General features: G+C 46.7%; 1 protein-coding gene across 1 annotated transcript; it reads right to left on the bottom strand.

The window, feature by feature from the left end:
* Positions 1–16,390: 16,390 nt before the first annotated feature.
* Positions 16,391–46,735, bottom strand: LOC138265103 (uncharacterized). Its single transcript, XM_069212644.1, has 4 exons — positions 46,246–46,735; positions 41,952–41,982; positions 16,830–16,950; positions 16,391–16,729 (listed from the first exon to the last, which is right to left on the bottom strand). The coding sequence occupies exons 1-4, from the start codon at positions 46,733–46,735 to the stop codon at positions 16,391–16,393; spliced, it is 981 nt and encodes a 326-aa protein (XP_069068745.1).
* Between the last annotated feature and the right edge of the window lie 25,354 nt (positions 46,736–72,089).

The following is a 72,089-nucleotide window of genomic DNA, read 5'->3' as shown; positions in this document are numbered from 1 at the left end:
AGTGGCAGGTCTGAGCCATGTTTATAGGCCTACTCATGTGCGTGGCACAATCAGTGCTGCAGGCCCTCTAGTAGCATTTGACTTACATGCCCTGGGCACCTCTAGTGCACTTTACTATAGACTTACTTCTGAATCAAATATGCCAATCATGGAAAAGCCAATTACACATACAATTCACACAGATAACACTTACACTTTAGCACTAGTCAGCAATGGTAAAGTGCCCAGCACCCTAAAGCCAACAAAAACTGGTCAGAAAAAGTAGGAGGAAGGAGGCAAAAAGTTTGGGGATGACCCTGTAAAAAGGGACAGGTCCAACAGGCCATATCTATGTTTATCCATAAATTTTGCAATACACAATGCAATGTGACAAATACTTTACAGCTGAAGGCTTCTGCAGTGACACAGCATCACTAAGAGATTTCTGTTAGCCTAAGATGTTTGTGGTAATTTCTATGTGCCTTATGGTGCAGGTGGTATTGCACAGGCACACAATGATAACATAGAAATATACTGCAATACTGCTCCTGCATATGGTCTTCATGGGCATTCATGTTAATATCACACAGGTACAAACGTATCAATGATCCAGTAATGCATCGTTCTACTCCAGCTAACATCATTGTAATGCTGTAGCCCTTGCACTGTACCACAGCTATAGGAGAGAACATCTAGTCATCACTTGCACCTAACTGGACACTAAAGGATGTTGTACAAAAGCGCTAACAATGCACTCTGCTGTTGCATAACTGCCTTCCCACTTTGATCCTTTGTGTGCATGTGGATAGAAAACACAACCAAAAAAGAAATACTGAAGAAGTGATTGGCCACATTTGCGTCAGTTTAAACCAGTGCTCTGCTCTCGTTCCCGTTACCCTTTCCTTCTTGGTGCGCTGTCACTGACCTGCTATCTCAGGTGGTGAAGAAGTGCTTACGGGTGGCAAGGAAGACTTATCAACACCCTGGCCAACATCCACCAGTCCTAGAAGAACAAGGTTTTATTCATATTAATGCTGGCAGAAGTTATACCTATATGACAATCTGCTTAAGCCACTACTATTTGGCGATTGAGGAACTCTACTGTGTGATGTTTAATGGGAAATGGAACACTAGTTACTCTGTGAGCACCTAAGATGTTGTGCCCCTATATATCTTCTCCTTACCTTATAATCTCCTCACATGATTCAATCCTCCTGATACTGCACATGCAGTTGCAACAATGGGATTTTTAGGGTTGCAACTGCATAATGGATATCTTAAATGTGAAAACAAACATTTTGTGGCTTGGAAAAGCCCTTGCAGCTTGTAAAATGAGTTTTGTGACCCATACTGAATCACAGTTTGGAAGGTGATAAAAAAAGGTGTTCCTTCCAAATTAAGGTTTGGTCTGGTGTATGTCAATGTTTTGAAACTGCAATTTCCTCTGCAAACCATTGATCTGCTATCAAACTCTCAAAGGAAGTAGCAACTGATTTGGGACCTCTTCCTCTTTGGTGATCAACTTTGCAGCCTCAGAGGGAGTTGCTAGAGATCCAAACAGCCACCCCATGCTCCACATTACATTTTCCAAAATAGAAAGCTTTATGTTCTTTAAAGCAGCACCGGTTCCTATAAGGAACACAGTCTGCTTAAAAAATGTTTTCCATTTTGGAATGTAAACAAAGGATGGTGGTCTGCTGTCCCTTGCAAGCAAATTGACACCTCCCTATTGCATATCAATAAAGCAGGCTAGCCTGTGAACCGCTGTGATTCCTTATTTTGTTATTTGACCTGGTAGGTCCATAGGTCAGTGTGTAAAATCAGATTGTCGCAAACATTCAGTGCACAAATTGCAACTGTTATTTTCAAATGAAAAATTCAAACATCTGGCCCTATATTCCTTAATGAGGACATCAACTGTTGTAGTCCCAGATGATGTCAAACTGGTAATTTCAGAATTATGCCAACAGCACAGAAGCCAAGTCTAGCCCTGTTCTATTTTCTAATAAATTTGCCATAGGCCTTAGCGAGTCAATTACGAAAGCCCTGTTCGGATTGTACACTGCCTAAAACTCTCTCCATGTGATATTGCTCATATAATTAAACTCTCTTTTTATATGTTCCATTATAATGAAGTTCTGTGCTTGATGATTACTCCGGATTATAATGGTTGCCTGTCAGGTAGGCAAGATGATGTGAAGGAGAACCATTCATACCTGGATCTCAATTGCCTAAAAGAGCCTTGAGGCGCAAAGCAGAAATATTGGCTAATATAAAGCAGAACAATAAACTATATGCTCCTTCAAGAACAACCACCAATCTTTGGGAGACCTTTAAAGAATCAGTCTGTGATGCAATTCCTTTGATTGTGAGAGATGTTAAGGTCTGCAGGCATTGCTAGGACAATTTAAAGATGATTATCTGGAGGCTTGTCATGCAAAACGACTTGGACTTTGTAGCTACAGTGGGTGGTCCTGCGTCATTTGTGCTCTGGTTCTGATGCACTCCACTAGAAGAGACAAAGATGCAGTTATTCACAGAAATAGCCTCACTGGTCAAGGTAAGTACTTATGCATTTTGACACTGTAACCAATGTAACTGTGACATTCTAACACTGCCTCGTGAACAAACAACATATACTCTCAAACAAATATTGATACATCCGCGAGCTGGGGTTTATGACATCTCTCTTTATTTGTGATGGACGTGTAGCCTATTGCCTAGCCCGAGAAGGACCAAGACAATGACTGTGATGATGCTCCTGCATCTAGCAATAAGCAAGTGCTTCCAACCCACCAGCCTGATGAGCCCGAAAGCCATCAACAAGGACACCCATTTGGCAAGCAGGAAATCAGCATTCACCCAACCATCGAGAAGTCAGCTTTCAACCAGCCAAATAGGTTACTTACCCGGATAGTTGGATAGAAACTCTATCCAACTGCAGATTCGTCATCTTTTGAATACTCTCCCAGTGTCAGACAGGATACTAAAACATGGGTTCCGGAGGAAGGTCAAAGGCTGCCAACTGTTGCCGCACAATCTCCATGCAAGACGTCATAGAGTTGACAAGTTTGGGTTGAGGACCCTCCACTACTGCTGTGACAGACGATCTCCTGAAAGGGCAGCCTGATCGGAGGATTTTTGCTCCTTTTCAGCAGCTCGGTTTACCAGACTTTCCATGCCCAATCGGGTGCCACAAGAATGTCTTGAGCCTGGTCGTTTCTGATCTTCTTGAGAACTCTGAACAGAAGTGGTAGGGGCAGAAAGGCATACAGGAGGCCTGAACTCCACTTGAGACGAAAAGTGTCTTTGGGAAATAGCTGCTTTGGAAACTTCAACATGCAAAATTGTTGACATTGAGCATTCTCTTCCAAGGTGAATAGATCTACCCAAGGCTCTCCCCCCTGCTGAAAGAGTCCTTGTGCCACCTCCGAATGGAGACACCACTCATGATCTGATAGGCATCGACAGCTGAGTTTGTCCACACTGGTGTTCAGAGAACCTGCCAGGTGTTGAACCACCAAAGAAATGCCCTGCTGTTTCAGCCATGTTCAAAGACGCTGGGCGTCTTGACAAAGGGTCCACAAACGCACCCCACCGTGCTTTTTGCAGTACCTCATTGAGGTGGTGGTGTCTATGAACACCTGCACTAACTTCCCCTTGACAGAGGGAAGAAATACTTTCAATACTAGCCGCATCACACAGAGCTTCTACGAGTTGATGTGGAGTACAGATTCCGTCAGAGACCAGAGTCCTCTGATCTCCACCTCTCTCAGATGGCTGCCCCACCCTAGGAGTGAAGCATCTGTCACTACTGTCAGATCTGGCTGGGAAGAACAAGTTACTTACCTTCGGTAATGCTTTTTCAGGTGGATACACTAGCTACCTGTGGATTCCTCACCTTATGAATTCGTCCTTGCGTCAGCATCCGACAGAAAGTCTTCTTCCTAGCTGTCCACGTCGAAGAGGACGTCATAATGGCACGGCTCCACGTGACTCCATCTGACGTCAACATGCCAATAAGAGGTCCTCGTCGGCGTACTGACGTCACTTTCACCTCATTTTTTACGTGCCTTTCAGGCGAACAGGTGAGAACCGACCCATCAAAAACGGTAAAGAAAAATATATATATATACACACAATAACTTTTTCAATTGAACGCATATATTTACATAGATACATAAAAAAAAATATATATATATATATACATATAAACATATCTCCAGATAAGCAAAAATCAACCACTACAAGATAACTGTGAAATCAGGCAGGCAACAGGGAGGCGGGAGGGACTGTGAGGAATCCACAGGTAGCTAGTGTATCCACCAGAAAAAGCATTACCGAAGGTAAGTAACTTGTTCTTCTGGTGGATACAACTACCTGTGGATTCCTCACCTTATGAATAGAGCCCAAAGCTGTACCGTACTCGGTGGTGGGTGCCCCCCTGATTACACCAAGAAATCTTGCAATACCGAACGAGCAAAATGACCGTCCCTCCTCACTTCAGAGTCCAAACACTAATGTTTTACAAAGGTATGGAGGGACGCTCAAGCTGCCGCCTTGCATATGTCTACTAATGGAACTCCTCTCGCTAGGGCCGAGGAAGCCGACTTAGCCCTAGTAGAATGGGCCCTGATGCCTTCAGGAGGAACTTTCTTCGCCAGAGAGTAACACATCTTTATACACAGGATGACCCACCTGGAGATTGTTTGTTTCTGGACCGCTCTGCCCTTTCGTTGTCCAACAAACCCTACGAACAGCTGATCATCCAGACGAAAGTCTTTTGTCCTCTCCAGGTAGAAACTCAGCGCCCTCTTAGGGTCCAGCCTATGGAGCCTCTCTTTATCTTTAGAGGGGTGGGGAGGAGGGTAGAACGAGTGAAGGGTAGTAGACTGCCCTATATGAAAAAGAGTGACAACTTTTGGCAGAAAAGCCGCCCTGGTTTTCAACACCACTTTATCGGGGAAAAACATGGTAAAGGGAGGTTTAACAGAAAGGGCTTGAAGCTCCCCAACCCTCCTAGCAGATGTAATCGCAATCAAGAAAACAATCTTTAAGACCAAGTATCTCAACGGACATGAATGCATGGGCTCAAAAGGCGAACCCATCAAAAACGTCAATACCAGATTCAAGTCCCACTGAGGCATGTGAAAGGGCATGGGAGGAAACGTATTAACTAAACCTTTAATAAATCTATTTACAATCGGAGATTTAAACAAAGAAGGTTGGTCCGGAACGCAAAGAAAAGCCGACAGAGCCGCCAAATAACCTTTAACCGTAGCTACTGTACCGCCTTTCTTTGCTAAATTTGGAGCACACAAAAGAATATCTGAAAGGTGGGCCTGAAAGGGATCTTTTTGATTCTCTCCACACCAAACCACAAATTTTGCCCACCTTCCGGCATAAATGGATTTAGTGGAGTGTCACCTGGACGATAGAATAACATCCACTACATCCGGTGGGAGAGAAAATGAACTCAGGTTGCCCCGTTCAATCTCCAGACATGAAGGTGCAGGCTCTGGAGGTGGGGGTGTAGAACCTGCCCCTGCGACTGTGAGAGGAGGTCTGCCCTGAGCGGGAGACGGAGCGGAGGGTACTGAGAGAGTTGAAGCAGGTCTGTATACCATACCCTTCTCGGCCAGTCCGGTGCCACCAAGATGATTTGGGCCCGGTCCTGACGAACCTTCCTCAGAACCCGAGGAATCAAGAGTATGGGGGGAAACGCGTAAAGCAACTGGCCGCTCCAGGACATCTGAAACGCATCCCCCTATGCTCCTTGCAACAGATACTGGAGGCTGCAGAACAACAGGCAATGCCCGTTCTCTCAAGTGGCGAATAAATCCACCTGAGGGGTACCCCACATCCCGAAGATGTAGAGGACCAGGTCTGGATGGAGACGCCACTCGTGATCTATCGAGAAGTGACGACTGAGACCGTACATTCAGAACACCGGCCAAATGATTCGCTATTAAGCAAATCTGATGGTCCTGAGCCCAGGACCAAAGTTGCAGAGCTTCTCTGCAGAGAAGGTACGACCCTACTCCTCCCTGCTTGTTTATATACCACATCGCGGTAGTGTTATCTGTTAAGATCTGAACTGACCGACCGCGAAGGGAAGAGAGGAAGGCCTTGAGCGCCAAACGTACCGCCCGCAATTCCAACAGATTGATATGCAACATCTGTTCCGCTGGAGACCAATGACCCTTGACCTCCAGGTCCCCCAGATGAGCTCCCCACCCTAGAGTGGAAGCATCCGATATCACTGTGGCCACCGGAGGTGGTAGTGAAAACGGTTTTCCTTGGGAAAGGTTGCCGTCCACTGTCCACCAATGAAGATCCGCTACAGCGTCCTTGGAGATCTTTATTGAATCCCTGAGATCTCCTTTGTGCTGGAACCACTGCCTGCGGAGGCACCACTGAAGAGCCCTCATATGCCAGCGAGCGTGAGTGACCAACAGAATGCAAGAAGCAAACAGACCTAGCAGGCGTAAGACCTTGAGGACTGGAACTGCCGTTCCAATTTGAAACAATGGAATCAGCGCCTGAATGTCCCGAACCCGCTGAGGCGGGGGTAGGCCCGAAACAATGTTGTGTCCAGTACTGCCCCTATGAACAGAAGGCATTGAGAGGGCTCCAGGTGAGATTTGGGCACATTTACAGAAAAACCCAGATCAAACAACAACTGGGCTGTCATTCGCAGATGAGACAACACAAGCTCTGGAGTCTTGGCTTTGATCAACCGATCGTCCAGGTAGAGAAAAACCACTACTTCCCTCCTTCTGAGATGTGCTGCAACAACCGCCATCACCTTTGTAAAAACCCAAGGTGCTGAAGTAAGTCCAAACGGAAGGACCGCAAACTGGGAGTGTTGCATTCCGACCACAAACCGGAGATACTTCCTGTGCGACTTGATTATCGGAATATGAAAGTACGCATCCTGCAAGTCGATAGACACCATCTAGTCTCCTTTGTTCAACGCCAATAGCATCTGCGCTAGGGTCAGCATTTTGAATTTTTCCTGCTTGAGGAACAAATTCAAAATCCTCACGTCTAGGATCGGCCTTAGACGACCGTCCACTTTGGGAATCAGGAAATATCTTGAATAACACCCCTGACCCCTTTCCTGCAACAGCACCAACTCTATAGCGCCCATTGACAACATGGCCATAACCTCCTGTTGCAACAACAGAAGATGGTCTTCTGAACAAAAGGAGGGACAGGGGGAAAAGGGAGGAGGGAACTCCTGAAAGGGGAGAGCATAACCTTTTTCCACAATTCTTAACACCCACGAGTCTGTTGTAATCGACTTCCACTTCTGTAGAAAAAGACTCAATCTTCCCCCTACAGGAGAACTATGGATGATAAAGTGGGGAAAACTAGGGCTGCTTCTGCTGTTGTCCACCGGAGGAGGAGGATGAAGATGACAGCTGCTGAGCTGGCCCTCTGGCACTGGCTCTAACCCTACCCCGCCCTCTAAAGGCCCGATAGGGCGGATTGGCAGGCTGCTGGGCGAAGGACTGTGACCTCCGAAAGGCAGAGCCACGAGTGAACCCCCGAAACCTGCGAAAAGGTCTATAAGATGTTGCAGCAGAGGCCTGTAAGCCTAGAGACTTAGCTGTCGCCCGACAGTCCTTAAACCGTTCAAGGGCAGCTTTTCCCCATCAAATGGTAGATCCAATAAGGTGGATTGAACATCCGATGAAAAACCAGAGGACCTTAACCAGGCATGCCTCCTAGTAGCCACAGATGTTCCCATGTCCCTGGCTATCGAATCCGAAGTGTCCAGGCCAGATTGTATAATTTGTTGTGCAGCCGCCTGCGCATCCATAAAAAGGGATCCAAACGACCTTTGCGTCTCCTGTGGCAGATCCTTTGCCATTTCCTTAGCAGAGTCCATAAGGGCATGGACGTACCTGCCCAGCACACAGGTAGAATTAGTAGCCTTAAGCGCCATACTACATGATGAAAAGATCTTCTTCGAAGACTGCTCCATCCTCTTGGACTCCCTATCAGTTGGGACTCCAGGGAATGTTCCAGGAGCAGACTTTGCGGAGCAAGACGTCTGGACTACTAAGCTTTCTGGAGTTGGATGTTGTGACAGGAAAACCGGATGCCCTTGTGCGCCCCTATGTCTCCTTGCCACTGCCCTGTTCACTGCAGGAGTCGTAACAGGCTTCTTCAACAAGTCCAACATAGGCTCAGTTAAAGCCTCATTGAAAGGCAGCAAAGGGTCAGCACTGGATGCAGAAGGATGCAGTACCTCTGTGAGCAGGTTAGTTTTCACCTCCGCCACAGACAAAGGCAAGTCCAGAAATTCTGCTGCCTTCCTTACCACTGTATGGAAGGAAGCGGCCTCTTCCGTAAACTCTCCCGGAGACGCAATGTCCCACTCCGGGGAAGTATCCAGACCACTTGTAGTGGCCAGACCCTGGAACTCATCCGAAGGCTCAATCTCATCTTCCTCCAGCTGTCTATATTCCTCCTCTTCCAAAAGTCTTAGGGGTTGATTCTCACCCTGGCGGGCGGCGGAGGCCGCCCGCCAGAGTTCCCCCCTCCAAAATACCGCTCCGCGGTCGAAAGACCGCTGAGGGTATTTTGGGTTTTGCACTGAGCTGGCGGGCGACCGCCCAAAGGCCGCCCGCCAGCCCAGTGCAAATCACCCTTCCCACGAGGACACCGGCTCAGAATTGAGCCGGTGGAGTGGGAAGGTGCGACGGGTGCAGTGGCACCCGTCGCGTATTTCAGTGTCTGCAAAGCAGACACTGAAATACAAAGTGGGGCCCTCTTACGGGGGCCCCTGCAGTGCCCATGCCATTGGCATGGGCACTGCAGTGGCCCCCAGGGGCCCCACGACAACCCATACCGCCATCCTGTTCCTGGCGGGCGAACCGCCAGGAACAGGATGGCGGTATGGGCTGTCAGAATCCCCATGGCGGCGCAGCGAGCTGCGCCGCCATGGAGGATTCTTAAGGGCAGCGGAAAACCGGCGGGAGACCGCCGGTTTTCCACTTCTGACCGCGGCAAAACCGCCGCGGTCAGAATGCCCTGCGGGGCACCGCCAGCCTGTTGGCGGTGCTCCCGCCAACCCTGGCCCCGGCGGTCCATGACCGCCGGGGTCAGAATGACCCCCTTAATGCCTTCCTACAAGACCGAAGATCTGTCTCTAGGGCCGGGGCAGATAAAGAGTCCATCGACGCCGACGACTTCGAACCTCGGAAAGGCCCAGGAAGAGATGGATGACTTTAGTCTCACCCGGCGCCGGCACCGGCGCCGACACGGAGTCCAACGATGACCTCCGTGGAGTCGGTTGGCAGGAAGGCGATGGAGCCGGTCTGGAAGGAGACATCATCGACGTCGGATAGTGCAATGATGGAGTCGGCTGACGCGATAGTAGATCCACCGTCACAAGTGGTGAACTCCCACTAGGGGATACCCTCGGCGCCGATCCGACAGTCTCCGTAAGGCAAAAGGGCATGAATGGAGCCACTTTGTACGGCGCCAGAGAGTCCAAATCAAACGCCAATGGCCCCGTGGGACCCGCCGGTACACCAGCAAGGGTCATAGATTGAAACACGGCATACATTGCATTAAAAAATGCAGCCGGATCCGTCCCTGGAGCCGGGAAAGTCGGGTATTGCTGAACAGAGATCTGCTGTACATCAGGATCCCTCGACGCCTGCGACAATTGAGGGCTATGATGAACGACCTCAAAGACAGATGGCACCGGCGTCAACTCTGGACTCCTGGGCTGAGGCGTCACAGTAGGGCTCATCTCCCATGTCTTCTGGCATCGAGAAGACCGCGACCTCGACCTCGATCGGCTCCGCTCCGGCCGGCGCCTAGAGTCATGACGGTGCCGAGAATCATGATGACGCCGCTTCTTATGCTTCTTGGGTGAAGCATAAGAAGCGGCCCTTCTTCTTCGTTTTTGCTAGGAAAAGCTTTGCCTCACGCTCTTTCAGAGCTTTAGGATTCATGCTCTGGCATAAGAGCATCCTTCAACATCATGCTCTGAACTAAGGCACCAAATACAATCCGAATGAGGGTCGGTCACTGACATCCGACCCCCGCATTCTCTACACGGCTTGAAACCTGACTTTTTTGGAGGCGACATTGTAACCACCAAAAAATGCTACAGTTATCAACAAGCCAGGAATTAAAACCGTTGGCGTCGAAGGCACGGAAAAAAGGAAAACTGACGTCAGTACGCCGATGAGGACCTCTTATTGGCACGTTGACGTCAGACGGAGTCACGTGGAGCCGTGCCATTATGATGTCCTCGTCGACGTGGACAGCTAGAAAGAAGACTTTCCGTCGGATGCTGACGCAAGGACGAATTCATAAGGTGAGGAATCCACAGGTAGTTGTATCCATCAGAAAGGGGGAGTTTCCTCTGAGATCAGAACTATGTTGGAGAGATTCCCCTGATGATGCACCCACTGGAACTTCAGGTCCTAATGTAGAGCCCACATATGCCATCTGGCATGATTCACCAATAGGATGCAGGAGGACATGAGGCCCAGCAGCCTCAAAGTCATTCTCACCAAAATCTACAACAGAGGCTGAAACTAGGGTCTCTGACCTTTTCTGCAGTGAGAGCTATGTCTGAGCAGTGAAATTCATCATAAGCTACTGAAAGCTAAACAATTTGTACATTGTTACCAGACATCCCCATGGCGGGCTTCAAGAGACAGGTACTTTGGTTTGAACAAAATACTTTGCCTTGGAGCACTGTGACAGGGCTCGTGTGTGCCAATGAGAGTGTGGTCTTTAGGAATATATAAACATGAATAAGATGAACAAGTTACTTACCTTCGGTAACGCTTTTTCTGGTGGATACACTAGCTACCTGTGGATTCCTCACCTTATGAATTCGTCCTTGCGCCAGCATCCGACGGAAAGTCTTCTTCCTAGCTGTCCACGTCGACGAGGACGTCATAATAGCACGGCTCTACGTGACTCCATCTGACGTCACCGTGCCAATAAGAGGTCCTCGTCGGCGTGCTGACGTCAGTTTCACCCCATTTTTTTACGTGCCTTTGAGGCGAACAGGTGAGAACCGACCCATAAAAAACATAAAAAATACATATACACAAGAACACTTCCCATAATTGCATATATTCACATGAAATATAAAGATCAAATTATACACATATATACATATATACATATATATATAAACCTTTGCAACTATATCCGTGCAATCAGGCAGGCAATGGGGAGGCGGGAGGGACTGTGAGGAATCCGCAGGTAGCTAGTGTATCCACCAGAAAAAGCGTTACCGAAGGTAAGTAACTTGTTCTTCTGATGGATACAACTACCTGTGGATTCCTCATCTTATGAATAGAGTCCCAAAGCAGTACCGCACTTGGTGGTGGGTGCCTGCCTGATTACACCAAGAAATCCTGCAATACCGAGCGTGCAAAATGGCCGTCCCTCCTCACCTCAGAATCCAAACAGTAATGTTTTGCGAAGGTATGGAGGGACGCCCAAGTTGCCGCCTTACAAATGTCCAATATTGGAACCCCTCTAGCCAGGGCCGAAGTGGCCGACTTAGCTCTGGTGGAATGGGCCCTGATACCCTCAGGGGGAACTTTCTTTGCCAGTGAGTAGCAAACTTTTATACAAAGGATGACACACCTGGAGATAGTTTGCTTCTAGACCTCTCTGCCCTTCCGCTGTCCAACATACCCCACGAGCAGCTGATCCTCCAGACGAAAGTCTTTTTTTCTCTCCAAGTAGAAGCTAAAAGCCCTTTTAGGATCCAACTGATGGAGTCTCTCTTCATCTTTAGAGGGGTGTGGAGGAGGGTAGAAAGAGGGAAGGGTAATAGTCTGTCACAAATGAAAAGGAGTGACAACTTTTGGCAGGAAAGCTGCCCTGGTTTTCAGCACCACTTTATCAGGGAAAAACATGGTAAAGGGGGGTTTAATGGAAAGGGCTTGAAGCTCCCCAACCCTTCTAGCAGAGGTAATTGCAATCAAGAAAACAGTCTTAAGGATTAAGGGGGTCATTCTGACCCCGGCCGTCCGGCGGCGTTAGCCGTCGGCCTGGCTGGGACCGCCAGAAGACCGTACCGCGGTCAAAAGACCGCGGCGGTCATTCTGGGTTTCCCACTGGGCTGGCGGGCGACCGCCAAAAGGCCGCCCGCCAGCCCAGTGGGAAACACCCTTCCACGATGAAGCCGGCTCCGAATGGAGCCGGCGGAGTGGAAGGTGTGCGACGGGTGCAGTAGCACCCGTCGCGAATTTCAGTGTCTGCTGAGCAGACACTGAAATTCAAAGTGGGGCCCTCTTACGGGGGCCCCTGCAGTGCCCATGCCATTGGCATGGGCACTGCAGGGGCCCCCAGGGGCCCCACGACACCCAATACCGCCATCCTGTTCCTGGCGGCCGAAACCGCCACGAACAGGATGGCGGTATGGGGGTCGGAATCCCCATGGCGGCGCAGCAAGCTGCGCCACCATGGAGGATTCCCATGGGCAGCGGAAAGTCGACGGTACACCGCCGACTTTCCGTTTCTGGCCGCAGCTGTACCTCCGCGGTCAGAATGCCCAAAGGAGCACCGCCAGCCTGTTGGCGGTGCTCCCGCGGACCCCGACCCTGGCGGTTTTTACCACCAGGGTCGGAATGAGGCCCTAAATATCTTAACAGGCATGAATGCATGGGCTCGAAAGGCGAACCCATCAGAAATGTCAAAACCAGATTTAAATCCCACTGAGGCATGTGAAAGGGCGTGGGAGGAAACTTATTAACTAAGCCCTTAATGAACCTATTTACAATCGGAGATTTGAATAAAGAAGGCTGGTCCGGAAAGCAAAGAAAAGCCGACAGAGCCGCTAAATAGCCCTTAACTGTAGCTACCGCACAGCCTTTCTTTGCTAAATCAAGAGCAAACAAAAGAACATCTGAAAGGTGGGCCTTTAAGGGATCTTTTTGATTCTCTCCACACCAAACCACAAATTTTGCCCACCTACAGGCATGAATGGATTTAGTGGAGTGTCGCCTGGACGATAGAATAACATCCACTTCATCCGGTGGGAGAGAATAGGAACTCAGGTTGCCCCGTTCAATCTCCAGGCATGAAGGTGCAGGCTCTGGAGGTGGGGGTGTAGAACCTGCCCCTGCGACTTTGAGAGGAGGACTGCCCTGAGTGGGAGACGGAGCGGAGGGCACTGAGAGAGTTGAAGAATGTCTGTTTACCACACCCTTCTTGGCCAGTCCGGTGCCACCAAGATGACTTGGGCCTGGTCTTGGCGAACCTTTCTCAGAACCCGAGGAATCAAGGGTATGGGGGGAAACGCGTAAAGCAACTGGCCGCTCCAGGACATCTGAAACACGTCCCCCAACGCTCCTTGCATCGGATACTGGAGGCTGCAGAACAACAGACAGTGCGCATTCTCCCGAGTGGCGAATAGATCCACCTGAGGCGAACCCCACATCCCGAAGATGTAGAGGATCTGGTCCGGATGGAGACGCCACTCGTAATCTACTGAGTAGTGACGACTGAGACCGTCCGCACGTACATTCAGAACTCCGGCCAAATGATTTACTATTAAGCAAATCTGATGGTCGTGAGCCCAGGACCAGAGTCGCAGAGCCTCTCTGCAGAGAAGGTACGACCCTACTTGTTTATGCTTGTTTATGTACCACATCGCAGTAGTGTTGTCCGTCAGGACCTGAACTGACTGACCGCGAAGGGAAGGGAGGAAGGCCTTGAGTGCCAAACGTATTGCCCGCAATTCCAACAGATTGATGTGAAACATCTGTTCCGCTGGAGACCAATGACCCTTGATCTCCAGGTCCCCCAGATGAGCTCCCCACCCTAGAGTGGAAGCATCCGATACCACTGTGGCCACTGGCGGTGGTAGCAAAAACGGTTTTCCTTGGGAAAGGTTGCTGTCCACAGTCCACCAATGAAGATCCTCTGCAGTGTCCCTGGAGCTCCTTATCGAATCCCCGAGATCTCCTTTGTGCTGGAACCACTGCCTGCGGAGGCACCACTGAAGAGCCCTCATATGCCAGCGTGCATGAGTGACCAACAGAATGCAAGAAGCAAACAGACCGAGCAGGCGTAATACTTTGAGGACTGGAACAGCCGCTCCATTTTGAAACATTGGAATCAGCGCCTGAATGTCCCGAATCCGTTGAGGCTGGGGTAGGCCCGAAACAATGTTGTGTAGAGTACTGCCCCTATGAACAGGAGGCGTTGAGAGGGCTCCAGGTGAGATTTGGGTACGTTTATAGAAAAACCCAGATCGAACAACAACTGGGTTGTCATCCGCAGATGAGACAGCACAAGCTCCGGAGACTTGGCTTTGATTACCCAATCGTCCAGGTAGGGGAATACCGCTATTCCCTTCCTTCTGAGATGTGCTGCAACCACTGCCATCACCTTCGTAAAAACTCGAGGTGCTGAAGTAAGCCCAAATGGAAGGACCGCAAACTGGTAGTGTTGCGACCCCACCACAAACCAGAGATACTTCCTGTGCAACTTGAGTATCGGAATAGGAATGTATGCATCGTGTAAGTCGACAGACACCATCCTGTCTCCTTCGTTCAACGCCAATTGCACCTGCGCTAGGGTCAGCATTTTGAATTTCTCCTGTTTGAGGAACAAATTCAAAATCCTCAAGTCCAGGATCGGTCTTAGACGACCGTCCTTTTTGGGGATCAGGAAATATCTTGAATAATAACCCTGACCCCTTTCCTGCACAGGCACCAGCTCTATTGCGCCCTTTGATAACATGCCAGAACTTCCTGTTGTAGCAACAGAAGATGGTCTTCTGAACAAAATGAGGGACGGGGGAAAGGGAGGAGGGGACTCCTGAAAGGGGAGAGCATATCCTTTTTCCACAATCTTTAACACCCAAGAGTCCGTTGTTATCGACTCCCACATGCAGAGAAAAAGACTCAGCCTTTCCCCTACAGGAGAGGTATGAACGATAAAGTGAGGAAAACTAGGGCTGCTTCTGCTGTTGTCCACCAGAGGAAGAGGATGATGATGAAGGCTGCTGGATTGCCCCTCTAGCTCTAGATGTCCCCATGGCCCTGGCTACCGAATCCGTCGTGTCCAGGCCAGAGTGTATAATGTGCTGCGCAGCCGCCTGCACATCGGAAAAAAGAGATCCAAAGGGCCTCTGTACATCCTGCGGTAGATCTCTGACCATCTCCTTAGCAGAGTCCATAAGGGCGTGGACATACCTGCCCAGCACACAGGTAGCATTTGCAGCCTTGAGCGGCGTGCTGCACGATGAAAAGATCTTCTTTGAAGACTGTTCCATCCTTTTGGACTCCCTATCAGTTGGGACCACAGGGAATGTTCCAGGTGCAGACTTTGTGGAGCAAGACGCCTGGTCTACCAAGCTTTCAGGAGTTGGATGGCGTGACAGGAAACCCGGATCCCTGGGTGCGCCCCTATGTCTCCTCGCTATTGCCCTGTTCACCACTGGAGTAGTAACCGGCTTCCTCCACAGGTCCAGAATGGGCTCCGTCAATGCCTCGTTGAAGGGCAGTAAAGGATCGGCAGTGGATGTAGAGGGATGCAACACCTCAGTCAGCAGGTTGGTTTTCACCTCCACCACAGACAAAGGCAAGTCTAAAAACTCTGCTGCTTTTCTGATCACTGTTTGAAAAGATGCTGCCTCCTCTGAAAACTCTCCCGGAGATGCAATGTCCCATTCCGGGAAAGTATCCAGGCCGCTTGCAGACCCCAAGCCCTGGTACTCATCCAAAGGCCCAATCTCACCCTCTTCTAACTGGCTGTACTCTTCCTCCTCCAGGAGTCGTAATGCCTTTCTTCGGGACCTAAGGCGTGTTTCCAAAGTCGGCGTCAATAATGAATTTACCGGCGCCGAAGACTTCGAATCCCGGTAGGGCACAAGAAGAGATGGATGACTCCTATCATCATCCGGCGCCGGTGTCGGCGTCGACACGGACTCCAATGACGTCTTCTGCGGAGTAGGCTGGCATGAAGGCGATGGGGCCGGCCGGGAAGGAGACAACATAGACGTCGAATGACGTGGCGATGGCGTCGGCTGACGCGATGATGGAGCCACAGACCCAGCTGGTGAAGATCTTCCACGAGGAGACGTCCTCAGCGCCGATCCGACACCTTCAGCAGGGCAAAACAGCATAAACGGAGCCACCTTAAACGGCGCCGGGAAGCCCAAGTCAAACGCCAATGGCCTGTGGGACCCACTGGTGCACCAGCAGGAGGAATGGACTGGAAAACGGCATACATTGCATTTAAAAATGCTGCCGGATGCGCTCCTGGAGCCGGGAAAACAGGATATTGCTGTTTTTGAGCTCCTGCAACGCCGGTGAAAACTGAGGGCTATGAGGACTCACCTCATAGACCGCCGGCGCCGGAGATATCTCCGGACTCCTGGGCTGAGTCGTCACAGTAGGGCTCACTCCCATGTACTTCGGCGTCGAGTAGGAGACCTCGACCTCGATCGGCTCCGCTCAGACGGGCGCCGAGAGTCATGACGGCGTTGTGAATCATGGTGACCCCGCTTCTTATACTTTTTTGGCGAAGCATGGGACGAAACCCTCTTATGGCCCTTCTTCTTGGCTTTCGCCATGAAAAGCTTAGCCTCTCGTTCTTTTGGAGCCTTAGGGTTCATGCTCTGGCACGACCTACACTCCTTGACGTCGTGCTCAGAGCAAAGACACCAGATACAATCCAAATGTGGATCGGTTACCGACATCCGACCTCCACATTCTTTACAGGGCTTAAAACCCGATCTCTTTGGGGGAGACATTGTAACCACCAAAACGCAACAGTAATCAACGAGCCAGGAAAGAAAAAACGTTAGCGTCGAAGGCACGGAAAAAAAAGAAACTGACGTCAGCATGCCGACGAGGACCTCTTATTGGCATGGTGACGTCAGACGGAGTCATGTGGAGCCGTGCTATTATGACGTCCTCGTCGACGTGGACAGCTAGGAAGAAGACTTTCCGTCGGATGCTGGAGCAACGACGAATTCATAAGGTGAGGAATCCACAGGTAGTTGTATCCATCAGAATGGGATATATTTGTATGGGTGACTGAGAGCCTGATGGGTGACTGAGTACCTGCGTCATATGTACTTTTGGCACATGATCTACCTTTCACTATATGTGGCACTGTTACATGTATAACACAAACATACAATCATTTTATTAAATGGGAGAAATTTAAAATGCAGAAAAGTGACCTGCACAAATATTCATAATATGGAACATTTTTCTGTACTTTAAATTTCTCTCATTTAAAAAAGTGGATGTATTTTTCAGTTACACTTATGGCACAGTGTCTACTGGCCATTGAGATCAAAAGAACTGTTGTTTGCAAAACTTTGAAATGGGAGAAAACTAAAATGAAGAGTTAAATTAACCATTAAGGTAACTTTGAGTTTTTATTTCTCCTATTTAAAAGCATTCAGGAACATGTTTCTTCACAGACCCAATACTGAGCTGACAAGGAGTTTTATTTAAAAGTGAAATACCTCAGAGTGTCATTTGTTCACCTCTGTGCCGCAATCCCAGCCTCGGCCATAAATTCGACTGAGCACTGCTAATTGCCAGGCTCTGCTAACTGCAGCCTGATCATAATAATGTAAAGTAAACACAGTCTTCCCTTAGCTTTAAAAATAATTTATGACTTTATACGTATTTAAAAATGAACCCAAGGCTGTGAGTTACTCTGAAGGTGTCTGGGAGCTACTGGTAGCGCATGCTTGACTGGTTGGAGACACCTGGAATGAAACATCACTTTCATAGCCTGAATAGCCTAAACTCGCTGCTCAGGAGGATAAGCCCGTAAAAGCACTTTGTACTGAATAGCTCCAATAAAAGGGAGCATTTGAGGAGTCAGTTGTGACTTCAGCACGTTGATAGTGAACTCCCTTGAATGCAGGACTTTTACCATACTCTGGTGGTGGGAGATGACATCCGGGGGCGCGCCTGCCTTCTACAGCCAGTCATCATGATAGGGAAAGACTGGGACCCCCCGATCTCTGCAAATGAGCCGCAACCACCGTTATCACCTTGGTGAACACCCAAGGGGCACTGGTAAGGCCGAAGGGTAGCATGGTGAATTGAAAGTGTTTACGGCCTACCTTGACCCGCAGGTAACATCTGTAGGCATGTAGGATTGAGATGTGGAAATATGCATCCTGCAGGTGCAACGCCTCATACAAGTTGCCTTGGTCTAGGGCAGACAAAACCTGAACGAAAGTGAGCATCTTGGATTTCTTCTTTTTGAGGCAGAAGCTAACTGTTCAGAGGTCTAGAATATGGCAAAGATCTTTGTTCTTTTTGGGAATCAGGAAGTAGTGCGAATAACAACCACTGCCTACTTCTGATATCGAAACCCTCTCTGTATCTCCCTTGGCCAAGAGAGCCGTAACTTTCTAACATAGTAAGGATAGAAGATCCTCTATCAGTTGCTCCTGTGTTGCTGGCATAGGGGGAGGGGAAGATTTGAAGGGGAGACAGTAGCCCCGCCCAATGATCTGCAAGGCCCATTTGTCCAATGTAATGGACTGCCACTGGAAGTGATGATGGATTCTTCCTCCAACTGGGCACCCTTGGTCTTGTAGGGCTTAGAGGCTTGTAGGAAAGTACCATCTTGCCTGCCATGTTACTCCCATATTTCACTGTATATATGTTGTTTTAATTGTATGTGTCACTGGGACCCTGCCAGCCAGGGCCCCAGTGCTCATAAGTGTGCCCTGTACGTGTTACCTGTGTGATGACTAACTGGCTCACTGAGGCTCTGCTAACTAGAACCTCAGTGGTTATGCTCTCTCATTTCTTTCCAAATTGTCACTAACAGGCTAGTGACCAATTTCACCAATTTACATTGGCATACTGGAACACCCTTATAATTCCCTAGTATATGGTACTGAGGTACCCAGTGTATTGGGGTTCCAGGAGATCCCTATGGGCTACAGCATTTCTTTTGCCACCCATAGGGAGCTCTGACAATTCTTACACAGGCCTGCCACTGCAGCCTGAGTGAAATAACGTCCACGTTATTTCACAGCCATTTACCACTGCACTTAAGTAAATTATAGGTCACCTATATGTCTAACCTTTACCTGGTAAAGGTTGGGTGCTAAGTTACTTAGTGTATGGGCACCCTGGCACTAGCCAAGGTGCCCCCACATTGTTCAGGGCAAATTCCCCGGACTTTGTGAGTGCGGGGACACCATTACACACGTGCACTATACGTATGTCACGACATATGTATAGCGTCACAATGGTAACTCCGAAAATGGCCATGTAACATGTTTAAGATCATGGAATTGTCACCCCAATGCCATTCTGGCATTGGGGAGACAATTACATGATCCCCCGAGTCTCTAGCACAGACCAGGGTACTGCCAAACTACCATTCCCAGGGTTTCACTGCAGCTGCTGCTGCTGCCAACCCCTCAGACAGGTTTCTGCCCTCCTGGGGTCAAGCCAGGCTTGGCCCAGGAAGGCAGAACAAAGGACCTCCTCAGAGAGAGGGTGTTACACCCTCTCCCCTTTGGAAAAAGGTGTCAGGGCTGGGGAGGAGTAGCCTCCCCCAGCCTCTGGAAATGCTTTGATGGGCACAGATGGTGCCCATCTCTGCATAAGCCAGTCTACACCGGTTCAGGGATCCCCCAGCCCTGCTCTGGCGCGAACCTGGACAAAGGAAAGGGGAGTGAACAATCCACTGACCTGCACCTCCCCTAGGAGGTGCCCAGAGCTCCTCAAGTGTGCTCCAGACCTCTGCCATCTTGGAAACAGAGGTGCTCCCAGCAGGGAGGTCAACTCTGGCTATTCACAGGGTCGCAATTGCCGGGGAGTCCTCCCTGTAGTGGTGTTTCTCCGCAGGTCGAGCCGGGGGCGTCATGTGCAGAGTGGAAAGTCTCACGCTTCCGGCGGGAAACGTGGAGTCCTTTTAAAGTTGTTTCTTTGTTGCAAGTTTTTGTTTCTTTGGAACAGGGCCGCTGTCCTCGGGAGTTCTTAGTCCTTTTAGATGTAGGGTAGTGCTCTGAGGCATCAGAGGTCGCTGGACCTTGGGGAGCGCGTGGCTATTGCAATTTCTCTTGAAGTGGGGAGACAGGCGGGTAGGCCTGGGGCCAAAGCAGTTGGTGTCTCCGTCTTCTCTGCAGGGCTTCAGGTCAGCAGTCCTTCTTCGTCTTAGGTTGCAGGAATCTAGTTTCCTAGGTTCTGGGGAGCCCCTAAATACTGAATTTAGGGGTGTGTTTAGGTCTGGGAGGGCAGAAGCCAATGGCTACTGTCCTTGAGGGTGGCTACACCCTCTTTGTGCCTCCTCCCTGAGGGGAGGGGGGGCACATCCCTATTCCTATTGGGGGAATCCTCCAAAATCAAGATGGAGGATTTCTAAAGGTAGGGGTCACCTCAGCTCAGGACACCTTAGGGGCTGTCCTGACTGGTGGGTGACTCCTCCTTGTTTTTCTCATTATCTCCCCTGGACTTGCTGCCAAAAGTGGGGCGGGCATCTACACTAGCTGGAGTGCCCTGGGGCATTGTAACACGAAGCCTGAGCCTTTGAGGCTCACTGCTAGGTGTTACAGTTCCTACAGGGGGGAGGTGTGAAGCACCTCCACCCAGAGCAGGCTTTTGTTTCTGTCCTCAGAGAGCACAAAGGCCCTCACCACAAGGGGTCAGAGACTCGTCTCTCAGCAGAAGGCTGGCACAGATCAGTCAGTCCTGCACTGAACAATTGTGTAAAATACAGGGGGCATCTCTAAGATGCCCTCTGTGTGCATTTTTTAATAAATCCAACACTGGCATCAATGTGGGTTTATTATTCTGAGAAGTTTGATACCAAACTTCCCAGTATTCAGTGTAGGCATTATGGAGCTGTGTAGTTTGTTTTTGACAGACTCCCAGACCATATACTCTTATGGCTACCCTGCACTTACAATGTCTAAGGTTTTGCCTAGACACTGCAGGGGCATAGTGCTCATGCACCTATGCACTCACCTGTGATATAGTGCACCCTGCCTTAGGGCTGTAAGGCCTGCTAGAGGGGTGACCTACCTATGCCACAGGCAGTGTGAGGTTGGCATGGCACCCTGAGGGGAGTGCCATGTCGACTTAGTCATTTTCTGCCCACCAGCACACACAAGCTGGCAAGCAGTGTGTCTGTGCTGAGTGAGGGGTCCCTAGGGTGGCATAAGACATGCTGCAACTCTTAGAGACCTTCCCTGGCATCAGGGCCCTTGGTACCAGGGGTACCAGTTACAAGGGACTTACCTGGGTGCCAGGGTTGTGCCAATTGTGGAGACAATGGTACATTTTAGGTGAAAGAACACTGGTGCTGGGGCCTGGTTAGCAGGGTACCAGCACACTTCTCAGTCAAGTCAGCATCAGTATCAGGCAAAAAGTGGGTGGTAATTGCAACAGGGAGCCATTTCCTTACACCTACCATTCTTCCCCTAAACCTGGCTACTCAGAAAAAAGTGCAGACAACAACCTAGGACCAAAGGGCCCTGTCGGCGCTGTCGAGCGACGGCATTCCGAGTCACTGGGGATTAGAATGGGACTGGAACCACCAGCAGGTGCTGCCAGCAGCATCAGCACCAGGACCAGCACCGGAGAAGGTGGCATTGGCACGACGGGCACCTCTGTGGATCCATGATCGGATCCACAGGAGCCCATTGAAGTGGAGGCTAAAGTGGCAGGAGCGGAACCCGGAAGGGCCCTCTCTAGCCCCACGGGCCCGAAGGCAAGCTGGTGGGCAGCCCACTGAAATACATGGCACATGGCCTCAACAAACTCCCTTACCTGAGCAGGAGCTGCTTCAGCTCCCCGAAATGGAAGCAGGCTTGAAGTCAAACCTGGCAATGGCTCAGCTGAACCCTTACTGGAACGCTGATGTTCTGAGTCATCGCATCAGCCGATGGATGAGAAGTCAAAGTATGCTTTGACTTCTTGTGCTGCTTATACCTCCTCCCAGAGTGTCTCGATGACCCTGAATGGGACAAAGAGGACTTAAGGCTCCTAGAGCGGTTCTGCAACCTTCTCCTCAATTGGGACCGTTACTTCCACGGAGTCACGCTAAGTAGCGTTGAATGCCGGGCTGCAAGCATCTTTAGGGACCACTCCCTCAAAGCATACGGTGCCATGGCCCAGCAATCCGAACATGACTTAGAGTTATGGGTGCTCTCCAGGCACCACAAACAGACCAAATGGGGGTCTGTTACCAACACGGAGCAGTAACAGGGGCCACACATCTTAAAACCTACCTTCCTTGAACATATCCTTGAAACACTTTGCAAAATATCTGAAAAAAATTCAAAAAAACCTGTCAAAAAGAGACAGAGAGACAGCTCTTCCCCAGAAGGCACTAATTGGTGCAGAAAGAAAAAAAATTACATCTATGCACCTGCTTAGCACCTCTATATGTGACTGTGACGTCACAATGCCAACGACGCTGTCTCGCACCAAGATGATGACACCCAGGGGTACTGCTCATGCAACAATCTTCCAGATCCAGTCTGAGGCCTGTGAAATTCAAAGGTACGGAATCTGCACCTGCATGTCTCTATCAGATGTTACAATGCAAAAACAAACTTGTGGATGGCCAGTCAATTGTTCCCATGTGGATGGCCAGTCAATTGTTGAATGAAGAAAAGGGAACCTTTTTCTTTCTTTAGTAAGACCCTCACCCACTCTAGTAGTGGCATGCTTCATCATCGGGTCTCATCCTGACCCCTAAAGGCCAGGATGGGCTCAACCGTATTCCAGGGAGCACTTTTGATATTCTTGTGACCAGGGTGTCTGGAAAAATTATAATAACAACAATAATACCTCAGGCAGACCTGGGTATCCCTTTATTGGTGGTCTCTGTGGGTATAGATTGAAATGTATCTTAATGGGGGTTTGGCAAATAATGGTTTTATGACCCTAACATAACTGTCAACACGCTTCAGTCACGATTTTATGGCCTCTCTGGTCCAGGGCTTTCGTCTGGATATTTCACCATTAATTGACCTGGTAATAAATACACTCACATTTGTCTATGTGTATCTAGGGTATTCAATGCTAAATTGCATGCAAGGAGAGCAATTTTACTCGCCTTATTGTAGGATCATGGTTCCCGAACGAAGAAAGAAAGCAATGCATGCTTAATATCACTAATCAAAGTACACATTAAATGGTAATGTCAGGTTTTCTCTTTGGCTTACCGTCCAGGCCAGAGAGAAAAGGCGTGCGGCCTCGGTTCTTGTAGGTCCAGCTCTGGCCGAGGTAAGGGTGACCCCTTCCGGTACCCACGGGGCTGTTGACAGTTATATGCCACTACAGTCCGTGCCCTCCAGAAGGAGTCCCAGAGGAAAAACCCCATAGGGGAAAAAACCTCCAGACAGGAACTCCCTGGAAGAAAAGGAAGACACAAGAAGAATCAGAATCTTGATGCCAGGAAAAACACAGGAAGAACAGGAAAAAACAGGAGCCAAAACTGGATTCCAAGAAGACCAGCTGGAGCGTGACCACCACAGGAGCAGTGTTGTAATGCAAAGAGAAGAGAATTCAATCCCCTTATATACCCCTAGATAGGAAGTGACAAACAGGATGATGAAAAACGTGATCTTGAATTGGGAAGGGGTAATAGGACTGGATAGGAAAACACCATAGTGAGAAGGGAAGCAGATGCGTGCAGGGAACCAGAAAAGAGAAAGGTATGCTGGGGAAAACAGGAAAAAATGGCTACCCGAAGAAGAGAAGAAGGAGAAAGCCAGGTAGTGGGCACCAGGTGAGTGGAAGGCCGAGGACGGAGGCCCGCACGCCTTCAATATTAATATGCGTGCTGCACACAATGCGCAGCAAGAACCGAAGCCCAATTCTGGGCTCCCGTCCCCGCCGCAGCAGAGAGGACCACGCGAGGCCAGAAGAAAGGGGCGCGGTGGGCCCTCTGGCCCGTAAAATGGACTGCGGCCTCCGCCGCGGCCCGACCAGGCGGCGCTGGTGGGGGACCCGCAACGCAACAGGTAACCACCATGCAGAGAGGAATCAGAAGTAGTCCTTGTCTGCTTCCCAGGGTGTGTGTTTGATGGTATTGATGACCATCTTCTCAATAGTGCCACACCAGGCATAGTTGTTTATAACTGGTGTCAGGCTCATTTGAGTCATCCCACGCTATCACACATCATGTGTTTCACTCAGCGCATTTCACATATTGCAGGTTACAGAAATTTTGTGCTCTTTACTTGTTATGCCTTAATTGCAAACCATGTCTCATTAGTGAGATAACATGCAGAATATCATCCAGCATCCATACAATCACTTACCCCTTTCAGGATTTCGGTCCTACTTCTCTGGAAGCGGGGAAGCATGCCCCTGTAGTCACAAACTGGTAATATTAGGCATACCAGAGGTAAAAGCGGGAACAAACATTTAAAACAAGTTTAAAATATTTAGTAATGAAGAAAAACAGGGAAATGTGCATAGCACCCGACATCGTGGGAACAAAGACCACTACTCACGACATCAAGTGTTGCATGCCTCACAACCACCTAACTTAGTATCTGCACTCTTCCGGCTCCTTTTAGTTCGGTATGCAGGCAAGCTGGCTACAGAAACAGTTTCTGGTGGTTTCTGGAGCTGGCTGTAGTATATCTGTGATGATGCTGAGCTTTATTGCTACATCACAAGAGTGCAGGTGGACTCATGGGAAATAGAGCTGCACTACAGGGAAAAATGGCGTCATGTGAGGATGTGAATAACACAATGCTGTGCGGCAGCAGTATTGAGAATAGCTTTCCAGGTGGAAAAAGTGAAATTTCACTATTAAAAAAAAGGAAGACAGAAGATGGTGAGACTAGTATACCCATGGGGCCAATGATAATCCAGGACTGCTGAGTGACAGTGATGTAAAAAGTGACTATGAGTCAGAAAGTTGTGTAGGTATTCTCTGGACATCATGCAAGTGGCAATTTTTGTAGCCCATTTAGATAGTCTTGTCTTGTTAATGTATACATGAATAAATTAGAAAATGTGTGGGTGTTCAAGGTGAAATAGGAATAGTTTGTATTCTTTCCAAAGAGCCAGGTGGGGAAAAAAGTCTGAGAGGGGATAGGTGGTGACAGGTACTCCACTACACTGTCTGCTATCCATACTAATGAAAGGAATTCAATTGGTTCCAAGGGATCTTCTTAATGAGGCCGGTCTTGTGTGTCTTCAATTTGTACACCCAGTATTGTTGTTCTTCTGGAAGTGACTTTGTGATATCCATGTGTTGTGGCATTTTTTCTTTAGTTGTCCAGCACATCTCATTTTCGCTGTGACTTTCTCAAGGTAGTGGGCTGTTAGCTACATGGATGCCTTCTTGCAGTGGATGGTACTCTGTGTTCCCAAATCCTGTTCTTTATTTTCATGCCCGTCATACCTTTATATTGTAGCCTGCAAGGCATTCGATAAGGAAGATCATGTTCTCCGAATTACATTTGGTGTGGGTCCGCTTTTCCCAGGGGATGGATAAACCCAGGTCCAATGTCTTGGTTTATTTAGTCTGGGGGAAAATGGCACACTGGTTGCATGGGAGGTGGTTAGTTACAGATGGGAAGTTCTACGGGGTATTGGGTGTTGGCAGCTCGTGCCATTTGGGTCTGGTATGGACCAAAATGTCCCTGACATGCAGGGAGGCCATGCTGGAGGCAAACATGCTTACCATTGAAGTCCATGCCGTTGGAGGGAGATCTTGCCCTGAACAGTGAAGTAGTTCTCCGTCAAGGCCAGCTTGGCCAGTCTAATAATCCGGTTCGAGGGGCAACACCCAATGCAACGTCTGACTCTGTAGTAGGCTGGTGATCACCCTTAAACTTTCCTCCTATACATGGAGCCTTCACACCAAGGCAAAACATACTGCCTGTGTTTGGGTCATATTCCAACTTGTTCAGGATGTTAAGAAGGTGTCCAGTGTCTTTAATGTATGACCTGTTTTTTGTAACCAGAGGGGTAAGAACCAGTCAGTGAACTGGCATAGAGGCTCCAAAACGGAGGGCCTGATTTATACTTTTTAGCACCGCATTTGCATCACTGTTTGACTCAAAAGCAGTGCAAACTTACAAAATTCAAATATATTTTGTACGTTTGCGCCACTTTGCATAAAAAAATGACACAAATGCAGCGCTAAAAAATATATAAATCAGGCCCTGAGTCTATATCCGAGAGGATTGGTCTGCCAGGGGGTGGTATTCTTCCCTTGTGTATTTTGGGAAGGTTGTAGGAATTGGGTACCCTTGGTTTTGTAGTGGTGAGGAATTCTACTTCTTTCTAGGGGATCCATTTGTTCTCTTTGGCTTCTTTTTCCAATACCATAATCTTCTCCTGCAGTCTTTTTGTGGGGTCTCCCCTCACTACCTCATAGTTACTCTTGTCATCACTCAGTAGAGTCAGACACGCCTCTCTGTGGCCTCTCTTCTTCATTTTGAATCACTATCACACTACCCTTGCCAGCTGGTTTTACAATGAGATGGATTTTCTTACTCATCGATTCAAAGGTGTTCCTCTCCCTATTCAATAGGTTCCGATATCCTCTCCAGAGGTCTAATGGTTCTACATTTTTTATGATGGCGTCATCGAAGGTGAGGATCACATGGGGTACTGATGTCAGAGGTGAGCTGAAGTAGAACTTCCTGTGTAGGTCAGTGTGACCTTCATTTGTGTCTAGCATTGGGGTATTTTTTAAAAAGGCCTTGACTCCAATCTTCCTAAAAAATCAGTTAGTTTGCATCCTAATCTGAATTTGTCCATGTATGTAGTAGAAACAAAGGCCAACCCTCATTCAAGTTTGTGATTTCTTTGTTCATGAGGGTTTCATTGGTTAGGTTTACCTTCGTGTCTACTGGCCCCTTGGGTTTGATTCAGATTCCCTCGTATTACTCTGTGTCTGTATGTCTTCTTGTCCCGAGGTGTCTCCCTACAGCTGTACACTGCATAACTATGTCTACAACAAATAGGTGAGAGGCCCAGCAGAGCCAGCCCTACTGGAAAAGAAGGGGAGAACTTTGAGTGAACTAAACCAAGAGATACACTCTCACCCTCAAAGACAAACATGGGGTATCCCTTGCCTATCTGGAGTAACTCCTATCCCACATGGATGCCCACTCATTTGTTTAATGAAGAAAAAGGAATCTCTCTTTCTTTAGCAAGATCCCACCCACTCTAGTAGTGGCATTCTTCATCACCTGGTCTTATCCTGGCCCCTAAAACCCAGGATGGGCTCAACCGTTTTACAGGGACCCCTTTCGTATTCTTGTGACTGGGGTGTCTATAAGATAAAAATACCTCAGACATACCTAGGCATCCCTTAATTGGTAGTCTGTGTGGGTATAGAATAAAACTTATTTGAAAGTGGCTTAAGTATATAATGGTCCTATGACCCTAACATAACCGTCAACATGTTTCACTCCTTATTCTATGGCTTCTCTGGTCCAGTGCTTTTGTCAGGATGTTTAAGTGTCAATTGCTCTGGTATTGCATACATTCTCACTTTTCTATTTGTATCTAGGGCACGCAATGCTGAATTGCATAGAAGGAGAGCAATTTCACTTGCCCTGTTGTAGGGTCTCCTTTCCTGAAAGAAGCAGAAGAGCAATGCATCATTGACATCACTAATCAAAGTATGTATTAAGTGGGAACCACAATGTGGAGAGGAACAGGAAGTAGTCCTAGGTGTATACATTGTTTGCAGGGGAACTCGTAGGTACCAAAATGACATAAAAAACCTCCAGAGTCAACCCTCAATCTCTAAACATAAAGGTGAAGATTATTGTGATGCCCACGCGCAGAACCCTGCTCTGTTGCTGCAACAGCAGATCTTCACGGCAGGGCAGCCTAATAGGAGGACAGATGTTCATGCCCAGAACCTCTGGATACCATACTCACCGATCCCTTTTGGGGGTCACTAGGATTAATTGGGCCCCATCGGTCCTGAACCTGCAGCAGTAGATGTATCAGTGGAAAGACATACAAGAGCTATGAGTTCCACTCTAGGGGGAATGCATCTCCTGGTGAGAGACGCCTTGGAAACTCCAACACACAGAACTGCTGAAAATTGACATTTTAATGGTGGCAAATAGAAAGAGCTGAGGTTCTTCCCCATCAAGGAAGAGACCCTGCACTACCTACAGGTCTAACAGCCACTCGTACCCAGCTAGATGTTGACACCTGAGCTTGTCTGCACTGGCATTCAAAGATCTTGCCAGGTCATTCACCACCAGGCAAATTCGTTAATGATTTAGCCACTCCAATGGGTGCAGGGCCTTTAAGCACAGGGTTTATGGCTCCAGCCACCCCAGTTTGTTGCAATTCCACATGGCAGTGGTGTTGTCTATTAGCACCTGTACTTGGCCCCCATTGATGGATGGAAGGAAGGCTTTCAACGCCTAGTGGATTGCTTCCAGCTCCAGAAGGTTGATATGGAGCTAGAACCAGAGACCAGAGACCTCTGATTTCCACCTCTCACAGGTGGCCGCCCCAACCCAGAAGTGACTCATTGGTCACCACTGTCATCTCTGGGCAGAGTACGGCGAGGGTTCCAGTAAGCACCAGTGCAAATCTTTTTCACTCTCCTCCAAAATCTAGACATGGTCGGAGAAGTCCCCTTGATGTTGGGCCTACTGAGACTTCAGGTCCCACTGCAGAGCCCACACATGCCATCTGGTGTGCTGTACCAGCAGGATGCAGAAGGCCATCAGTCACAAAAGCATCAGAGTCAATCTCACTGAAATCCAGGACAAAGGATGAAAGATCAGGATCATTGCCTAAATGTCCTGGTCACTCCTTTCTGGGTAAAATGCATGGACCCACACGGTGCACAGAATTGCTCGGATGCAGAAGAGTGTCTGTGAAAGAGTCAGGTGTGATTTTGGCACATTGATAGTGAACCCTAAAGATGACAGGAGGCTCACTACAGTCTGGAGGTGGTTGATGACTGCCTTGGGCAAGCCCGCATTCAACAGCCAGTCATCGAGGTGGGGGAAGACTGGGCCCTGTAACCTCTGAAGTAAGCTGCTACTTTCACTTTTGTGAACACTTGAGAGGCACTGGTGAGACCAAAGGGGAACAGCAAGCTGCCCCTGTCACACCACAAACTGAAGGTGGCGCCAGCTTCTGGCTATAGATGTGCTGAGATACAACAATCAGGAGGATTCCATTCGGACAAATTATTATGAAGTAGCACTAAATTTAACAGGCTTAAAGCCAAATGCAGCTGTGCCTCCGGTATCTGCCACTCTGCTCAGTCTGCATCTGTGCCCTGCTGACTGGCAGGTTGAAGGCAGTTAAACAAAAATCAGCAGTCCATATTGGCCACCAAGTGCAGGAAAGGAAGTAAGGAAGTAAGATAACTAACTACAGGCCTTTGCACCTGATTTAGAGTTGGTAGATGGGCTACTCTGTCATTAATGTGGCAGAGAACCCTGTTTGGCAAACTCTCGGTCCCCCCGTATTGTAAGTCAGGCAGACCATCAAGCTTCTTAGCTGTGAATTTTGTTATTTGAACTTGTGGAATTCCTCTGAACTACCTGTTCCAGAAGGATGTTCCATCATCCTTATGCTCTGCCGGGCGGCTTCAGTCCCTAATTCCGGCTAGATGTGGGCCTGTTGATAACAAAAAGCCAGGGATCATGTAGACTCGATCTGTGATGAAATGCCGGCACATGTGTTTGGGGGCACAGTCACCCCTGTGCTTTCTGGCTTGAGCTCCATGGACTCTATGGTTCTGCCTGTCACCAAGTATTCTGTTGACTCTGCCTCACACCCATCATCCTGGTCCTCTTACTGATTCCATCCAGAGGTTGGGTGACTATTGTAAAGGAGGACTGTACTCACTCTGTGCAATCTGTAAACTGATGAGGGCAGCAAGAGGGTTGGTTGTGCTCTTACAGGTAGGTATTATAGATTTAAACTGCACTATTTGTCCCTAAAGGCTATTTCACAAGCTTGCACACTATATTCCAGCTAGTACCAGGGGGCATTGGTTACTAAAGCCCAGATGCACATAATGCAAACAGGCACCAATATGTGCCCGTCTGTCCTCAGCCACAGCCCAGACGAAGCAGGACAAAGAAACAGCCCATCTATAACTGTCAATAGTCAGGCCATCATGTTTCCTTCATGTGTTTGGAGTCAACCTCACTGGAAATGTTAGTATAAATATGTGCGCTCAGAATTAAATTCTGCTAAACACTGTTTTCCACACTGCTATACTGCCTCACAGACAGTTACAGATCTGGAACTAGAAAGGTAAAAGTCACCATGGCCCCTATGACGGGTTGGCCAATTTTTTGAAAAAATTATCACAAGGATAAAAAATGACACCAAGGTGTTAGAAGATAAGTATTGTATCCAATTAATACCTATCTCAGATTTGTGTGGAATACCAAGCAGTTTGTGGTGCTTACCATGCGGGATCTGCATTGTCTTGAATTGTACCTCACTGATTAGGGTTAGGTTTGACCTGCTGACAATTATCACAAAAATCATAATTCTAATATGTGTTGTAGTAAGTGTGACTGCACATGTTGGAATTTATCTCTCTGCTTGGTGTGTAGGCAGTGTCTTTGTCCCTGGAATAATCTTCTCAAAGAACTATCTGCTCAAGCTCCCTTTTCACATTTCAGGAAATAACCCTACTTAAGAAGGTTGGTAAACTATTGTGAAGTATTATGGGTCCACAGGACAATGCGGAATACATACAAAATCATTAAAACCGCTCATGAGAAAAGGTGATTTCAGGTTGGTATAGCAACTGAGCATGCACTGGCATTTTGTGAATTGAGTACCTAAAGCACAAGTTTAGGATGAGACCTAATGCAGTGTTAATTGACCACTAAACCACATTTAGAGTTTGCCATCTAAATTATCCAGCCCAGAGTCTATATAAGAGCACTCCACCAGCAATACCCCTCACATTCTGTGAGGAATAACAGCAAAGATACGTGCCAATAACACTAATTAATATTTATTATATCAGCAGAGTTGAAGGTTTAAATACATTTTAAGATATTGTCAATGTACATGTGTGTGGAGTTAGATATGGTAAGTTATTGATACAGCGCTCATTAATATGTTTGTAGCACAATATTTAGTACCCAATATTCTATTACCGTAAAGGTCTTACACCCAAGTCTTATGGGAATATGAAAGACAAACCTCAGGAATGTATGGACTACATTTCTGTTCCATATTTTATTGTGCCCTTCAATCTATCTGAATGATAGCATTTCATGTAAAATGTAAACTTCGCACTTATATAGCGCACTACTCACCCATTATGGTATTAAGGTGCTGTATGTATACCGCTGTGGAACCCCTCCTGGCTTTTCCCTGTGAGGCACCCACTCCTGGGCAACCCCCAGGGTGAAGCCAGGCATCCAAGTGCTGTCAGGGCCATTGTAGAGATTAAGCAAGCTATTGCCCAGAGTTACAGAGTGGGACCCATTAATTAAATTAGGCACCGAGGCAAGAATTATCTGGTCCAAGGGAATTGAGCTCAAGACCCACGAGGCAGGAATTGAGCCCTGGTCCAGGGCCAGATCTCTGCATCAGGGTCTGCCGCTGTAACCACTGTGCCACACTTGGCCACAAGAAAGGTAAAGAGCAACTATAAAGAGTTCCTTTATAATTCTATATATTCTATCAGATGTATTTGTAAGCATATTCCCTAACCAGCCAGCTGTGGCTTCAAAAGCAAGTATTGTATTATTCTACCATAAAATTGACAAAAGTGAAGATTATGTTACCTGCCATGGGGATGTTGAACTCCAAAACCTACTTACAATGTTCACAGCCTCGCTTTAGGATAACAAACCTTTGATAGTAACAGAGAAACACAGAGACAGAAATATTATAAATGTAATGTAAAGTTTATTTAAATCAAGACCAACTTCGTGCACACTTTGAAGGGATACAATACAAATATTTGTCTACTTTTAACATAGTTATTTCATTTTGCTAGCAAGCTTTGCTTAAAACTGTAAAGACAATAAAGCATCAAAATCATGTTTTAATCTAATTGTAAATGCACTTAAGTTGTTCTGTTCCTTTTTGCCAATTACTAGATTTTATTTTATGAAACATTAAATCAAAGTTTTATATATTTTTATGTTGATGTTTTTTACAGTCTCACCGAATTGCCTTTCACAAATGTTAGGTTGAATTATCGCTAAGCACTTACGTTAGCAAACATGTAAAGAATGTTTTTGTTATTTTCAAAATAGTTGGGTTAACAAACTTTGGGCCTGATTTAGAACTGTATATATATGTATATTCACATGTGCAAGATCCATGAACTGAAAGAGTTTGAAACATGCATAATTAAGCAACTGTTTTGAAAAATTATTCAAAATAATGCTTAAACACACAAAATGTTGCAGAGGATTAAAAAATGCCACAAAAAGTTGTGGGTCAGGGGAACTCTCAAATATATTTTGATAACCTTACCCTAGTTCTTCTTGAATGGGATAAATCTGGTATATTGTCTTTAAATTTGCGTTCTAGGATCTCGCACGGTGAAGAGATATTCTACCTTTTATGACTATAAGAAGGAATCCGGTGAAGATAATTCTATGTTAAGCTGGTATTTTATGGACTTACAAAGATAATGTTTCCAAAATGTATGGCGATTTGGAGGAAATATTTATTTCTTATATAGTGAGATCACCCACCATAATCAGAATTATTGAGAAAGGTTAGGGTACAGCCTACATAATCATTACAGTTGATAGGCTATATGTTATTTTGGGGACTATAAGTCTCAATGACATCAGGACCATTGTTTCATCTAATTACATGGTGAAACCCTAACATTTTGATCCCCCAGAGCTCTGTCCTCCCATCAACTAACCTACACATACACAAAAAAATTTTTAATTTCAAAAGGTCTTCCTATTTATTTTAGTTAAATATCAGTAAATTAAACTTGCTTGAAAGTTCCAGTTTAGTGAAATTCGGATAAAGATAAGTAAATTAAGGTACCTATTTATGTTTATTTTAACATTCCTAAATAGAATTACAAGTATTGACTTGCTTTGAAAACAGCAGAAATATATTTAGAAAGATTTCGTAGAGTACTAAAATCACACTTTATTTACTATATTTTTTAGTTATTTGTTATGTTCTTAAGAATGGTGAGGAAGCGCTCAGCAAACACCCCCTTCAAATATACATTTTTCCTACCATCCCTGAATTTGAAGGTGGATAGCATGTAGCGCTGCTTTTCCTGCTTCTTGGGTTTTTATATTCTTAACTTTTTATTCCTATTACTCTATTCTATTAGTGACCTAATGCATACAGAAGGAAATACTATTAAAAACTATTGTAAACTAAACATTAACTAAATGCATAATACAGAAACGAAAATATATCTATTCGTATATGTTGAAAATCTGATTCCTCTGATCACTGAGGCATTTAACAAATTCTCCACTGCTGATGACAACCATCTATAGCCTGTTGAAGAAAAAAAACACAAGAGGTACATATAATTAGATCGAGAGATAGAAACCACAAAATGACCTGAAAACACTTAAACACAAAGTAATGTTAAGTGACACACATTATATGAACAATTATAGACTGGTTACACATTCTGGGTTTTAATGAGTCCACTATATTGATGTACCATGTCTATGACAGCATAGTCCACCCAATAAAATAATAAATGCATTTTCTCCAATGTATGAATTGGAGACAGAGCATAGATGAGAGATATAAAATGCAACTCTGTCTTTCACTGAAGATGAGCCCAGCTTGCCTTTTAGGATTGCAGTAAACATTTTCACTAGGGGCAGGGGACTGACACCAGTTTGCCTCCTCCAAAAAGGTGCTTTTGATCCTGACATCCTTGATGTGGTTTTACCCAAACTTTTTTGTTGTACAGCCTTCTGTTTTTGCTCACTTTTTTAGTTGGAGTAAAAATTTTGCATACTTTACCACTGCTAACCTGTGCTATGGTGCTTGTTCTCTCTCCTTTAAATATTATAACATTGGCTTACATCCAATTGACATATTTAATTTACTTGGATGTCCCTAGTAAATTGGTAATATATTCACCCAGGGCCAGTAAATTAAAAGGTACTAGTGGGTTTGCAGCACTGATTGTACCACCCACTTAAGTAGTTCTTAAAACAGGTCTCAGGCCTGCCATTGTAGCCTGTGGGTGCAATTTAAAACTTCCTTTTCAACTTGGCAAAATATAACTCTTGCCAGGCGCAACCCTCCCCTCTGTTTTATTACATGGAAGACACCTCTATGGTAGATCCTAAATAGCCCAGAGGGCAGGTTGCAATATACTTGAAAGTTTTGACATGTACTTTTAGATTTTACATGTTTTGATAGTCAAATAACTGTTTTGAGGCCTACCTCTCTTTAAGGATAACATTAGATCAACTTATTACATTTAATAAGAGATAACTAACAATTGGCAGCAGGTAGGAATATCAAACTTGGCTTCTAAAGAATTGTAATTAAAAGTCCACTTTAATAGTAAAGTTTCATTTTTAGCCACAATACTTAAAATGTCACTTTTTCAAAATTTGGCATTTTCTTGGCCTATCCATTTGGTGGCAGAAGCCTGTCCCTGGGTCACAGCTAATGACTAGTTGCAACTGGCATTTGGTCCCTGCGTATTGCTCCCTGAGAGTGAGACGAAGAGAAGATATGTATTGGTAGGATAGGCCACTCTGGGTTGATGAAAGGGAAGAACTGTTACCTATCAGGCTTGCACATTAAAAAGGCTCTGCTGGAGCATTTTCAGAAAGGTTCGGACACTGGTCTTTTGTGAACCAAGGCAAGCTGGGGGCATGGTAAGGAGGAAGGGAATGCCTTACCCCTTGGGGTGGGGGGCGGGAGGGTGGAAACCTCCAAATCCTTCTCCTACTTCAAAATGGGCACCAGGTAAAAATATTGGACTGTTAGACCCAGCTCTTCAGTACACATCTGGACCTATGGGGGAACTCAGAAGGAGGCCTGTTGTGTTGCTCTGCAACAGGGACTTCCGATCTACTGCCCTTCTGCCTGCACGAAGGACTTGACCTGCTTCTTGAACCCATGACCACCAAGTTGGAAAGTTGGCTGTCCTCCTGACCACCGCCTCAGGGAGAGAAGGCTCCAGCCACTTTGAACACAGCACCTGGACGTTGCCTGCTGTGAGTGATACCCTCCCAAGTGGTGCCTCCTGAGTTCTGGACCATTGGAAGTGAGCCTGAAGGTGCTCTGTCACCCCAGCTTTGCTCTCAATGGAACAGACACATTGCCTTTGGAAATGTCTGCATCAGAGCCGGTGAGTGAAGCATCATTGGTGCTGGTCCTCAGATTGTAAGCCCCTCTTCGATTGCATCCTTGACGCCAATGCAGGACTCTGCATCAGAAGCCCCGCAGCGCAACATATTGTCAACGCAGGCCCTCACATCACAAACCCCCTGGTCAATAGCCCCCTTAATGATGATGGAGGTCCTCGCCTTGAAGCTCCTTGGAAGAGGCGATGCTCGATGCGTCTATATACCAGGACCTCACATCGCTTCGGCTGCGCTATGCATCCACGGCACAAGGCCTCGCAACGCTCTGCACCCAGGAATTAAGCTACTTTGTTTTGCAGGCATAACTGGGTCCCTGTAGCTGGCCCACGCTCCATTTCAGTTGGCCTGAACATATGACTTTGTCCCAGCCAGGTACGATCAGATAACCACAGTTTGGTTCAGTGATTTTTGGTGCTAAATTCACTAAAATCTTTACAATTGCATATCTCCAGTTCTACTGATTGGATTTTTGTTATTTTGATCTTAAATTGTTTATTAAGTTTTACTCTATTTGTTTAATTTGTGTGGGATTTTTCTTGTATTTGACTTTATTACTGTTTGATGTGCTGCATAAATACTTTACACGTTGCCTCTAAGTTAAGTCTGACTGCTCTTGTGCGAAGCTACCAGATGGTTGAGCACAGGTTAATTTGGGTTTTGTCTGTGACTTCACCCTGACAAAGATTGTGGTTACTGCTTGAGTAGGGTTTCACCCCCCTAAACCAGTAACCCAATTTGGTGCATTGAATATTCACCATTCTTGGTTGGTGTCTCAAAGAGCCACTATGCTTTTGTGTCCAGATAAGTAATATGGCAGCATCTTTGTCTAAGAGACCTAATCAGGCAGGTCTTCTAAGTTGTTGTGTAAGTTGAAACCCTTGGTAATGCTTTTGATATTCAGTCTCCTCTGGCGGCATGACAGAACGAAGTCCACCGCTAGACTGCTAGTACAGGCGGGCTCGACCAACCAAATCACTGGATGGGATTTGATACTGCTTACATCGGAGCCTGACCCGGACAGGCGGCCACCCTGAAGGACTGCTGGTCAGGGCTTGTGTCCTGGGGCTGCTCGGGCAGTTGGCGCACAGAGCTTGGAGTCAATACACTGGTCATGGCCATCGGTCCGAACTCAGACTTCTTATGGCTGAGGGCGGCCCTCTCACACAGAGAAACGTATTGCACATATCAGGCCAACTCACCCATACTTCACGTCAATGTACATGGATACCCGAGATCACAGTGCACTCCAAATGCTCACATATTTAATGACAAAAGGTTGCTTTCTTTAGTGTTGCCAGACTACTAAATGTCTCAAAATATTGACTTCCCATTGTATATTAACAAACTTCAATAAAGACCAATTGGAAAAGTACTCTTTTGTTAGTCAGTCTGTAATCCTAAACAAATCACTGTCGCTTCATCAGGCTCTCCGTCTATAGGAATGGCTGGAAATAGCTGTTTGATTGCATGTTACCCTGTTACCCAGTCTCACCCACAACCTTCTAGGTAGCTAGACATGACAGTCTTGCTTGCTGAGGAGGGGATATACCTTATAATGTACCTAGCAAGACTTAAAGCCCCCTACGCTTTAGGTGGATCAGTAGCAGTAAAGGCTAAGGCCCTCATTACAACCCTGGCGGTCGTTGGAGAAGTGGCAGTAATACCGCAAACAAGCCGGCGGTAAAACAATTGGGATTACAAGCATGGCGGTGACAGCCATGCAAAATGCCACTTCTCCACTCTGACCGCCAGGGTGGTAATGACCGCTTGGCTGGAGACTTCGGTCTCCAGCCCGGCGGCCGTTACTACATTGCCGGCAGCATCACGACCCCGCATACCGCCCTGGAGTTCTTGGGGTTCTGTATCGCCACAAAATCCATGGTGGTAGGCACTATCAGTGCCAGGGAATTCGTTCCCTGGCACTGACAGGGGCCTTCCCCACCCTTCTCCCCCTCCCCAGGGTCCTCCCCCCAAACCCACGACCCCCATGCCACCCCCCAAAGGTGGTTGGACCCCCCTCTTCACCCCCCCAACATTGACACACATACCCCCTACACGCACACTTACACTACAACTACACATACACACACACATACACAAAGACATGCACACATTTTCCAAACACACAACACCCCCCACATGCATACACACACTCACACACACCCTCTACACACTCACACGCACACCCTCATGCACGCACACAACACACAACACCCCCCACCCCCTCCCCTAATAGACGATCACCTTACCTGGTCTGGTGATCCTCCGGGAGGGAACGGGATCCATGGGGGCTGCTCCCCCGCCAGCTCCCCGTCACCTGAACACCGCCACACCAAATCATGGGACGTGATTCGGTGGGCGGTGTTCTGATGACGTGGCGGTGGAGGTGGAGCAGCCTCCACTTCCCCGCTGACCACCAGTATGGCTGCTGGCGGCTCTCTGTCCGAAAAAGGGTGGAGGGCTGCCAGCAGTCATGATACACTGTGCGGAAAACCACCTGCACTGGCGGTCTTCAGCACGGCGGTACCTCGGCGGTCTTGCTTAAAGACCGCCAAGGTTGAAATGAGGCTCTAAGTCATTAATCCTGTGTTAATGCACAAGATAGTACTTCAAAGTGTGGTTCTCTTGTTGCTCAGAAGTTTCCTTTTTAGTGGTTCACTGAAGCAGACTTTTCTGATGTTTAATTAGCCAACAAGATATGACAATTTCTCAATAGCTGCTTCATCCACTGGGTCACAGGGTTCATGCTAACCAAGAGGAGTTAAATCCACGTGTATGACCCCTGTAGAAGGCTGTTCTCTGTTTGATCAAGATAAAGAAACCATAGACTAAAATATATGAAGGGAAGTCTGCAAAGTCAGGCTCAGTTGGGACCACTTCTGAGAAAATGCTTCTTGCTTTTTTGCTTACCTGTCAAAGTACACAAGCCCTAGCACATTAAGCACCACAAGGTTAACAAGTATCTGTGTGCCTTTTGACATAGCAATAGCAGGATCAGGGGGTCATGGTGCAGAGAAAGGAACCTCAGTAACAAAATAGGACTAAAGTAGACACAGTTGCCTGTGGTGCCACAATTGGGCTATCACAAAGATGATGCTGCACATCTGCACAGGTTCCACACACAAACCAAGCAGTTATTGAAAAATAAGAGCTTGCGACACAACAGGTTTTTTCGAGCAGGTATGACATGGTGAGGCTAGTACCTGCAGAATTTATGATCTTCTTAGAGGAGTGGTACAGGAACAGCGCTGATGCACGAAACCGCAAAATGGGAAATCCATCATTTTCACTTGATGGTTTGTGTGAAACGGTCAGAAACTGATTGGGTATCACTCACATCTACAGCTCATGGATAAATCATTCCAGGGTGGAAATCAAGAAAGGTACGCACCTGAAGGCACCACTACCAATTAACACCTATTTCTTCTTGTGGAAACAACAACAAAAGAATCTGTAAAGCGAAAAAGAAAAGTATGACTTAGATAAAACCCAGTGTGTCACTTAACTGTACTCGTCATGGGTGACATGTATTAACTAGAGGTCTTAAAACTTAAAAAGTCTATAATACACAGCCCCTTTATAAAAATGAACCTATTTATTTTTAGCAGATGCTTCTTATGTGCACAGACCACAGCACAATGAGTGGTAGTATATTTGTGTTTGCTGGTGTGTGTATGACCTCCTAGTGGAGCTCAGTGGATAAATAAAAATACACCCCCTTTTCTTAAGGACTCAAGGTATCCAACATTCAATCAATGCCGTCCATCAACAAAATGACCCACCTTCACTGCCATTCCGTATGTACATTTACATAGCATACATGACTGTTTGTCCTGCACAGCACAACTCAACCACCATATTCCATGTGTTGTCCTAAAGTAGCTACCCAGAAAGTAACTCCGTTATTTCCACTCTTGAGATACTACGAACATCACTGCTGTGAGAGGTCCTGCTAAAGCTCAATAAGTATACAAGAAAACACGGAGCCTGATTCACAAAGGTAAACAAACTTTTGTGTAAATTACATGTTTTGGTAGTCACGAACTACAAGTTAATTCTAAATTTAGGACTGCGGAGGATCCGCAGTCAGAGCAGAGAACTCCACACATAAAAATATATGCCTGGCCTATTAGTAAGTTTACAACTGCAGAAACTCAACAGTTGGGGGGGGGAAGCTCTGCACATAAAAAGATAGGCCTATGCTCAATTTTTATGTGTGAAGTTCTCTGCCCCAACTGCAGACTCTCCACAGCAGAAACTTAACATTGACTCGTAGTTTGTGAATACCAAAAAATATTTAAACTTACACAAAAGTAAGTTTACCTTTGTGACTCAGGCCCTATGTCTGTTTTTGTGTTCTTTGTGTGTATGTTTGTGTGCTTCATAATATCCTAGTGACTGGATCTCAGTCTGTGCTCACTTATATTCAAGGAATTAAGAAACTTCTAGTTTGTTACACCATTTTCTCTTTTCAGTTAAAATATATACTAATTAACATATTAGTTGTATACCTTTGCCACCATTTTCTTCTGGCCAGTGTCTCCCTGGATCTATAAAACAAAACATGTGAAAAGAAGCTGCAGTTTTCATTCAACTTTGGCTTTGCTTATAGCAACAAACAATTTGCTCACCTTTGTAACGCTTTTTCTGGTGGCGCATTGGAGGTATTCAAAAGGTGAGCAATCCACAGGTAGATGTATACATCAGAAACACACACAGACACGCACACCTTTCTCAAAGAGTACACTCCCTATAAAATGAAATCCAGTAGTTAAGGAAGTTCCTCCTGTCATACCTCTCTCACTGCTCAGGTGAGAACAGTACTAACCACTGAGTACCAGGGTGCAGGGCGCCATCTCTCATATCGCAGAAATAATAAGATTACACTTCTGAGCAAGGGAGCATCTAGACTTTCTCTTTTTGTGCTTTTTATAATGTTTCTCAAGTCAGTGCTCATGAATGATGCTCGATTAACACAATGGGGGACTGAGGTCCTGCTATAATTTTATATACTAATGTCACTACCTTGTACCCCTTTGCACAGTGCTGAATACAATAGACAAACGCTCAAAGGTAACTATCTCACCTGCCTGATGGGACGCTTCTTTCGGAACCTTATCTCAGCTGGCCCTATCACCATTAAGTGGTACCCCTTCCAATTCATTGAACTGTTTTTACTTGACTCCATTGAGAACTATATATTATACAAGCCCAAACTACTATATATTGCTCACCTGCAAAGCATTGTGGAGCGAACAGTTTGCACAAGCCACAGAACCCCAAAATAAAGTAAGTAAAATAAATCATTTTGGTATTAATTAGAGTTTGGTGGACTGTTACTCTGTGAAACCGTGGAAGATATCCCATCTGCTGAATTACAAGTGCCTCTAATACATTTGCAGTGGAGTGGAGGGACATACACCACTTTAGTGACAGAGTATTGTGTCTGTCAAATTATAAACAAGGCCCTTAATCTCTAATATAGCCTGCATTTTAATTGCATCTGATTTTCTATACTCCCAACACGACACATGTATCTCTCCCACTGTATTCACAATATATCACATCAACAGTTGCTATAGATATTTTTAGAAAAAAATATGATTTTATTCAACATATACATACTTCATTATACAGTTTCCAAGCAGAAAAAAGCAAACGTTCCCTAAGCTAACTAGAAATAAAAATAAAGCATATCAACATACATAAGACAAGACAATAATCTAGAAATACTCCAATTAAGGGCCAACAAAGCCACAATAGCCAAAATGCGCGTCGCCAATAGCAACGACTAGGCAACGGCCAAGAGTTGGCGAAAGGTTACTGAGTGGCAGTAAGAAGTCTAAATTGCCTACCATGATCTTGGAGGATCACTAAGTGGCCCATGAAAGAGTTACAGTGTTCACTATGGACAACTATTTCAATAATCACTAGTACGCGAATCTCGAGGATCACCAAGTGGCGCACGAAAGGGCTGCAGCGCTCGAAATTAATACTCATCTGCTGGCACTGAATGTGCCCCTATTAGTAGTTGGACAAAAGACTGACAACTGTAGTTTTGGTATAGAACATGGATTTGCTATTATCTGTGATAAATTATGAGTAATGAACTCTTTGCTTGATATATAGGTGTGGTTATCATTATGTGATATTTGTTGTTGTATGTTGGTCTGTTGCTATTGTGGTTTTGTGTTTGTCGGTCCCTAATTGGGGTTTTTCTTGATTATTGTCTTGTCTTAAGTATGTTGATATGTTTTATTTTTATTTCAGGTTAGCTTAGGGAATTTTTGCTTTTTTTCTGCTTGGAAATTGTATAATGAAGTAGTTATCTGTTGAATAAAATAAAAAAAAAATCTAAAAATATGTAGAGCAACTATTGATGTGATATATTGTGAATACAGTAGGAGAGATGCATGTGTCGCCTTCAGAGTGTTGCTCCCTGGATTTCTCTCCTTATCTAGTCAGGGACCCCTTCTGTTTTCTACTCTGATTTTCTGTACTACAGCTCCAGCACTGCACGTGAGAGGTGTGACATGGGATATAGCTCAAAGAGAACTTGGTGGTGACACACAGGATGTGAAAGCTAAAAAGAGTGAGTGCTGGTAAGTGTTGGCAGTCAGTTCACCCTCTTACACTTTCACCAGCATCAACAGTTCAGAAGGTTATCAGGCATACTTACGAAAGCGTTGCATAGGTCTGCTTCCCATTGCCTACACAAGAAAATAAATACAATAGAATTAGAGAGCATTTGGTTGGGTAGAGAAAGGGAGGGATATAAAAAGAGAGAAAGAGCGGGAGAGCTACAAAAGGGGGACAGAGAGGCAATAGGACAGAGTAAAATAGAGAGAGGAAGAGAAGAATGAGGAAAGAGAAAGAGAGACGACCGGCAACGACAGACAGAAAGAGAAAAAATATCACAGTAAACGGAGACTGACTCAATCTTTTAGACAAGCAAGACTAGTAGTTATGTCTCCTTGAAGGAGATTGGTGAAATGGCTTGACCCTCACTGATTTACACAGCTATCACCGCTAGTCCTACAAAGCCCAGTTAGGAGGTGAAATGTATTTTCATTGTCACAGATGAATTTCCAATTTGACCTGATCCTTATTACAATATATTACAGGGCGAGCATGATTCTTCATACAGAGTAATTTTATACTGAAGCAGTCGGATCAGATACCCTTATCAAGGGAGATAAAGAAATTCAAGCTAGGCCCTCAAGATAGTTCTATTTGTATTCATAAGTGAGCCCTGAAGAAGCGATTTTTCACAAAACATGTGTTGGCTGTTAACAATTACTCTGTATGAAGAATCCAGGTTGTCATGTATTATTTTGTAAGAAGAACCATGCCAAATTGGAAACTGATCTGGGACAATGCATTTCTCAAACTGAACATTCATCTGTGACAATAAAGAGCAATTTCTTTGAAATATTCACAGTTCAAGAACTTTATATTGTCTATTAGATAATCAATTATATCCTGCTGTTGGTTATATAAATGTGAATGGTTATGCCCTGTTCGAGTTGATGGGTGGTAGGCAGACTTCACTCTTTTCTTCCAAGGGGGACCTTAGTATAGCAAGGATGGTCCTACGTGTCCCAAAGAATGCTTGTTTCAATAACAAATATAAAGAATTCTAGAAGATACAGCCATTACCTTCTTCCAGAGCCTCAGGTGCAAGATGCTGTAAAGTAAACAATACAAATTATTGTTGTGATTTACAAACAAACCTACCCCTGCGTCTACCACTCAGACACGGAGGGCCTGATTCAACAAGGTACATTTAGACTTGAAATCCAACTTTAGACCTGAAGTCTATGTTAGACCTTAAGTTTAACGCTAGACCTAAAGTTAAAGCTAGATCTGAAGTCTAAGTTTGGACTTCAGGTCTAAAGTTAGACTTCAGATTTCAATTACACTTCAGGACTAAGTCTACCTTTGTGAATCGGGCCCTGACTGATGTTAATGTTAGTCCCCACTACCTCTCCCCTGCCAGAGCAACCACTGACTCCCACAGAGTTCCACCATTGTGTCTTGCTCAACTCTTGGCACTGATCGGTGCACCCACATCCGAAGGTTCAAAACACAGCTGTGGATTTTACCTGAAGACTCGGCGTGAAACCACTACAGTGATAGATCTGAGGTACCACACTTACAGCGAGATGAACAACAGAACGAGCTGTTATTTAGTAGATAAGGTGAGAGATTTACAGCCCCCGTGACGCACTCCAACTCCTAACTCATCCTTGATTGATCATTCTCTATGGTTGCTCTGGCAACCACGTGTGAAGTATCCCACGCTGGAGAAACGTCTGTAGCACAGCAAGCATCCATCTCAACCAGAAACTGATGGGGAGACTCGGATTATAAACACTAAGAGGGTTTTAGACACATGCTTATGACCTTGAAGAGGGTTCCCCAAGGTTAGATACTTTTGGTGGTATAAACAAGCTGAAATAAAAGAGCGACCCGCAGAAATCTAAGGCTATGCAGAGTCTCTGACAGAAACCATGAGTCGCTCACATCCATTTCAGGCTGGGACAAAGAAAAGTAAAAGAAACATGCTTCATTGGAGAAAATTCTGCAACTAAGCTTTCATGTGAACAGAAATATATTATTATTTTATTAAATGTTTCAATAATTGCATCCAATTCAGTTAGTGGTTTTAAGTACTCGTAGTCCACATGAAAGAAGAGCGGCATTGGAAGCTAAAATAAAACGTAAAAACCTTGAGTAGAAAAGGTGAAAAAGACACCTTCATTGTAAATCCATCCCCTGCTGTAGAGTGATGGACACAGAGGCTACAGGAATAGGATGCTGGAGCCTGGACGAGGGTGGAATGCACTTCCATGCACACTGACATCCACGCATACTTCGACGCCCCCGCTGACCTCTGACGTAGACGACCTGTCCTCGTGCAGATTACCGGAAGGATGCGGGGACCAGTAAATAATGAGCACAGAGACTATGGGTGTCTTCGATCTGACAATGCCTCCAAGTACACTCTTCTGGGGTGGGGGAGGGGTTTACTTTTTGCTAATATCACTCTTAAGAGACTAAACCTCTCTGGCATTAAATTGGAAAAGACAGAAAAAGTGAGCCAAAATGTTCCCTATCCTTAAGTGACTCAAGTGGCAGATTAATAAGATTACATAACAAAGGCTACCTCTTAGCCAATCAGAACACGCTCTATATAAATAAATGTGATGCTTTCAGAAACCTGACAAATATGTTCGTAATGTGACTGGATACGCACATATCTAAAGACAAGTCATTTTTTAAAGGTAAACACCGGTGTTGCTCATTGGCAGAGGCTGTAACTACTTTTGGTTATGGTCTGACTCAGCTGTGATGGCCTTTGTTTAACCAATGTCTGAAGATGCTGTGGTATGCAAAGGATCATGGAGGGGGTGGGGGTTCACCACATGCTCACATGGATGGATTTCTCATTCGTTTGACATGTTCCACATATGCAGTTGTTTGAAAACTCAGAGCAAAGGTCACTGATCAGTGACTGAACACGGAACTGACTGACTGACTGACAGCTTTAATCAGTTCTCATTGTTAGCTGATTATTCCTCCTTTCTAGCATATTCTGAGCTTCAGGTGGACACACAGAGTGAGGACTCAGCTATTCCTGTATTATTCCACACTCAGTACATGTCTCTACATGCATCTGGTCTGTTAGGAGGGAATATTACCTTGAGATGCTGCAACTCTTCCACACACTGTGTGCGTGCGTTTACAAATCATCCTATATTTACAAGAAATATTTTACCTCAGTGCAGTCATCTGTGAATTGGCGCTGTAGTGTCTCCTCATCGCCCAGACCCACCAGGCCCTCCTCCTCTAACGCCTTCACCTGCTTATTCTGCAGCCAAACTCTCTCACCCTCACCAGACTGTCCCTCCACACCAGCTCCCGCACCTACACTAGACTGTCCCTCCACACCAGCTCCCGCACCTACACTAGGCTGTACCTCCAGACCAGCACTCTCACCTGCACTAGACTGCCCCTCCACTCCAGCTCCCTCACCTACACTAGGCTGTCCCTCCAGACCAGCACTCTCACCTGCACTAGACTGTCCCTCCACTCCAGCTCCCTCACCTACACTAGGCTGTCCCTCCACACCAGCTCCTGCACCTACACTAGACTGTCCCTCCAGACCAGCACTCTCACCTTCACTAGACTGTCTCTCCACTTCAACTCCCTCACCTTCACTAGACTTTCCGTCCACTCCAACTCCCTCATCTTCACTAAACTGTCCCTCCAATCCAGCTCCCTCCCATTCACTAGACTGTCCCTCCAGCCCATCTCTCTCACCTTCACTATAATGCTCCTCCAGCCCATCTCCCTCACCTTCACAAGACCGTCCCTCCATTCCAGCTCTCTCACCTTCACTAGATTGTCCTTCCTGCCCAGCTCCATCACCTTCACTAGACTGTCCCTCCAGTTGAGCTCCGTCACCTTCACTAGACAGTCCCTCCAGCCCATCTCCCTCACCTTCACAAAACTGTCCCTCCACTCCAGCTCCCTCACCTTCACTAGACTGTCTCTCCACTCCAACTCCCTCACCTTCACTAGGCTGTCCCTCCAATCCAGCTCCCTCACCTTCACTAGACTGTCCCTCCACTCGAGCTTCCTCACCTTCACTAGACTGTCCCTCCAGACCAGTACTCTCACCTTCACTAGACTGTCTCTCCACTCCAGCTCCCTCACCTTCAATAGACTTTCCCTCCACTTCATCTCCCTCACCTTTGCTAGACTGCCCCTCCACTCCAGCACCCTCACATTCACTAGAATGTCCCTCCAGCCATCTCTCTCACCTTCACTATAATGCCTCTCCAGCCCATATCCCTCACCTTCACAAGACTGTCCCTCCACTCCAGCTCCCTCACCTTCACAATACTGTCCCTCCACTCCAGCTCCCTTACCTTCACTAGACTCTGCCTCTACCCCAGCTCCCTCACCTTCACTAGACTGTCTCTCCAGCCCAGCTCCCTCATCTTCACTACACTGTCCCTCCTTTCCAGCTCCCTCACATTCACAAGACTGTCCCTCCACTCCAGCACCCTCACCTTCACTAGACTGTCCTTCCAGCCCAACGCCCTCACCTTCACAAGACTGTCCCTCCATTCCATCTCTCTCACCTTCAATAGAATGTCCTTCCAGTCCAGCTCCCTCACCTTCACTAGCCTGTTCCTCCTCTCCAGCTTCCTCACCATCACTAGACTGTTCCTCCAGCCCATCTTCCTCACCTTCACTAGACTGTGCCTCCTGCCCAGCTTCCTCCCCTTCACTAGCCTGTTCCTCCTCTCCACCTCCATCACCTTCACTAGACTGTCCCTCTACTCCAACTCTCTTACCTTCACTAGGCTGTCCCTCTACTCCAACTCCCTCACCTTCACTAGACTGTCCCTCCAGACCAACACTCTCCCCTTCACTAGACTGTCCGGCCATTCCAGCTCCCTCTCCTTCGCTAGACTGTCCCTCAAGACCAACTCTCTCACCTTCACGAGACAGTCCCTCCAGCCCAGCACTCTCACCTTCACGAGACTGTCCATGTACTCCAGCTCCCTCGCCTTCAATAGACTTTCCTTTCACTCCAGCACCCTCACCTTCACTAGATTGTCCCTCCAATGCAGCTCCCTCACCATCAATAGACTGAACCTCCACTGCAGCTCCCTCACCTTCACTAGACTTTCCCTCCACTGCTGCACCCTCACCTTCACTAGACTGCCCCTCCAGACCAGCTCCTTCACCTTTACTAGACTGTCCCTCCACTCCAGCTGCTTCACCTTCACTAGACTGATCCTCCAGACCAGCACTTTCACCTTCACTAGACTCTCCTTCCATTCCAGTTCCCTCACCTTCACTAGACTGTCCCTCCAGACCAGCTCCCTCACCTTCACTAGACTCTCCATCTACTCCAGCTCCCTCACCGTCACTAGACCCTCCCTCCACTCCAGTTCCCTCACCTTCACTAGACTCTCCCTCCACTCCAGCTCCCTCACCTTCACTAAACTCCCCCTCCACACCAGTTCCCTCACCTTCACTAGACTCTCCCTCCACTCCAGTTCCCTCACCTTCACTAGACTGTCCCTCCAGACCAGCACTCTCACCTTCACTAGACTCTCCCTCCACTCCAGCTCCCTCACCTTCACTAGACTCTCCCTCCACTCCAGTTCCCTCACCTTCACTAGACTCTCCCTCCACTCCAGTTCCCTCACCTTCACTAGACTGTCCCTCCAGACCAGCACTCTCACCTTCACTAGACTCTCCCTCCACTCCAGTTCCCTCACCTTCACTACACTCTCCCTCCACGCCAGTTCCATCACCTTCACTAGACTGTCCCTCCAGACCGGCACTCTCACCTTCACTAGACTCTCCCTCCACTCCAGCTCCTTCACCTTCACTAGACTCTCCCTCCACTCCAGTTTCCTCACCTTCACTAGACTGTCCTTCCAGACCAGCACTCTCACCTTCACTAGAATCTCCCTCCTCTCCAGCTCCCTCGCCTTCACTAGAATGTTCCTCCTCTCCAACTCCCTCACCTTCACTAGACTGCCCTTCCAGCCCAGCTCCCTCACCGTCACTAGACTCTCCCTCCACTCCAGTTCCCTCACCTCCACTAGACTCTCCCTCCACTCCAGTTCCCTCACCTTCACTAGACTGTCCCTCCAGACCAGCACTCTCGCCTTCACTAGACTCTCCCTCCACTCCAGTTCCCTCACCTTCACTAGACTGTCCCTCCAGACCAGCACTCTCACCTTCACTAGACTCTCCCTCCAATCCAGTTCCCTCACCTTCACTAGAATCTCCCTCCTCTCCAGCTCCCTCACCTTCACTAGACTCTCCCTCCACTCCAGTTCCCTCACCTTCACTAGACTCTCCCTCCACTACAGTTCCCTCACCTTCACTAGACTGTCCCTCCAGAGCAGCACTCCCACCTTCACTAGAATCTCCCTCCTCTCCAGCTCCCTTGCCTTCACTAGAATGTTCCTCCTCTCCAACTCCCTCACCTTGACTAGACTGTCCTTCCAACCCAGCTCCCTCACCGTCACTAGACTCTCCCTCCACTCCAGTTCCCTCATCTTCACTAGACTGTCCCTCCAGAGCAGCACTCTTACCTTCACTAGACTCTCCCTCCACTCCAGTTCCCTCACCTTCACTAGACTGTCCCTCCAGACCAGCACTCTCACCTTCACTAGACTGTCTCTTGACTCCAGCTCCCTCGCCTTCACTGAACTGTCCCTCCTCAACCTCCAGGTGCTGTTCCTTCTCCTGCTTCCCCTCCTCCTCTTTGCTACACTGACCCTCTACGCCTCCCTCCTCAGGGCCCTTCCTGGTCAGTCCCTCCTGCTGCCACCCCGCACTCAGCTTCTCACAGTCCCACTGCCAGACTCTTTCTTCTGCTGAGCTCCAGCCCTGGCTGACCCCTCCAGCGCCCCCATGCGGCCCTGTCTCCCCTCCGCACTCTCCCCACAGCCGCTGAATCTCTTCATCGTACCAGCCCCACTGGTGCCCGGGGTCTCCGAAACCAGGGCCCCCCTGCTCCCCACCGCTCAGCCCCTGCCAGTCCCAGTGCTGCCTTGACCCTTCCTCTCCTGAACCCCGTCCCTGGCTGACCCCTCCTGCCCCCCACCTCAGTCCTGCCTCTTCTGCCTCTCCAGGGTATTCTGTCTCTCCTGCGCCCCAAAACCCCTGATCCCCGCCACCCAGCCCCTCCCAGTCCCACTGCTGCTTCCACCCTCCTTCAGCCCCACTCGTCCACTGGCTGACCACCCCCCCGCCTGCCTGCTGTCCTGTACTTTCTCCTTCCCCCCACCCCTGCTGGCCCCCACGCTCTGTACCCCTCCCCTCCTGCTCGCCTCCACTCTGACTGCCCCGTGGCTGCGTAACATAATCTGGGGCCCACCCCCACTTCTCTACACCATAACTACTCTCCCACCCCGGCTCCAGGGGTGCGCTCCAAGGAAACTGGTGAAAGTTTGAGCCATCCTGAGGCGACACATTGAAAGCGACATTCTTGTCTGTCATCACCGCCGTGATGATCGTACTTCCGGTGTATAATGTCATAGTCACCAGACCCGGGGTAAACACAGATTGTGTGCGACCATCCTTTCTGTGCTGACAGACAGACAGGCCCGCGCTGTCCACTTAAATTCAGTGGTCACCTTGGCGGCATCTTCCCCCACACTGTCTCCCTGGCCCTCCCTCTCCTGCTAAAACCCCCCCACTAGATCTGACACCCCCTGCATATAGTCGCTCCCCTTCACTCCAGCTCCGTCCTGCGTCTGGTAAATCAAACAGGCCTCTGTCAGCTGAAAAATTCAGTAAATCACACATTAGTTTAATTGCCCCCTCAATGAACATTTACATTAATGTACATAACATGTGGTTGTACAATGGCATCCGTTTTATGTTTTTCTGCGTTTTGAGGATTTGAGATGCATGACAGGTATTACTCTTTTTTTAACAGATTATTGAATCGATGTTTTATGGGCCTTTCTCACTGCATCCTAAGCAAAAGAAAACACAGAGTTAAAATATTATTTCTAAATTGTACTGTAAACATAATAATAATATTCAGGCTATTTGAAGGTATGACCGCCATGTCCTATCCCTGCTGATGACTCTGGCTCCGAGCACTGGCGCAGCAGAGGAGCCATTGACTAAATATGGCCCCAAAACAGCTACTTTTGGCGTCCACTCGGTGGCTTACAAGCCCAGAGACCCGGCGCCACTGCACCTGCTGCACTTTTTATAACGTCCCCGAGGCTCGGGCTCTTCAGTCTTTTAGAGTCACTAAGGGACAGTTCAGAATAGCAGAGATCAGCCTTTACACATTTGCAAGATACATGTAGTAGGATGACACTGCCCCGAAGTACATCATGGGAACATCACGGAGACAACAGGGGCAATATACTGCTGAAAAGTGGGGCTATCAGGCACCTCACTAGATAATCACTAATCCGAAAGTTATCCAGCTGTACAATGTTCGTTTCAAGGCAGATCTTTAGAGAAGGCGCCCCAAAGAAAGCGGCATTACGTGCACTGTAAACCTCTTCCACAACCTTGCACGCAAGAATGTGCTATGTGTACATTTATCAATATATTCCCTCTTCATTCCTTGTCCATTAAATCCTGCTCAGTGCTGTTTTCAATATTACCAGCATTATAGTGGATGAGAATAGTTAAACATGTTTCACTCTAAAATAGTTTTAAATAAAAAAGAAGGGATTTCAATTCTTTTAGGATCTGCTAAAAGACGTGTAAAGTGAAGGCCGGAACTGTTACTTCCAACCTGTAAAAAACAAACATGTATTAGAAAAGAATTCTGTCACCGTGAAACAAAACATAATTTACTTGACAAAAAAACTAATTTCCAGCGGGTAAAATCTGCACTACAATGTGAAAAGAAGTCAGCACTTCCGCCTGGAGTTGTTGCAAATGTCAGGAGGAAATTACGTCATTAAACATCATCTCGGCAGCGCCTCTTCACCTGCTCTCAATACCACAGAATGTCAACAAAGTGCCAATGCATGTAGGGTGACCACCTGGGATTGAGGCAAATTCTGGACAGGACTGTAAAAAATTCAGGACAAAGGGTCAAAATTCAGGACAAAAATTCAGGGCAAAGGGTCAAAATTCAGGACAAAAATTCAAGAACAAACGTCAGTTTTACAGACACACGCAAGAGAGGCCATGCCTCACTATGTTGTCAGTGCATTTATTTACTCTTTTTTAACATAGAACTATTTATTCACTGTTGTCTTTTTGTGATTGCCTCCTGGTATGCTACATTCAGGTGTCACATTATGTCCTTGTTCAGTAGTAAATTAATGCCCTTTCAGTACTGTGGAAAGCCCATCCCCCCTACCCAAATCTACCCGATCTTTCTTGAAGAGAAAGTAACAGCAAAATTTTGATTATGTTTCTGAACATTTTAAAACCCCTGGCAAACAGTATGGGAAACATTAAGGTAATTAACCTTATGCTAATTTAAACAAATTAAACAAAAACACCTGGCTTACCCCAACCGCCCATGGACTTTCAACCTACATTTTTTTTTAAGTGGCTGGGCAGATGGTGTGGGCGACAGTCTCACACCTAATGTCAGGATGAGAGGCACCCATAACTTGTCTGTAGTCTCACTGCACTAGAGTGTATGTCTGGGACTCTACATTTATCTCAGAAATGGGAGCCTGGACTACAAATCAAAGATAATAAAAGAGGAGGATGAAATTGAGATCAAATGGGAGATCCTCAGCAAGTAATTCAAAGCGTTGTTGCTAATAACTGGATAAATAAAGAAGAGAAGAACAAGGTGGGACAATTCCTAAAATCAGACAAGATGGGTCCACCAAGACTATTCGAAGGTACTGGGTACCTAGGGAGTTGTCTCTGCAGACAGGAGCGAAACAGAAGAGGCACTATCAAGTGGTCGAACAAGCAACACCCATCCACCTTGGCAAACTCTTCTGGTGCAATGGTCCGCTGTTAGTGCTTGTGAAGGATGAGCAGGGGGCAGACCCCTTGCAAGGTTGTGCAAGGCAATTGCCTGCTTTGTCCATGTCTTTAAATGGTTTTGAAATTGAGCAAAAGCCAAACTAGAGATCTGGGTTATCCTTAAGTGTCAAGTACACATAGAATCTTCAAAATATTTGGGATGTAAATTTTACAAACAAAATGTACAAATTTTAAAATGTAATTAGTGTTTCTTAAACATATGGCACTGTTTTCCCCTTTATATAAAATTAGATCTCAGATTGAACTAGGAACCAGTTACCTTTTGATATCTAGTAATTAGGATCTACCATTCTTACACTGATTTCCAGGATGAAAATCTCGGCAGAGCGAATGGTCCCTCCAAGCCCAGTTTGCTTTTTGGTCTTCTCTTCTGCTTTCTGTAAAGGCCACGTGGCACTAGTGAAGATGGTGTGCTACCCCAATGATAGTATTATTTTGCAAACCTTCCCCAGCTCGTCCTTCATTCCTTCTTCAGACAGGCCACACATCTGATTTGGTTGCTGCTATGCCATCGGGAGCTCTTTCCACTCTAAAGTTACCTGTGACTGCGGGTGGATTAGATCTTCTGGACTTATAATGATTTTATTCAGCTGCAGAGGTCCAATGGGTGGCTCACTGGCTTTCTGCCCACCTCCCTGCATGAGATGGGGTTTACCAGTAAATACTTTTAAGGAAGACTTAAAGCACTGCTCATTGTTTCATACTGACCATTCCATGGATCACTATCCGAGGTTATCATGCACAGATTTCTCTTGCCCTGCCAGAACCTGTAAACTCACTGACCTGAAGAAACCCTATGCTCCTGCACTACCTTTGCTAAGCATTCCCACCTGCACACTGCACTGGTCGCCACTGTACTCTAACACCACTCTGCTCTGTACTAGTGCATTCTGCACCAATACACTCTATTCTACTGCACTCTATGTCACTCTACCCTGCCCAATGCCACTCTATGCAACTGCACTCTACACCAGTGCACTCTAAACAACTGCACTGTGTGCCACCGCCCTTTACTCTGAGCCACTGTACTCTATGCCACTGTTCTCTGTACCACTCTACACCACTGCACTGACACTCTACTCTGCAACTCTGCACTCTACACCACTCTACTCTATGCCACTGCACTCTAGGCACTATACTCTACTCCACTCTACAATAATCCTCTCTGCACCACTCTACACCACTGCACTCTATGCCACATGAGTCTACTCTGCACTCTGACACTGCACCACTCTGCATTACTGCAGTCTATGCTACTCCACTGCACTCTATGTAACTCTACCCCATGCCACTCTATGCCACTGCACTCTGCGCCAATGTACTCTAAACAACTGCACTGTACTCTACTGCCCTCTACTCTGTACCACTGTACTCTACGCCACTCTGTGCCACTCTACATCACTGCACTGACTCTCTACTCTACATCGTTGCACTCTCCACCACTGTACTATACACCAATCTACTATGTACTACTGCACTCTATGCCACTGCACTCTATGCCACTCTGCTCTGCATCACTCCACTCTACAGCACTATACTCTACTCTGCACCACTCTACACTACGCCACTGCACTCCCTGCAACGCAAGTCTACTCTGCAATCTATGCCACTGTACCACTCTACACTACTGCACTCTCTGCCACTCTATTGTATGCCACTCTACTCCACTGCACTCTACTCTGTCCCACGGCACTCCATGCCACTGCACTCTATGCTAATGCACTCTAAACAACTGCACTGTACCCCACTGCACTGTACTTTGCACCACTAGGCTCTACGCCACTGCTCCTATGCCACTCTACTCCACTCCACACAACTATGCCACTAACCTTAAGCCATGCTTAACAGCAGCTACTCTGGTGTATAACATGGCTAATGGCAAAAACACATTAGCAAAGACAGTAACTCTTTCGTAGACGAGACCTGTTGGCTTTGCCAATGTTTGTTAGTACTACGAGGTACAGAGGTCGCTGAAAGAACTGTGAAAAATACAATTACATCACAATAAAAGCTGCTACAAAATGCGCAAATACATTTCGGTTAAATTAAAAAAAGCGCTTCTCAAATACAGATTTGAATATACAGTTTATTCCTAGTACTAAAAAATGTTATAACACTCCATTAAAACCACACACTCCACAGCTCACCTTGGAACACCATTACAATACCTCTCTAAAAGAAATATCTTTGCCACCAGAAAACTTCCCATGACTCTTTTAGCAAAGTCAATGCATGTTTTCAAGCCCCTTTGTATTTCAGATTTACCAGTTGCGCACATTTACATGTCTTTAGAGAAGGTGACACCCTGGCAAGAGGGTCTGATTCTTATCTGTCTGCCCCTCCCTCCCTCAGAGCACACGAGACTCCCTGCCTTTGAAACCTGCTGGGGAAACTAATCGGCCCGTAATTTCGCTCTACCTTCCCTTGTCCATTTGGTTAAAGGCTAAAATTACAGACAAATGCCGTCCGTTAAGCCTTTCATCACGGACAACGGACAGCAGGGCGAAATTACGGACAGTCCGTGAAATTTACGGACGGGTGGTCACCCTAAATGCATGAACCACACAGTACCAAAAACAATGTACTTGTGTTATATTGCCTGTTAAAATAATATTACATTTTTTGTTATTCTTTATTTTAATGGGACGAGGGTACATATTTACCCATTTAAGATGTTAAGCTCCAATGCTGTGCAGTCAGAGTCGCTTGTATACTATTACGGATGTATGACAATGTCATCCTTTATGTCTTTCATAAAGCTGTGAACTCCCTCAGTTATCTTCATGCGCCTATCGGTTGGAGGCGATACAAAGCGCTTCAACGCCTCGTCAGGGGTAGTGAGCGCTATATAAATACAATTACAATATAGAGTGAATATTAAGATCAGGTGCTTGTTTTACGGGCACCATCTTCACCACTAAGCTAACTTTATAATTCTCTTGCGAGTGATGCCTCTGGGAACCTGGTAATGAGCAGACACCGCCTGTGGCTCAATGTCCACTATGCACCTGTGATGACTGAAGTAGACATGGATGACGCCTGTTAATCACTGTCCCTCCCAGATGGGTCTTACCATTGGTTTGGGTCCTGAATGTCGAGCAGGGAACATTCTTGTATTATACAATTGTATCCATAAGATGGAGAACATGAATAGCAAGAGGTGATTATGTATAGATTTTATACCCCTAACTCTATACCCTGAAGATATGTGTATCTTGAAGGTACACAGATGGGGATATACAACCTTTTTACAGTGTTGTACTCAATACTTTGGCACGTTTTTAAAATCTAATGATATTCCCTTCTCGATATTCCAGACTACAATTCTTAAAATTCTTGTGAGGAAATTAAAACGGCAGAAAGTGGACAAAAAAGTTGGCAGAAGTTCAAAGATTGTTTTTGGTGCTGAGCCTAGCGCCACACTGGAGCAAGCGTGGTGATTGCCTCCCTCAGAAAGTGTTCTCGGAAAGACCTGTGCTGAATCCTAAGTGAACTCCATCATAGCTGCAGGATGAAGAGACCATCAACACAAGACTTGTTCTGCTGATGCTCCAATGGCAAGGAATGCCATGGATGGACAACTGTCTCCTCCCAGATACGGGAAGAACTTTGTTACCTCCAGAAGGAGAAGATGATCATGACAGAGACAATTTTAATTCAGGAGAAAACGGTATCTTAACAAGAAGTGTAGGTGAGGGAATGGAAGATTGTTGATTATTCAACTCTTTCTTAAACAAGCACTAGCAAGGCCAAAAGGTCTCGGTAATGCGACAGCTATTGGCTTTGTCAAGTGATTTTTTAGCCATGTTGTACAGCATCACAGCTACTGTTCAGCAAGACTAAAAGTCCGAGAATAAAGCCTTACTATGCTGCCAGTGCTGGCCGCGTCATAGTGATTTTTTGTCTAGAGGAGGGATAAGAAAATCAACATGGGGGACAGGCAAGCAACACAACAAGGGAGGGAGTGGAGGGCGGGTCAGGAGAAGGTAAAAAAGCATCATGACGTGGCCAGTCCTGGAATTTTATTGCTTGGTGTGGAATTGTGTGACTGTCTCAATTCCTAGAGGAAAGCAACGCACTCGACATTTCCCAGTCTGGATTCTGCAAGAACCACAGCACTGAGACCGCCCTCATCGCATGTACTGACGACATCAGAACCAGAGTCGACAAGGGCGAGACCGTCGCACTCATCCTCCTGGACCTATCCGCTGCCTTCGATACTGTCTGCCACCAAATACTCCGCAGACACCTCCACAACGCAGGTATACGACACAGGGGCCTAGACTGGCTTGCCTCCTTCCTCACCGAAAGAACCCAGAAAGTCCGCCTCCCTCCCTTCCACTCTCCAGCCACCAAGATCATCTGCGGAGTCCCCAAGGGTCCTCCCTGAGCCCCATCCTTTTCAACATTTACATTGCCCGATCACCAACATCCTCTGGCCACACGGAATCACCATCATATCCTACGCAGACGACACCCAGCTCGTCATCTCCCTCACCCGAAACCCTACCACCGCCTAAACCAACATCCACGCCAGACTCCTTGACACCGCCAAATGGATGACAGCTAACCACCTCAAGCTAAACTCTGACAAAACCGAAATCATCATCTTTGGCCCCAACAAAACTATATGGGACAACTCCTGGTGGCCCACTGCCCTAGGATCCCCACCAACGCCTGCAACCCACGCACGCAACCTCGCATCATCTTGGATTCTTCCCTCTCATTGACCCAGCAAATCAACGCCATCACCTCCTCCTGTTTCAACACCCTCTGCATGCTGCGAAAAACCTTCAAATGGATTCCCATAGAGACCATGAAGAACGTCACCCTTGCACTCATCAGCAGCAGGCTAGACTACGAAAATGCCCTCTACGCCGGCACCACAGTCAAGCTCAAGCGAAAACTCCAGAGAAGCCGGAACGCAGCGGCCAGCCTCATCCTAGACCTCCCAAGCCATGAACAAATCTCCTCACACCTCAGATCCCTTCACTGGCTTCCGATCGACAAGAGGATCACCTTCAAAACCCTCATCCACACACACAAATCCCTCCACAACACTGGACCAACCTACCTCAACAAAAGAGTGAACTACCACACTCCCACTCGCCACCTCCTCTCCGCCGACCTCGCACTCGCCACAGTCCCCTGCATCCAACGCGCCACCACGGGAGACAGATCGTTCTCCTACCTCGCACCCAAAACCTGGAATTCCCTCCCCACCAACCTCCACAAGAATCAGAACCTCCTGCTCTTCAGAAAACACCTCAAGACATGGCTTTTCAAACAGTAATCGGCCTCCCCTTCCCCTCCTCCTCCCTCACACCCCACCAGCGCCTTGAGACCCTTATGGGTGAGTAGCGCACTCTATACATTTTTTGATTGATTGATTGATTGACGTAGAGTGGTACTGCGAGGCTTGGAGTGGAACTGTGTGGCATGGAGTACAATGGTGTAGAGTTGAATTATGTGATGCGGAGTGGCATTATGTGTTATGGTGTGGTATTAGGTGACATGGCATGGAATTATGTGGTGTGCAGTGGAAGTATGTGGCAAAGAGTGTAATTATGGAGTGGGTGTGGAACTGTCTGGTGTAGCATGGAATTTTGTAGAGTATAATTGTGTTGCGTTCAGTGGAGTTTTAATTATCCAAGTGTAACTAATCCTGCAAAGCCCATTGAGACTCATTGTTAACAATGGTGTGCCTCCTTTTAACGCCTGCTCTGAGCAGGTATTAAAAGTGCCATAAAAATAACGCAAAGAAATGTCTTAGATTTCTTTGGGCCATTTTTCAGCCTCCCTAATGAGAGAATGCCCCTTTTGCATACATTAGGCCTGGCACAGGTATAATGCAGTGCAAAGGGCTACAAAGTGGTGCAATGCATGCATTGTACCACTTTGTATATTTGGCGCAGCACTTATGGCTTCATTGGGCCACATTAGCATGACAAAATTACTCTAATGTGGCACAAGGAGGAGCTAGGTGCTCTTAAATCTGCATCTATGAGTGTAGTGTGGAAGTATGTGGTGTGGAGTTCGAATATGTGGCTTGGAATAGTGTTGAATGATGTGGAATTGAGTGCCATGGACTGGAATTGTGAGATGTGTAATTGTGTAGCACGGAGCGCAATTGTGTCACCCGGAGCACAATTGTGGAATGAGAAGTGCAATTGTATCATATGAATTGCAATTGGATGGAGTGCATTATGTGACATGTTCTAGAATTATTCAATGTGGAATTATGTTATATAGAATGGAGTAGAATTGCGTGGCATGGGATTGTGAGGGATGTTGTAGAATTATGTGTTGAGGAGTGGAATTTTGTGGCGAGGAGTGCAACTGTGTGCAGTTGAATTATGTTGTGTTGACTAGAATTTTGTGGGGTGGGGTGAAATTAGGTGGCATGGCATGAAATTCTGTAGTGTGGAGGGGACTTGTATGGCATGGTGTGGAACTGTGTCCCAGCAACTGTGTTGCACTATGTAGAGTGAAATTATGTGGTGTGCAGTTGAGTGGAAATATGTGGCGTGGAGTCAAATTAAATGTCATGGGGTGGAAATGTGTAGATTGCAATTATGTGTAGTGGAGAGGAATTATGTGGCCTGGAGTAAAACTATATGACATAGAATTGTGGTGTGTGGCATTGAATTTAGTGAAGTTGAATCGTTTAAGTGGAATGCAACGGTGAGGATATGAATTATGTGGCATGGAGTGGCATTATGTGCCAATTGGCTGTAATTAGGTGTCACGGCATTTTACTAAGTGGTGTGGTCTGGAATTATGTGGGATAGATGGAATTTTTGGTGTGACATGAATTTGAGAGCCATTGGCAACGAATTGTGAAGCAGTTGTTTTGAGTGGAGTGGAATGATGTGTAGTGGAGTGGAGTAGAATTATATGTAGTGTGTGGGAATTACGTGGTACAGAGTGGAATTATGTGGTACAGTGTAATGATGTGGTGCAGAGTGAAATTATGTGGAGTGTAGTGGATTTATGTTTAGTGAAGTGAAAATATGTAGCATGGTGTATCCTCGAATTGTGAGGCATGGTTTGGAATTGTGTGGAGTGAAAGTGTGCAGTAGAGTGCAACTGTGAGAAGTGAAATGCAAATGTATGGAGTAGATTTATGCGAGGCTGAGTGACATGATATATAATTTTATGGTGTGGCATGGAATTTTGTGGTGTAGAATTGTGTGATGTGTGGTGGAATTGTGCTGGATTGGCTGGAATGGAATATTATGGAGTGCGCTTGTATGCATTTGAGTATACCGTAATTATGAAGAACAGAGTGAAATTCTGTAAAATGAGTAAAAATACCTGGTGCGGAATTATGTGGCATGGCATGGAATTATGTGGTGTGGCTTATGCTGAAATTATGTGGCATGGTATTCTGGTGTGGAATTGCATTGTGTAGAATGGTGTGGAGTTCAGTGGGATGGAATTATGCATTGTGGAGTGTAATGATGTGAAATGGGTTTGTGTGGCATGGAATTGTGCGGCACAGAGAGGCTTTATGTGGCATGGACTGGACTGAAAATATGTGGAGTGAAATTATGTCACAATTAGTTGAATTATGTGGTGTGGAATCATCTGGAGTGGGGCTAAATTATGTGGTGTGGAATTATTTTCTGTGGACTGGACTTTTGTGGAGGGGTGGAACTGTGGGATGTGGAATTGTGTGGTATGGAGTAGAATTGTGTTGCATGGAGTGCAATTGTATAATGTGGAAAGTAATTGCGTTTCATATAGGTCTATAATGTAGAGAAGAGTGGAATTATGTGATGTGGTGTGGAATTATGTGGCATTAAATTGTGTCAAGGTGGCAAAGAATAACTGTGTGTCCTGCAACTGTGTGATGTGGAGTGGAATGATGTGGCACAGATTGGAACTCCGTGGAGTGGACCTATGTGTACTGGCGTGGAACTATGCAGCATTGAGAGGTGTGGAATTGTTTTACACAGAGTAGGACTATGTTCTATGGAACTGTATGACATGGTGTTAAATTGTGCTGGGCTGGACTGTGTAATGCGGAGTCCGCTTGTTTTATACAGCATGGAGGGAATTATGTGGTGTGGCATAGAGTGGAATTACGAGGAGTGGAATTATATGGCATTGAGTGCAGTGAATTATGTGTCATGGAGTGGAATGTTGTGGGTTGTGTGGAATTACGTGGCATAGAATGGAATCATGTCTTGTCAAATGGGCTGAAATTACGTGGCGTGGCTTGGATTTCTGGCATGAATTTGTGTGGTATTAGGTGGAGTGAAATTAAGTGGGCTGGAGTGGAATTGTGTGGCATGAAGTGCAGTGAATTATGTGGCATGGAGTGGAATTATGTGGGTTGAAATGGATTATGTGGTATGGAATGGAGTTATGTCTTGTGGGATAGACTGAAATTATGTGGTGTTGTGTGGATTTCTGGTGTGAAATTGCATGGCATTGAGCTGTGTGACATTATGTGAAGTGGAAGTATTTGACATGGTGTTAAATTATGTGGTGTGGCATGGAATGATGTGTCCTGTGAGGGACTAGAACCATGTGGCATGGAATTATGAAACATAGCACTCAATTGTGTGCCATGGAGTGGAACACGGCATAGAATTGTGGCATGGCATGGAATTGTGTGGCATGAACTTGAATTGTGAGATGTGAAATTGTGTGGTGTGGAGTGCAATTGGGTACTGACGAATTGTGTGGTATGGAGTTGATTATGTGGCATGGTGTGGAATTAGTTGGCATGGTACAGAACAATGTGGTGAGCTTCTTAGTTATGAGGTGTGCAGTGGAATCATGTGTTGGAATTGAGTGGTGTGGCCTGGAATTGTGTGTCTTGGAGTAGAGAGGAATTATGTGATGTGGAGTGGAATCATGCGGCATAGAGTGAAATGATGTGGCAGAGAGTAGAATTATGTGTAGTGGAGTAGTTATGCGCAATGGAGTGGAGTGAAATTTTGCAGCTCAGATTTCCATGCCATGGAATAGAATTATGCGGTATGGCGTGGGATTACATGTTGTGTGTTGGAGTTGTGTGGGCAGGAATTGTGTGGCATGGAGTGCAGTTGTGAGATGTGGAATTGCATGGTGTGTAGTTTATTTGTGTGACTAGGAGTGCAATTGTGTAGAATGGAATGATGTGGTGTGAAGTGGATTGAATCATGTGAGAAGATGTGGCATTATGTTGTGTAGTTTTGAGAGGAATTATGTGGGGTGGTCTTGGATGGAATTATGTGGTGTGGAGGAAAATAATGTGGTATGGAATTGTGCTGTAGGAAATTTTGCTGGGTTGAGTGGGATGCAGTTGTTTGGCATGAATCAGAGTAGAATTATGTGGAGTTGAATTGTGTGTCATGGAGTGTAGTAGAACTATGTGACATGGAGTGAAACTGTGTTATGTGGGGTGGAAGAAGTAACACATGTAGGGGGCGTGCAGAAGGGAAAAGAAGCAACAAGGATGGGGCATGAGGAAAAGGAACAAATGGATGGGGTATGGGAGACGGTCTGAAATCACAAGCACTCGTACGGAGTGCATGAACCCAAAAAACATAGCTCCAGAAACAGGAGCAGAGGTAAAACATAAGTTCTTGGTCAGTGCTCGGGGGGGCAAACATGAGATGACACATGGCACGTGCATGCTATAATGAACAGGAGCAATGAGAATGTGAGCGACACTGAAGTGAACCAATGGTAAGCTATCATATATTGGTGGAATTATGTTGGTAGGCATGGAATTGTATGGCATGGAATTGTCAGATAGGAAATTGCATGGCATTATATGGAATGACGTGGGATTCTGTGGTGTGGTGGGCAATTGTGTGGAGTCAAATTATGTTATGTGGAGTGGAATCATGTAAAAATGCTGTTGGAATTTTATTGCTTGGTGTGTAATTGAGTGACGTGGAGTGGAACTGTGAGGCCTGGAGTGGAACTGTTTGGCATGGAGTACAATCTTGTGGAGTTGAATTACGTGATGTGGAGTGGCATTATGTGGTATGGTGTGGAATTAGGTGGCATTCCATGGAATTATGTAGTGGAAGTATGTTCCATAGAGTGTAATTATAAAGTGGGTGTGGAACTGTGTGGTGTAGCGTGGAATTTGGTGAAGTACATTTGTGTTCCGTTGAGTGGAGTGGAATTATGTTGCATGTGGTGGAGTGGAAATATGTGGCAAGGAGAGGAATTATGTATAGTGGAGTGGAATTATGAGCTCCAGAATTGTGTGGCATGAAGTCAAATTGTGAGGCGTGAAATTGTGTGGCGTGGAGAGGAGTTGTGTGGCATAGAGTGCACTTGTGTGACATGGAGTGCAATTGTATGATGTGGAAAGAAAGTATGTGGAAATTAAGTATATAGATTGGAGTGAAACTGTGGCGTGCGATGGAATTATGTGGTATGTGGTGTAAATGTGTACTATGTAATTGTGTTGCATTGAAAGGAGTGGAGTTGTGTTATAGAGTAGAATTATGTGGCATGTAGTGGAATTATGTGACAGAATGGAATTATGTAACAGAGATGGAATTTTGTGGCGCTGAGTGGAATTATGTGTAGTGGAGAGGGATTGTGTGTCATGCAGTGGAATGGATGTGTATGGTGTGCAAATATGTACCATGTAAAGGAATTATTTGGCGTGGCTTGGAATTGTGCAGCGAGCAATTGTGTGGTGTGGAGTGCAATTGTGAGGTGTAGAATGAATTGGAGTGCAGTTGTGTGATTTGCAGTGTAATTGTATGGTTTAGAACTATGTGGCATGGTGTGAAATAGAATTATGTGCATGGAGTAGACATAAATGGCATGGAATTGTGCAGTGTGGCATGGGACTGCAGCGTGGGGTGCAGTGGAATTATGTGGCATGGTGTGGGATTCTGTGGTAGGGTGAGGACTTAAATTAAATGGAAGTATCTGCTGTGGTATTCTGTTGTGGATCTGTGTGGCATGGAATTGTGCCATATGAAATTGTGTGGTGTTAAGTTTTGTGGAATTATGTGGCACGAAGTGGAAATGTGTGGCATGGAATTGTGGGACATTGAATGCAGAGGAATGGAATGATGTGAGGTGGACTGGATTGGGAATATGCGAAGTAGAACTACTGGCCTGATTGAAGAAAAGTGTTGCTGCACCCAGTGCAGCGCTACTTTTCTTGCGCCCCTTAGTGCTCCCCTAACAGCACTATGTGTGCACCTTATCTAAGATAGAGCGCACCATGCCGGAAGTTAGGATCTAGCACTAGTTCGGAGCTTTGCAAGATTAGAGTACATTTTATTGACACTAATCCTGCAAAACCCATTGAGATTAATTGTAAACAATGGTGTGCCTCATTTTAACTCCTGCTCTGAGCAGGTATAAAAAGTGCCCAAAAAATTACGCAAAGAAATATCTTAGATTTTTGTGCGCCACTTTTTTCAGCGTCCCTAACGGGGAATGCCCCCTTTGCATACATAAGGCCTGGCACAGGCATAATGCAGCATGGAGTGGAATTATGTGGGTTGAGATGGATTATATGACATGGAATGGAGATATGTCTTGTGGGATGGACTGAAATTATGTGGTGTTGTGTGGATTTCTGGTGTGAAATTGCATGGCATTGAGCTGTGTGGCATTACGTGGAGTGGAATTACGTGTATTGGAGTGGAAGTATGTGACCTGGAATAGAAGATAAATATGGAGAGGACTTAAAAGGCGAGGACTGGAATTATGGGGCATAGAATTGTCTAGCATGGGATGGAATTGTGAGGCGTGGGATGGAATTGTGAGAAGTGGGATTGTGTGGTGTGGAGTGCAATAGTGTGACATCAACTGGAATTGTGTAATGTTGAGAGCAACTGTTTGATGTGGAGGTGCATTGTGTAAAGTGGAAGTATTTGGCATGGTGTTGAATTATGTGGTGTGGCATGGAATTATGTGTCCTGTGAGGGAGTAGAATTATGTGGCATGGAATTATGAAACATGGCACTCAATTGTGTGCCATGAAGTGGAACAAAGCATGGAATTATTGCATGGCATGGAATTGTGTGGCATGAAGTTGAATTGTGAGATGTCAAATTGTGTGGCATGGAGTGCCATTGGGTAGTGATACATTGTGTGGTATGGAGTTGATTATGTGGCATGGTGTGGAATTAGTTGGCATGGCACAGAACAATGTGGTGAGCAGCTTAGTTATGAGGTGTGCAGTGGAATCATGTGTTGGAATTGAGTGGTGTGGCCTGGAATTGTGTGTCTTGGAGAAGAAAGGCATTATGTGATGTGGAGTGTAATTAAGTCGCACAGAGTGAAATGATGTGGCAGAGAGTAGAATTATGTGTAGTGGAGTAGTTATGCGCAATGGGGTGGAGTGAAATTTTGCAGCTCAGATTTCCATGCCATGGAATAGAATTATGCGGCATGGCGTGGAATTACATGTTGTGTCTTGGAGTTGTGTGAGCAGGAATTGTGTGGCATGGAGTGCAATTGTGAGACATGGAATTGCATGGTGTGTAGTGTATTTGTGTGACTAGGAGTGCAATTGTGTAGAATGGAATGATGTGGCGTGAAGTGGATTGAATTATGTGAGAAGATGTGGCATTATTTTGTGTGGTTTTGAGAGGAATTATGTGGGGTGGTCTTGGATGGAATTATGTGGCATGGAGGAAAATAATGTAGTATGGAATGGTGCTGTAGGAAATTGTGCTGGAATGAGTGGGATGCAGTTGTTTGGCATGAATCAGAGTAGAATTATGTGGAGTTGAATTGTGTGTCATGGAGTGTATTAGAACTATGCGACATGGAGTGAAACTGGTATGTGGGGTGGAAGATGTAACACGTGTAGGGGGCGTGCAGAAAGGAAAAGAAGCAACACGGATGGGCGGGCAGGAGGAAAAGGAACAAATGGATGGGGATATGGGAGACGGTCTGAAATCACAAGCACTCATACAGAGTGCTTGAACCCAAAAAACCTAGCTCCTGAAACAGGAGCAGTGGAAAAACATAAGTACTTGGTCAGTGCTCCCGGGGGGGGGGAGAAGGCAAACGCAAGATGGCAGCATGGCACATGCATGCTATAATGAACAGTAGCAATAAGAATGAGAGCAAAACTGAAGCTAACCAATGGTAAACTATCATATATTGGTGGAATTATGTTGCTAGGCGTGGAATTGTGCAGGTTGGCATGGGACTGCAGCATAAGGTGCAATGGAATTATGTGGCATGGTGTGGGATTCTGTGGTGTGGTGTGGTGAGGACTTAAATGGAAGTATCTGATATGGAATTCTGTTGCAGATCAGTGTGGCACGGAATTGTACCATATGAAATTGGGAGGTGTTTCGTTTTGTGTAATTATGTTGCATGAAATGAAAATGTGTGGTATGTAATTGTGGGACACTGAAGGGAGAGGAATGGAATTATGTGATGTGCACTGGATTGGGACTATGCGAAGTAGAACTACTAGACAGATTGAAGAAAAGTGTTTCTGCACCCAGTTCAGCGCCACTTTTCTGGCACCCCTTAGTGCTCCCCTAACGCCACTATGTGTGCACCGAATCTAATATACAGCGCACCATGCCGGAAGTTAGGATCTAGTGCTAGTTCGGAGCTTTGCAGGATTAGTGTAAATTGTATTGACACTAATCCTGCAAAGCCCATTGAGACTAATTATAAACAATGGCGTGCCTCATTTTAACACCTGCTCTGAGCAGGTATAAAAAGTGCCCAAAAAATGACGCAAAGAAATATCTTAGATTATTTTGCGCCATTTTTTCAGCGTCCCTAACTGGGGAATGCCCATTTTGTATATATAAGGCCTGGCGCAGGCATATTGCAGCGTAAAGGGCTACAAAGTGGTGCAATGCATGCATTGCGCCACTTTGTATATTTGGCACAGCACTTATGGCTCGTTGGGCCACATTAGTATGAAAACATTACTTTAATGGGGCACAAGGAGGCGCTCGGTGCTCTTAAATCTGTATCTATGAGGGTAGCGTGGGATAATGTCATGCGTAGTTGAATTATATGGCATAGAATAGTGTTGAATGGTGTGGAATTGAGTGCCATGGACTGAGATTGTGTAGCATGGAGTGCAATTGTGTCACCTGGAGCACAATCGTGGAATGAGAAGTGCAATTGTATGATATGCATTGCCACCGGGTGTAGTGAATTATATGAGATGGTGTAGAATTATTCAATGTGGAATTATGTTGTATAGAATGGAGTAGAATTGTGTGGCATGGGATTGTGAGGAATGGAGTAGAATTATGTGTTGACTAGTGGAATTTTGTGGTGAGGAGTGCAATTGTGTGCATTTGAATTATTTTGTGTTGACTGGGATTTTGTGGGGTGGGGTGAAATTAGGTGGCATGGCATACAATTCTGTAGTATGAAGGGGATTTATATGGCATGGTGTGGAACTTTGTCCCAGCAACTGTGTTGCACTACGTAGAGTGAAATTATGTGGTGTGCAGTTGAGTGAAAATATGTGGCGTGGAGTCAAATTACATGTCGTGGAGTGGAAATGTGTAGATTGCAATTATGTGTAGTGGAGAGGAATTATGTGGCCTGGAGTAAAATTATGTGCCATAGAGTTGTGGTGTGTGGCATTGAATTTGGTGAAGTTGAATTGTTTGTGTGGAATGCAACTGTGTGGATATGAATTATGTGGCGTGGATTGGTATTATGTGCCAATGGGTTGTAATTAGGAGTTATGGCATTTTACTAAGTGGTGTGGCTTGAAATTATGTGGGATAGATGGAATTATTGGTGTGTTATGAATTTGAGAGCCATGGGCAAGGAATTGTGAAGCAGGCAATTGTGTTGTTTTGAGTGGAGTGGAATGATGTGTAGTGGAGTGGAGTAGAATTATATGTAGCGTAATGGAATTATGTGGTACCGAGCGGAACTATGTGGTACAGTGGAATTACGTGGTGCAGATTGAAATTGTATGGACTGTGGGGAATTTATATTTCGTGAAGTGAAATAATGTAGCATGATGTATCCTCGAATTGTGAGGCATGGTTTGGAATTGTGTGGTGTGAAAGTGTGGAGTAGAGTGCAACTGTGAGAATTGAAGTGCAAATGTATGGAGTAGACTTATGCGAGGCTGAATGACATGATATATAATTTTATGGTGTGGCATGGAATTTTGTGGTGTAGAATTGTGTGATGTGTGGTGGAATTGTGCTGGATTGATGGAATGGAATTATATGGAGTGCACTTATATGCATTGGAGTATAGTGTAAGTATGAGGAACAGAGTGGAATTCTGTAAAAGGAGTAAAAATACCTGGTGCGGAATTATGTGGCATGAAATGGAATTATGTGGTGGGGCTTGTGCTGAAATTATGTGGCATGGAAATCTGGTGTGGAATTGCATTGCATAGAATTGTGTTGAGTTATGTGGGGTGGAATTATGCATTGTGAAGTTTAATGATGTGGCACAGGTTTGTGTGGCATGGAATTGTGTAGCACAGAGTGGCTTTATGTGGCATAGGCTTGACTGAAAATATGTGGAGTGAAATGATGTCACAAGTAGTTGAAGTATGTGGTGTGGAATCATGTGGAGTGGGGCTAAATTATGTGGTGTGGAATTATTTTCTGTGGAGTGGACTTTTGTGGAGGGGTGGAACTGTGGGATGTGGAATTGTGTGGTACGAGTAGAACTGTGTGGCATGGACTTAATTGTGTAACGTGGAAAGTAAATATGTTCCATATAGGTCTATCATGTGGAGAAGAGTGGAATTATCTGACATGGTGTGGAATTATGTGGCATGAAATTGTGGCAAGGTGGCAAAGAATAACTGTGTGCCCTGCAACTGTGTGATGTGGAGTGGAATGATGTGGCACAGATAGAAATTCCGAGGTGTGGAGTTATGTGTACTGGAGGGGAACTATGCAGCATTGAGAGGTGTGGAATTGTGCCACACAGAATAGGACAATGTTCTGTGGAACTTTATGACATGGTGTGAAATTGTGTTGTGCTGAGCTGTGTTATGCGGAGTAAGCTTGTTTTATACACATGGAGGGAATTATGTGGTGTGGCATAGAGTGGAATTACAAGGAGTGGAATTATATGGCATGGAGTGCAGTGAATTATGTGGCATGGACTGGAATGTTGTGGGTTGTGTGGAATTACGTGGCATAGAATGACATTATGGGGGTCATTCTGAGTCTGGCGGGCGGCGGAGGCCGCCCGCCAGACTTCCCCCACCAAAATACCGCTCCGCGGTCGAAAGACCGCTAAGGGTATTTTGGCTTTTGCACTGGGCTGGCGGGCGACCGCCAAAAGGCCGCCCGCCAGCCCAGTGCAAAAGACCCTTCCCACGAGGATGCCGGCTCAGAATTGAGCCGGCAGAGTGCGAAGGTGCGACGGGTGCAGTTGCACCCGTCGCATATTTCAGTGTCTGCAAAGCAGACACTGAAATACAAAGTGGGGCCCTCTTACGGGGGCCCCTGCAGTGCCCATGCCATTGGCATGGGCACTGCAGGGGCCCCCAGGTGCCCCACGACACCCCATACCGCCATCCTGTTCCTGGCGGGAGAACCGCCAGGAACAGGATGGCAGTAAGGGCTGTCAGATTCTCCATGGCGGCGCAGCGCGCTGCGCCGCCATGGAGGATCCATTTGGGCAGCGGAAAACCGGCGGGAGACCACCGGTTTTCCGTATCTGACCGCGGCCAAACCGCCGCGGTCAGAATGCCCTGCGGGGCACCGCCAGCCTGTTGGCAGTGCTCCCGCCGACCCTGGCCCCGGCGGTAAGGAACCGCCGGGGTCAGAATCACCCCCTATGTCTTGTAAAGTGGGCTGAAAGTATGTGGCATGGCTTGGATTTCTAGCACAAATGTGTGTGGTATTAGGTGGAGTTAAATTAAGTGGGTTGGAGTGGAATTGTGTGGCATAAAGTGTAGTGAATTATGTGGCATGGAGTGGCATTATGAATTGTAGGATGTACTGAAATGATGTGGTGTTGTGTGGATTTCTGGTGTGAAATTGCATGGCATTGAACTGTGTGGCATTATGTGGATTGGAATTAAGTGGCTTGGAGTGGAAGCACGTGGCCTGGAATAGAACAGAAATATGGAGTGGAATTAAGAGACGAGGACTGTAATTATGTGGCATTGAATTGTGTTGCGTGGGTTGGAATTGTGTGGCGGGGGATGGAATTGTGAGAAGTGGGAATGTGTGGTGTGGAGTGCAAAGGTGTGACCTCAACTGGAATTGTGTAATGTTGAGAGCAACTTTTTGATGTGGAGTGGCATTGCGTGAAGTGGAAGTATTTGACATGGTGTTAAATTATGTGGTGTGGCATGGAATTATGTGTCCTGTGAGGGAGTAGAACCATGTGATGTGGAATTATGAAAATGGCACTCAATTGTGTGCAATGGAGTGGAAAACGGCATGGAATTGTGGCATAGCATGGAATTGAGTGGCATGAAGTTGAATTGTGAGATGTTAAATTGTGTGGCATGGATTGCAATTGGGTAGTGATGAATTGTGTGGTATGGAGTCGAATATGTGGCATGGTGTGGAAGTAATTGCCATGGAACAGAACAATGTGGTGATCAGCTAAGTTATGAGGTGTGTTGTGGAAACATGTGTTGGAATTGAGTGGTGTGGCCTGGAATTGTGTGTCTTGGAGTAGAGAGGAATTATGTGATGTGGAGTGAAATTATGTGGCGCTGAGTGAGATGATGTGGCACAAAGTAGAATTATGGGGGTCATTCTGACCTCGGCGGTAAAAGGCGCTTACCGCCGGTCAGAAGACCGCCATAACACCGCTGCGGCCGCGGTAAACCGCCACGGTCATTCTGACCCGCAACTTGAAAACCGCCAAAAACCCGACATCCACAAAAGTCCGCCACACCAAAGGTCAGCGAAAAAATGGCGATGACCAAACCTCCACCGTCACGCCAACAGAAATACGCCCATGCCATTACGACCCACGAATCCACGCGGCGGTCTTTCAACCGCGGTATTCCATTGGCGGTACACACCGCCGCGCTCAAAATACACACACAGCTCCAAAACACTGCCACATTGGTCATTTTGAAACACACACACCTGATACACATACTAACACCACTCTCACACACCCAACACAATATAGAACACACATCCACATCACCCACAAACCCCTACGACCCGAAATTATTGACGAAGGCTAGAGAGAGAGCACAGAATAGACAATCCCACAACACAGAGGCACAAAACACCATCACCCACACAACATCCACGCACAAAACACCACACACCACCACACGCACCACACTCATCACCACAAACGCCACCCCACACCTCATCCACACCACCCCATGGCACCCCAAAGACACCCCAGGTTCACTGATGCAGAACTCAGGGTCATGGTGGAGGAAAGAGTTTGTGTAGAGCCCCAGCTCTTCGGGGCACAGGTGCAGCACACCACAATTGCCAGGAAGATGGAGCTATGGCAAAGGATAGTGGACAGGGTCAACGCGGTGGGACAGCATCCACGCAATCGGGATGACATAAGGAAGCGCTGGAACGACCTACGGGGGAAGGTGCGTTCCATGGTATCAAGGCACAACATTGCGGTGCAGAAGACTGGCGGCGGACCCCCACCTACTCCCCCAGAATTTACAGCATGGGAGGAGGAAGTCTTGCACATCCTGTATCCTGAGGGCCTCGCAGGAGTAGGCGGAGGAATGGACTCTGGTAAGTCAAATCTTAACTACTTCTTCCCACCCCCACCCCACCTGCATGCCAGCACATACCCCCACCCCCATCACACCAACTCCTTGCAAATGGCTCACCATCACAACCCACCCATCCCAACACCAAGCCCTGCATGCGACCACAAAGCATGGACAGCCATCACCAAAGCATGCCCACTGCACACACACATCACCCCCACAAGCCACCCTCACAAAAGCCCCCACAAGGGAATGCCTGCACTTGGGTACACGGACACCCACCCATCACACGAAATGCCACACACAGAAGCAATAACCATACCCTTATACCCCTGCAGGACCCGAACGCCACCACACCGCCACGGAGGGTACAGAGATGTCCATCCCACCCCCAGAAGAGGCCCCCGGCGATGACAGCAGCTCTGTCTCCCTGGACCCAGATGACCAGCCCGGCCCATCGGGGACCTCTGGACAGTCGGTTCCCCACAGACAGCCACAGGCTACACCAGACCTAACCCCCTCTGGGAACACCAGTACAGCTCCCACCCAGCGGGCCCATGCCTCTGTCTCCAGGACACGTCAATCAGCGGTGTGTCCACCTCTACAGGGCACCCAGGTTGACCCACCACCCCAACAACAACAGGGACCTGGGGGCAGTGGTAGTGGGCACACCGTCCAGGGGACAGAGGCCCAGGAACACAGGGGAACTGGGAGGGCTGCTATGCGACAGGTGGGGACAGGCCCAGGGAACCCACTCTCCAAGAGGCCCTCTCCTCCATCATGGGAGCATACCACCACTCCCAGGAGACAATGGCAACGGTACTGGCCAGGATCCAGGAGAGCCAGGCACTGCAGGAGGAACGGTACATGGGGTTAAGAGAGGAACTGAGGAACATTGGTTCCGCAATGGGGACCATCGTCGTGGCCCTTAACCAGCTAGTTACCACATTGCGGGACCATGTGGCACCCCAAAGGGCCCCTGTCACTAGCCCAGGCCAGGAACAGCCTACCACCTCCGCCGGCGCTAGTGGACAGGAGGCCCCCACACAACAACAGGCCACCAGAACCCCACCTCCTGCAGAAGAAGAACCACCCCGCAAGCGGAACCTGAGATCTCACAAGAAGACAGAGTAGGATTGCAAGACCCCCGCCAGCATAAGATACCCCCTGATGTCATCCCACTGTCCCACATTGTCACCCTGTCCAACCTTTAACTGCCCCTGCTCCATCCTTCCACAGGCATATGGACAATGCACCTGTGAGACTGAGAACTGGACTCTGCCATGGACATTACTCCACCCCCACCCATCACCGTTTGACAATAATGTACCAATATGTAGCACTTGAAATAAATCACTTATTGCACTTAAAAAATCAGGAGTCTGCTTGTATTCTTAACAAATGTATTACACATAACGGTGCAATAATGTTCAGTTACTTTGTGATGACAACATACCAATGTCAATAAGCTTTAGTCCATGGTCAAACAAAGCAGAAGTCACGCAGTGGGTCATACAGCTCTGAAAAGGGAAGGGAAAGTCACAAATTAGTTAAAAGGAACTGGGGGGAAACACAGACATTAGAGATGCAGGAGGCCTTAAGTAAATGTAAAATGGCGTGGGTGATTCTTACCTGTGTGCTACTGAAAATATTGTT

This window comes from Pleurodeles waltl, chromosome 11, assembly GCF_031143425.1.
Source record: "Pleurodeles waltl isolate 20211129_DDA chromosome 11, aPleWal1.hap1.20221129, whole genome shotgun sequence".
NCBI lineage: Eukaryota > Metazoa > Chordata > Amphibia > Caudata > Salamandridae > Pleurodeles > Pleurodeles waltl.
This window is presented reverse-complemented; position numbering and strand designations above follow the sequence as displayed.

Bases quoted from the DNA above. Each gene is read 5' to 3' on its own strand.
- LOC138265103 (XM_069212644.1), bottom strand. From the start codon at position 46,735: ATGGCCGGACAGTCTAGTGAAGGGGAGAGTGTTGGTCTGGAGGGACAG. The intron at 41,983-46,245 runs GTGAGGGAGCTG...TTTCTTGTGTAG, and splicing joins GGAGAGACAGTCTAGTGAAG to GCAATGGGAAGCAGACCTAT. The intron at 16,951-41,951 runs GTAAGTATGCCT...TCGTTGCTCCAG, and splicing joins CAGACCTATGCAACGCTTTC to CATCCGACGGAAAGTCTTCT.